Below are 70760 nucleotides of genomic sequence, written 5' to 3' on the forward strand. Positions count from 1 at the left end.
ATCTCTGACATTCCTCTTTCAAAGGTGATAAGGACTCTAAGATTAGAATTCGTTGGCTAATGAGAAAAGGTAATAACCGATGGCGATGATTGATTGTTCCAAAAACAAAAAGTCGCAGCAGAGGGACCCAGCCCCAGCCTCACCTTAACGAGCCAGCCTTTGACAGGTTGGAAAGAATCTGTACGTGGTCGTGTCTACACTGTTTCCTGTTTTCAAATTGGAGATACATAAAATAAAATAAATAAATGATAAAAATAAAACCACCTTTTTCTCTCTTTTCTTTTTTTTAATAAAAAAAATAAATACTAATAAAGACAACAAAACTAGAGTGAGAAATAGCTGGGAGGACGAAGAAACCGTTCTTTAATAAATTAGTTTAAAAGATCAAATATATTTGAATTATAATTTATTAATTATTTAAGTTTTTAATATTGTATTATAATTAATTGAGTTATTAATTTTTTATTTTAATTCAATTAAATTTTTAATTAGACAATTTAATCATGTGAAAAAACTGAATTAAGTAATTTTTGAATTACAATAAATTGAATTTTTATAAAGATTTAAAAAAACAATCAGAGAGAAAATAAAGAAATTTTATTATATTTAATTTTTACATATATTAATTATGTAAAATGATTACTTTTCATCTATTTTTTTAATGTCACGTAATATTTTATCTTGGTAAAAAAAATTTAACAATGTTAGTTTTTTTATTCAAATAAAAACTTAATTAGACGAATCTAAATATTAGATTGATTAATTAATTATAATAAAAAAATTAAAAGTTTGGATGATTTTTTAAATTATAGTTAAGAGCCTTTTATACCTTTTAACCAATAAATTAATGGTAATGTATTTTTTTAGGAATTAAGAAAAAGGTTGTTATACTCTTTAAAAGTGTATAGTATTTTTTAACGTTAAAAAATATTTAAAAAAGAAAATTCAGAACTGCATGCAAACTCAAAACTCCAAATCTTTTTTTTTTTTTTTTTCTGATTATAAACTATTGCATTTGCATTCAAAACTTAAATTCATTGGGATGAATATTTTAATTTTGTAACGAATTATATTATTATATAGATAAAAGAGTAGATAAAGAAGTAGCGGGTGGGTTCAGAAATGTCGAGCAAGAGCAAAATTAGGCTGGCTGAAGGCAGAGGCCCACATTAAAATTTGGGTGGGTAAGGCCAGGCCCCATTGGGAATGGGATGAAGTTTTGGAATTGAACCATTGAGTTTTGAGCTGCATTGGCAATGAGACTTTTTCGTGTCTGCTTTCGGTACGATACATTGTTCATATCACGTCATTATATTATATTTTAAATTATTAAATTTATCGAGAATTATTGCTCTTCACTTTTATGGTTTTTTTTTTGTTTTTATAGTATAGGTTGATTATTTATAAATATCATTCATTTTCATTGAAGTATATATTACAATTAAATTAATTTCCAAAGCGTTGAATTGAAAATGTTGAGTTATTTACATGTTTCTTAAAAAAAAAAAAATTTTAAGACAATTTGATTTGGAATTTATTTACTTGTTTGAAAATGTTAAATAACTTTGTTGAGTTATTTGCAGAAACAAGTCATTTGATATTCACTTGTTTCTCCAAAAATATATTTTATTTTACCTGATAAAAAAATAAATTTATACACTGTCATTTTTCACAATGCTTATTATAAATTATAAGTATAAAATTATTTACCTTTTAGATAGATTCCAGTTGTTAAACCAGAATAATAACAAATAAAAAGAACAAAAGGAGAGAGAGTATTAATAGAATAGTATTTTGATTTACATTGACGACATTGTCGAAGCGTTGCTACAACTAATATCGCGTTGCATTGCATGGGAAATGTATTTTAAAACATTTTTATCTTAAAAAAAAAAAAAAAAAAAACTAAAAAGGGGTCTTGTTGGGGTCCACGGGCTGATCTTCCAAACTTCCATCGGTTTCTCCTCACCACAATTTTTATTCAATCTAAAAAAAAAAAAAAACAAAACAAAAGGAAATCACCGTCCATATTTTGGTTATGTCCTACTTATTGGACGAATCGTTTCTCGCCACATCATATACCCAAGAAAATCTTGTTACACGTGTCAATATAGGGACACACGACAGTCCGACTAAAGTTAATACTTCCCTTGAAATAAAGACAGGAGCAGGCTGAGTTGAAACACAACGTTTCTCAATCCCCAGTTTCTTTCTGTTGCGCCAACACTCTCCACCTTTCTCTGTTCTTCCTCCAGCTTTCTCCTCATTTTAATTTTCCTAACACTAATTCAATGTCACTTGATTCCCACATGTCGAACCCCGATGAACCGACCAAGAATAATCACGCAGGATCGGCGGCCACCAAGGCTACACCCACTATCGACGTGGAGAACCCGACGCCGGGATTGGGGTTCGGTGTATCGGTGATTACCAGGCGCTGGAAAAGGGAGGATTTGTTGAAGAGAGGGTCCGTGATCGCCAGAGGATTGGCTTTGTTGTTCTCTTTTCTTTCTTTTATAATCATGGCCAGCAACAAGCACGGTGGTTGGAATTTCGATGACTATGAAGAATACAGGTACTAGAAAGTCCAATCATATTAGATTGGAAATTAGAGTTTAATTTGTATTTTTTTCTTTGCAGGTATTTGTTGGCAATTGCAATTCTGTCGACTTTGTATACAGGAGGACAAGCGTTGAGACACTTGAATTGCATTTGGAAAGGGAAACAGATATTCGGACAACGTATCTCTGCCTTGATGGACTTCTTAGCGGATCAGGTTGGTTTTTCATCAACTTCTTTTTATTTGTTTAATAAAAAAATTGTGTTTGTCTGCTAAGAATCGACGGGAAAAAGCAGATAGAATTACTGTATGCCACGTCAACTGCAAGCTCTCAAAGTGAGAAAATGTTTGCAATTTGATTTTATTAAACTGGACTAGGTGATCGAAATTTGATGATTAAAAAGTAGTAAATAGAATTATAAAATAAAAGGTAGTATGAGATGAACGAAAAATAAAAGAGGAGTCTAGGAAGTCTCTGTACGGCAATCATTCTGGAGGGCTGCTAAAACAAATCAATCTGGCACGTGTGCTTAAAAGTTACAGTCTTAGTCCGCATGGCACGTCTGATTTGAAAAGTTCCACTTTAACCAAGACTAGATGATACCTGCAGCATGCCAGGGTTAAAATTTTTTTTTTCTATTTTTATTCATTATATTTTTAAAAATATTTATTAATTAAAAATGAAAAAGAAATAATTAAAAAAATTCAAATGAGAATGACACATGAATGTTTAAATTTGTCTTTCCTTTTCATAAAATTTATCTAATAAAAAATCAAATTTTAAAAAAATGAAAAGAAAAAAAACAAAAAGAGAAAACAAAGAAAAAATAAAAATAAAAAAAGAACTCATAGAGTATGTCATATGAACATCCCTATAAAGATTAAAATATTGATTTCTTAAATTAAGATATCAAATAATAATTTTATTAATATAATACACTTATAAATATAAAATTAAATTAATAATAAAATATTATATATATATATATATATACCTTAAAATAAATTAAGACAAAGCACTTTAAACACATTTTCATCTTAATCTTATTTTTTTTTAAAAAAAAACTCAATCTATCCCAACTCGAACTTGATTTAAAAAATTATCTCATATTGGATTATGATGGATTGAATCCGTCAAATATGGATAATTTTGGCATCTTTATTAATTGACACTTTTTATTATAAAATTTATTTAATTAAAAAAAAAAAAAAAAGCAAAAGGGCAAAAAAGCAAATGGGTGTGCCACATAGACACCTTCGTTGTCCTTTTTTTTCACAAAATTAGTTTAATAAAAAAGTTATAAAAATTAAAATAAAAAAATGAAAAAGGAAAAAAGAAAAAGAAAAAAAAAATGGAAAAGGAAAAGGGAGCAGATTGGAGTATTATGTGAATATCCTAATTGAGTTTAAAATTAAGGTATCAAATAATAATTTTATTAATAAAAATCAAAAAATCAAAATAAAAAAAATAAACCAAAAAAGAAAAAAGAGATCATTGATGTGCTATGTGAACATCCAAATTGGGTTTAAAATATTAATATTTTAAATTAAGGTATAAAATAAAATTTTTATTAATATAGTACATATATAAATATAAAATAAAATAGATAAAAATATATACTTTTATTTATACCACGAGGTGGCTTGAGTAGAGCACCCTACTTCTAATTTTATTCCGTCATTGTTTTCATGAAAAAAATTGACCCGACTTGACTCAAAATTTTTACAAAAATATCTATGTGGAATCTACAGGATCAAAACTTATTTGATACTGGTTGTTTTGCCATCCTTATCAACTAGACTATTTTGTTATAAAATTTATCTAATTAAAAAATAATAAATAATAAAAAAAACAAATGGGGTGTTATGTGGATACATCCGATATTATTTTTTTACAAAATTTATCTACTTAAAAACAATAAATGAAAAAAATAAAAAAAGAGAAAAATCCTATTGCATCAGATCATATCAAAACTCATTGAATACGAATTATTTTACTATCTTTATCTATTGGTTCCTTTTGTTACAAAATTTATGTAATTTAAAAAACAAAATAAAGGTAAAGGCAAAAATAAATTGGGGTGTCACGTTCCATTGAATTTTTTATATGAATTAAAAAAATGAAGCAAAAAAATGAAAGAAACATAAGGTTGATCATCAACACCTTAAGTGACAATAAAATAAAAAATAAAAAAACAAAATGAGTAAAATTTATATAATATAAAATTTAAAATAAAAATAAAAATGAGTAAAATTTATATAATAGATGGAGGATGGATTACATCTTAATTATATATAAATATAGCATTTTTATTAAATTAAGATTTTAAATAATAACTTCATTAATATAATATATATAAGTATAAAATTAAATAAATAATTAAATAAATATAATCATATATATACTTGTGGCAACACGAACATCCTAAATTCACTTTCGAACCCAATCTTGATTTTAAAAAAAAAAAAACTACCTAATCATGAATTTTTTAAAACCACATTTATTAGATCAGAGCAAATCGACACCAATAGGATATGAGTTATTTTGTCATCCCTACATCTATTACTTTTTTTTTTTTATAAAATTTATCTAATTAAAAAGTTAGAACTTAAACAAAAAAAAAAAGGAAATGGTTAAAAAAAGAAAAAAAAAACTAATGGAGATATCATGTGAATATATTAAATTAAGGTATTAAATAATAATTTTATTAATATAATACATATATATATATAGATATAAAATTAAATAAATAATAACATATGTATTTATATATATCCGAGTGTGATGAAACACCCTAAACTTGCTTCCCATCGAATCTCGATTTTCAAGAAAAAAACTCAATCTGATATCAAATTAAAAAAATGTACATATTGAACATGAATAAATTGAAATCAACTGGTTATTTTGTTATTTATACCTCCATTGACATTTTTCTTTAAAAAATTTATTTATCAATTTCTTTTGTTTCAAAAATTATTTAATTAAACAAGTAGAAAATAAAAACAAAAAAAAAAAGGTAAAAAAGCAAAATAAGATGTCACATTTGCACATCAATTTTTTTTTCATAAAAAAAAATCTCATTAAAAAATAAAGAAAAAAAAATAAATGACAAAAAATAAAAAATATAAATTAAAAGAAAGAAAATTGAGTTGTCATGCGACATTAGTAACGATGATTTTTTATTACAAAATTTATGTCATGGATTTAAAAAAAATAAAAAAGCAAAAAAACTAAAAAATAAAAAAGAAATGACCAAAAAATAAAAAACATATGGATGTCACGTCGTACCTCCATTAATATCATTTTTTCAAAAAATTATTAAATTAAAAGTGAATGAAAAAACAAAAAATCAATAATGTCAAATAGGTTCTGCACAAGAAATTTTAAAATATTAAAAAAGTATTAAATATAAAAAATAAATAAAAAACTAAAAAGCAAATTAATATATGAACCTATAAAAAAATTAATTCAATATAAAAGAAAGAAAAAAGAAAATAAAAAAAAGAGTTGGCTGACACGGGGTGCATCACATTAGTAAAATGTATGTATTTATAGGATGTTGATGCTTTTGCCAACTAAGCCAACTGCAAATTTCCAGCGATATATAGTATTAATTAGGTTTCTTAACCCAACAAGAGCATAATTGATTCCATTTCCTCTTAAGTTGTTGGGGAATGTTTGTTACCAAGCTTTATTTATAATTCGAAAGGATTTTGAAATATTTTAAGCTGCAGATGATGGCATACTTATTGATATCATCAACATCTTCGGCGATTTCATTGACAAACAGGATGAGAGAAGTGGGAGACGACTCTTTCACTGATTCATCAGCTGCGGCTATTTGCATGTCTTTCTTTGCATTTCTATCTCTAGCACTTACTGCCATGGTTTCGGGCTTTAAATTTTCAACTCAATCATAATCTAATTATGGCTTTCAGCTTTTTATCCTTTTTCACTTTCTCCCTTTAGTGATTCTGTGTATTTATCACTCATTTGTCGTGTATGTGAGATATCACATTTACATTTGAATGTTAAATGCCAAGCAACAATATGTGTATTTTTTTTTTGGTATATCTCACATTAAATAAAAAGATTTACTTATTAATGAATAAAATTAATTTTTGTATTAATTTATTCATATTTTAAATAATTATGTTTGAATAAAAATAATTATCATATGACCAATGGTCATAATTATTTGAATATAGATAGATTATTATTTATAAAAATTATAATTATACAAAAAGTCATGATCATTTGAATAGAAGTTTATGTTTATGTTCATTTATTATAAATAGATTTTTCAGTATAATTATTTTCACTATTTTTAATTGGAGAGTTTTAAGTTTTATTGTATCTTATAGGTATAATTGATTTTAAACAAGTATTCTTCACACCTTAAAGCCAAAATTCTTTTATATTATTTTTATTTTCTTATTTATTTTTTCTAACAATTTAAAGGTAATTATGAAAAAATTTTATATTTCTTATTTATGAAGAAGCAAGAGAAATAAATTTTCAGAAATGCATCGGTGAAATCCAAATTCTGGAAACAATTATGGATAAAGAGAAATAATTCTCTATCATAATGTTAGATAAGTTTTTCTTTAATTTTTATTCAAAATTAGTATACATTTATTTCATGCACTATTGCTGGCAAGAAAATTGACCAAATGCAATAGATATTTATATTTGGGTATATGGTCAAAATGCTATTTCTTATTATTGGGTACAATGCCATAATTTTCTGTATATGAATTGAAATTGTCTCATCAATTGAGTTTAATTGATTGAAAACCCAATGTAGATAAATGTCAGGATGGGGAATACTGTAAACACACAAAGAAAGAGTTAAAATCGGTACATATTTTTCATGAAAACATGATTAAGTGAATTGAAATATATGTTTGAAAATCGTCAATACTTTTGGATTGAATAATAAGCCAAAAGTAGGTTTATGCACGAACTTATAATGTGATTCATTGAGACTAGCTTAGAATAATCATAAGCCAAAATGAGCTCTATATATCATTTACATATAAAAGTGTGAACTCTAAAAGTGATAATAATAAATGATTAAAATACTTTTAGTAAATAAAAAATGATAATAGTGAACAATCAAAATATCTTGAATAAAATTTTTAATAAAATTTAATTAAAATGATTTTTTTATTATTATATTTCTATTGAGATTAATTATAATTTGAACTCTTTTATTATTAAACTTCTTAAAAAATGCAATTTAAACTCTTTTTTTTTTATTATTAGACTTTTATTGAGTCAAAAAAGAATTTCACATTAAATACAAATACAAAAAAAAAAAATAAAAATCCAAACTTCTTTAGAGAAAAGGGTTTGTAATATTAACAAAAAATTTTATTTTTCACATTAATATCGGATTTTTTTGCTATCCTTGTTTAGGTAACTTTGCAAATGACACTAACTTTTAATTAAAATTAGTTAATTTAATTGTTTTTTCTTTGAATTTTAGAGTGTTTAATGCTTAGGCACCTTTTGTTGAACTAAATACAAATATATAATTATAAAGAATGTTTGCAATTTTTATGTAAAATTAGGTGATTAGAGACTTGGGAATTCGAAGAACAAAGGTTTCAACATCGTAGGGAAAAAGATCAAGTGCATGAATCATCACAACAGCTTATCCAAGGTACATTTGCTTTTGCCATTAGCTTTGAAAGATCTATCAAAGTTTAATTTAGTTTATCCAACTTTAGGTTTTTCCCATGCAACTTGAACAAGTTCTTTTAGCCAGTTCCTAAGGAACAATTGAATATGGTTTTGTATCAGTTTTAATTTGACATCTAAATATATTGAGCAGCAAAAACAATAAAGTTAAAGGTCCTATCAATTATTTAATCCAAAAAGTGTGGTTAGGATCTGCAAAAAGAAGCATTTACCTTTAGTTGATTTAAGTTCCAAAGGTTTATAGAAGTGGATCTTAAAATAGACATAAGTGGGAGATCATTAGCTTAGACGATCATCATAAAATATTTTCCAGAGTTTTAATAGGTAGTTGTTTCATTTAATAACAAAACAATTTAATCTTCCTATTTTAGATTTTTTTCCAAAAAAAAAAAAGATCAATTGAGTTAGAAAACATCCCAAAAAACTGAAACTAAAAATGAAAAGGTTGAATCATTAAATAACCAAAAACACTTTGACTTTTCTTTATTAGATTCAAAGAAAAGAAAGAGACGGTTTTCACCTTATATAAAGATAGATCCACACAGTGATAACCATCAAGAAAAAAAAGTAAAATAGATTCCAAAGAAGCAGACTCTTCAGTACTATTGCTCAAACTATGCATGAATCCTTTTCATATGCCTATACAATTAGCAATGTCTGAGGAAGAGTCACCAAGTATTTGGAAAGAAATATAATCAATAAACCCATGTTCATGAGTTTGATAAGTTGATCTAGTTATAGAGCCATCCTACACTAAAAAAAGAGAAAACATCTTAACGTAGAAGAATTAAACAAGATACAAACCTAAATTGCTACCAATGTTAGAAATGATAATATAAGATATGTAGCATTTACAACTTTCATTTAAATATAAAAACCAAGAAATGTGTGACCATGATTAGAGATTGAAAAAGAAAGATGGGTAGGCAAGGGGTTACATTGTAGTATGTTACTGACAAAGGAAGACTTAAAGACATCTACTGATGAAATACAACAGAAAAGCAATGCAAATGAAATGAAGATGTAAGGTGTGATTCCAATGAAAACCCATTTTTTTGGAAGCAATAATCATTCACATAAAGTTCTGCTTCAATAATTAATCATTTATATTTACATTTACATAATTTCTATGCATATCCACGAGTCAGTAGAAAATGGTGTGTGCGTTATCAATAATAAAATCTTTATTAACAATATTTACTAATTGCATGATGAAGGTAATAAAAAGCAGAAGTACCTAGATTCTATCTATTGAAATTTCTCAACTAGTGTCCTTCGTAGATATTCACAATCTGAAAATCTTCCAAAATGAACCTAACTTTCTAACTATTTGTAGTGTTTCCCTGAACAAATACAAACATCATATTCTTTCAAGGATTAAAAATTGACATTTTTGATGCACAAAACATCTGCTTACAAACATCATACATCTATTAGAGATGCATGCATAAATTCACAATCATGCACGCCATATGTATATGCTGTTAAATTAACAATCATTGAAGGAGATTTACTACTAAGTATGTCGCCTGATAAGTACTAAACTAAAAAGGTTTTTCATTTTTACTTTTTTAATCAATAAATTCAATATCATTCAAATTGATTATTTGTAAGGAGTACATTTTTCTTTTTGTAAAAAAAAGTTTGCTAAAAAGTTGTTAGCTTAAGAACATAAGCATATGCAAGTTCTAAAAATGCTCAGTGAATATCTTAAATTAATTGTTTACAATTATAAGAATATGCATAATGTCATTATCATTAAAAAGTTTAGATCAAGTTAGACATCAAATAATATCTTTTAAATGAAAACTTTTATTTGATTTCTTGTGCAAAACTTATGAATGTTTTATCTTTTGTGTAAAAAATCTTCTCTTATTTGCAAACAAGTGGTTAGCTCATCTCTTTTGCAAAATTGTCTGCTGATTGCTTGGAATTTCCTACATCAAATTTAGCTAGAAATCAAAAAGAAAAGTTATGCATCAATGAATTCTTTCAAGGTGAAATAAAATTCATTGGAACATGACAAGATATCAAGGTTAGAAATTTATTTTTTTTTAAATTATGTATTTTAATATTTATATATAATAAAAATTAATGCATAACAATTTTTTCAAATAACAGAAGTTAATCAATGAAAACACCAATGGAGGATTATCTTAAGTAAAAAAAGAGATAAAAGAATGATGGGTTATACATAGCTCTATCTTCTTCCTATGATAAACAAAGTTAGTTTGATATGATTTTTAAATGAAAAATATACAACTATATTTATTTCAATTTTCTTTAGAATTAATATGAAACTATTTTATTAGGGGAAACATTATATACTCCTTTGTTTTCTCCATTATATCAATTAAGAATATTCCATGTTGTAATTATTATGATGCTAAATGTTTCAATAGGAGCCTCCATCATTTTGTTGTTAAACTAGTCAAGCAAAATTAGTTACCACTTCTATTCCATAACAATTATACTGTCTTTTTGCATCTCAAATTAAAAGAAGCCATTGAATTTCGAAAGCACATTAGATTTTACAATAGTATGTTCTCATTCACATCTTTTGGAGTTAGGTTAGATAAGGATCTTGTATCTTCGAGACAAGGTATTTATACCTTTCGAACGTAATGGCATATATATGATGGTATTCCAACATTAGTTCCAGAAGAAAATAATCCATATTATTTTTAACTATACTTTTATGATTCTGGTAATGAAAAACAAAATAGAATGAAAATACAACACAATGAAAATTTAAGGACAAAAGTTGTGAATATACTAATAAAAATTCTAGAAAAAAATTCTTATACCTAAGTCTTGCAGAGATTAAAAGATATATTTTTTTTTAGAATTTTGAAATTCATATTGCAGTAATGCTAATATAGATCAACGAGTTTATAATCATCCATTTGCTGATCAAGTAACTTACTATTAAACTATTAAACAAAAACTAAATTATCAACAATTTAGTAGAAAATCATTCATAACTTATTAGTAAATTACTTATAAATTAGTAGTAAATTAATGCTAATTTAGTAGTAAATCATTGGTATTTTAGCAATATATCATTGATAGTTTAGTAATAAATCACTGATAATATAATAATAAATCAATTATAACTTAATTGCAATCATTGATAAATATTTTTTTTATACTTAAAGTTGTCAGGAATTGAACCTTGGTTACTAGTAGAAACAAAGTTAGAAATTTCACTTTGAGAAACTAGGATAAATCTACCATGAAACCTATTCAATAAAAAGTTTAGTGAAAAAAATTATGAATTTGAATGAAACAATAATGTTATTATATAAAAAAAAAATTATCTTATATTAGAACCGAACCCGTGCTTTTCTACAAGAATCTATTGTTAAAATATGAGACATAAATTTTATTAAGAATTACTAAAAGCATAACATAAGTTACTAGAAAGTTAATTACTAAAATTAAATGAACAGGTTACTAAAATTTTATCAATAGATATCAAAATTATATTATAAATTACCAAACAAATATTGAAAGTTATTAAAATTGTATTGAACATTACCAAAATTTTATAAAAAAATTATCATAATCAAAGTTATATAAAAAGTTATCAAATTTTACTTATATTATACCAAAATCAAAATTAAATTCTTAATATTTATCATTACCATCATAGTATCAACAAAATTTATTTATTAAAATGATTTTTTTAAATTATGGGAGATTTTCGTCAAGTGTTACTTGTTGTTCCACAATGTACAAGAGCATAAACAATTAATGTTAGTTTTGCAAAGTCATATTTGTGGAGTACGATGGAAAAATTGAAATTGAAAAGAAATATGAGAGTAAGATTAGATGATGGCTTCAATGAGTTTTTGCTTTAAGTAGAAAATGGTGTTGAACCAACAATAAGTAATGACTTAATTCTTTTTTCAAAGGAAATGGTAATAAAATACGAGAATGATGAAATTTCAGATAGAAAGTTGATTGACAACATTTTTCTTTTTCTTACAAAGAATGCCAAACAACAAAGAATAAGCATATTGATGAATTCAATGCAAAAATGATAAAGATACTCCTAGGTATCAGTATCAATAAAAGTTAAATAATTGCTAATATTGCCATATTGATATTTATATAATATATATGATTAATTTTGATTATATATTTTTAGGTGAAAGTAGAATATTCCATATCAACCAAGCATGGTGCAAAAATTACATAAAATTCACTACAAATTTTGGTTCGAGGTAAGATATTTCATTATAATACCATGTTATATACATAAAATAAGTATGCATTTTTTATTCTAATCAAATGAAATTCAAACTAATTTATATCATGTATATAAGTATATGTTAAAAATGGAGATTAGTGATGGAAAGGAAAGTATTATACTTATTTTATTTCAAGTTACAAAAACTCTTATTGGTTATGAAATTTCAAAATATCTCAAGTACTTAAATGATAAGGTAATAAATTATTATTTACACAATTGTAATTTAATTTAATATAAAATATTATTTATAACATTATTATTATTTAATTGCAGGAAGAAACAAAGAAGAGAGGAGAACATGATTATTTCAACAATTTGGTTTCAAGTCTAAATAAGGAATTTAAATTTTTACTACAAATAAATTAAAAGCAAGAATTTGAATGAGTTAAATGATGATTGATTGCAGACAAAAAAAAAATTAAAATGAAGATAAAGATCCACCAACAAAGAAAAATAAAAGAAAGCTCATGAAAAAGCAAATAGTAGAAAAAAAGGAAAATGTTCAATCCAGTTTGATTATAATAGAAAATGATCCTTTAAAGAAACAAAATGAAAATAAAAATAAAAATGAAGATGATGACCTTACACTAGAAAGCTTCAAGAAAAAATTTCTTAATAAAAATTAAAATAAAGAAAGATTAGATATTTATTTTTTATGGAACTTCTTTTTGAGTTTTTATATATATTTTTTTGAATTTTAAATTTTATTTAGTGTAATAATGATTAATTTAATTGTATTATATAAAATTATTAAAATTAAATTATTGCATATTATATTTTAATTGACTATCACGTACATGTGCCCAAAAACTAGTAAAAAGAAAATGAGTTTTAAGGAAATTGAGATTATTGATTAGAATCTTTATTCATAGTAGAAGTTACCAGAAATGTGCTAGAAATAGAGTGTCCCAATAAATTTATTTTTAATTATTTGTGGTTAATTAATACATATGTTAATTAGATGCTTGTTTACTATTTTATTTTATGCTTATATTGTTTAATCATGCCTCTATTAACATGCTTTGAGTTAAATGGAAAGTTTATGTAGTGCAAAATTTGATTAATTAAGCTTTATGCTTATTATTAATACAATTTGCTAATAACTTGCATTTATTATTTGTTCAAAAAGGCATGATTGAAAATTTAGTTCTTAAATAAGCATGATTTTATGTTTACTCAAGCAATTGTTAAATAAAAGAATTATGAAAGTATGCTTAAATTTATTAAAACTATGTGATAATGTTTTAGTTGGAAAAAGCTAGAGAAGTAGTAATATACCTTTGTTATTTTAATCTTTTGCCCATATGATATTTATTTATGATTCTATACTTTATAGTTTGGGTAATAAATGTATGCATTATTACCATAATGATTATGACCATGTATATATCCAAGGTAAAATGCACTTATATTTAATATATCCACCATGCATATAGCATTTTTAAGAGATCTCCAAGAGAGATACTATGGAATTATAATAGAAATGCATATAAAAAGGTCATGTTCAATTGTGGTGCCATAAAAATCTTGGCAATGTCAAGAATATAAAGTATATATCCATTTTTATATTTATATGTATATTAGCTAAAAGTGGATATTGAGTTTTTCAAGTCTTTTAATTTAGTGAATAAGCAAAGATCACTCAATAATGTTAAATTCATGGTTCCATGGGTTATCACATTCCATGGCTTAAATACATGTTTTGTGAATTTTTGCATATGGTAATGAATTGAAACGTTCATGAGCCTAGAATTGGACATGGAGAACATATGCATGGTTTGCCATATATTAAGAAAATGAAAATGGATGACTATATGAATGGAAACTCAAATTATTTTATTATTAGCATATGTGGCATCTATATGCATAAAATTGAAAATAAAACGTACAAGTCTCTATGGTACACAAGTTTTTATAATTTCACAATAAGGGTACCAATGAGAGCTTATATATGCACTATTAATATATGGACTTAATAATAACATTGAAAATAAAAGTGTACAAGTCTCTATGGTACATGAGGTTTTATAATTTCATGATAAGGGTATCAATGAGAGTTTATATATGCACCATTAATTTATGGACTTGATAATGATGATGGCTTTCAACAACCTCAATCCTTGAAATTTATCACTAAATGAGTTATCCACGGAGAAAGAGGTATGACTCTTAAATGAATAGTATTTTTTATAAGCTTAAAAATGATTTATTTATAAATAATACACAAATAGTTTTTCTCAGTGGCCTTTGCATAAAAGTAATATTTGTTTAATTATATTTATAATAATTATGACTTGCATAAATGAACTACATCACAAAATTATCAAGATATCATATATAATTAATCAAGTCACTATTTCATTTATCTTTTCACTATTTGGTGTTTTTTTTTTAAAATAGGAAGCCTCCAAATCTACTATTAGTGAAAGATAATTAACAAACATTTTATATCTTAATATTTTCTTCTTATAAAACTTCTAAAACTTTTATTTAAACTCAATATGAAAATATACATCAATAAAAATGATGTCAAATATAATCACTCTCAAAATTTTTTTTTTTTTAGTATATACTCATGCTTTCTAGTTTCTTTTTAATATTTTCATGCCAACTCATGGAAACTTATAAATTTATTTCATCATGGACACAATTCACCAATTTATTACCGTGAGTATAACCATGTCCATCACCCAAAAGGATCAAATAGCATTCATCTTGCTATTAATTTTTTTTTTCATTCACAAAATTTTTAAATCACTCATGGCTTTCAAAGTAAATATACTTTTATACTTTCCCTATATCTCAAAACTAAAATTTGAATGAGACATTTTTAATAAAAGAATGCATATTTACACATAGTGAAGATGATAAGAATCAAAAGACATAAAATTGTCACCATAATATTGTAAGATTTTAGTATAATTTTATAAGCAAATTATATAAGCTAATAACTTTAGTACACTTATTAAAGTAAAATTATAAAAAAAAGTCCTTATATATCTTAAAAAGACTAAAATGGTTTGGTCTATCCATTCAATTATACAAGAAAAATAATTAATAGATAGAAGTATAGAAACAGAATGGTTTTAATTTTATATTAATGAGTATAAAGTTTTAGCCACAACCAACATCATCTATTTCTTAAAATGACAAAAACGATGCAACAATGTCTAGAGCATATAAATGATATACAAAATGAAAAGTTTGAACATATTAGCTTAAAGTGATTATATTAGAGATTCAATCTCAAATAAGAGCAATTACCATAAAAAAATATTGAATACCAAAATATTTGGTTAGTTGTACTACAAATAGAATAGATATAAACCCTTACTATTAGATACCAATAATGAGAATCCAACTTTTAATTAGTAACCTCTAATTACAAAGTTTAATGGGTAAAAATAAGTTGTTGTTATATGTCACTAAAGTACTAGTAAAATTTATTCAAATTTTAGAAGTTAGTGTAATCTATTGCTTGGAGATAATGTGTTTTTATACTCTTAATGGAGTCTATTATTTAAATTTCTAAAGCAATGTAGACATAATGCAAACTCTACCTATATAAATATAGAAGTGATGCCACTTTAACAAGAAGAATTAAGGTCTGTCTTGTAAATATTTATGAATATGATAAGCACATGATCATAATAGTGCTAAAACGATTATAAACATCTAACAAAAGATTAAATAAATATTATATGTGTTATATTTTTTATTCTAACACTAAAAGTTAAGGTTTAATCTATGAACACCATCAATTTTGTTAGAATTCTAAGATATATATGTTAATTGAAAATTTAAATCCAGAGATACCTTCTTGTATTTTTAATATTTATTTGTGTGAAAAGTTAAAGATTAATCACCAATATTGTAAACTAGTGAGGGATTGTTGATAGTTTAGAATATGGTGTATCCCAAATTGGATAAAAAGATTTAATTATTGATGAATAAAAATAAATTTTGTATTAATTTTATTCATATTTTAAATAATTATGTTTTTGAACAAAAATAATTATTATATAACAAATGGTTATAATTATTTGAATATAAATAGATTATTGTTTACAAAAATCATGATTATATAAAATATTATAATTATTTGAATATAAATTTATGTCTATTCATTCATTATAAATGAATTTTTTAATATAATCATTTTTACTATTTTTGATTGGAGAGTTTGAGGTTTGATTGTATCCGATAGATAATTATTTTTAAAAATATATTCTTCATTCCTCAAAGCCAAAATTTTTTCTATTATTCTTATTCTTTTATTTATTTTTTTTAAACAGGTATAATTATAGCATAGTGATTGTAACGCTTTTTCTCTCTCTCTCTCTCTATTTTTCTTACCTCAATTTATGTTTGATTGTTTTGAAACTTGTAGTGAAATGCCATTCTTCATGTTGCTTAAAGTTCTTCTAATCAATCATTGTGGATTGAGATGTGCATGATCAATAGAAAAGGCAGTCATTCACTTTTGGCCAAACTTGACAATAACGAACAGTAAAAAATTTTCTACATTTCTAAGTGTAGTAAACGGATTATTATCGTACAGGACAAAAAATGAAATTTGAAAACAGGGTGAAGAAAAGAAAATTGCATGGTCATTACTCTCAAGCAAGTTTTTTTTTTTTTTTTTTTTTTTTAAGGAGGGAGGGGAGGAGGGCGAAGAGTGGAGGAAAGAAAGTCACAAGTAAAGGACTACCAAAATTTCACAAAGTAACTCGTAATTCATGCTAAAGTTGAAGAAATTCTTTATTAACCACCGAAATCCATTTTCTTCTTTCTACTCTTACAATCTGCCAGAAAGTTGAAGTGAGGCATTGTTCATCAGGCCCCGAAACAAATGAATAAATGCATTAATTTGTGTACAAGTCACAAAAACCTACATAACCAGGTAACTATATAGATATACAATAAAAACAAGTAAAGCTAATTGATAAACATCTACTTTGTTGATGTGCTGCTAAGGTTAGTTGTTTCACTTCCAAGACAGGAATCCATCAAGACATGAATCATCCCTTGGTTCGTCCTTAGCTCTAGCAAATGCCCCTTCAGAGAATTGTGCTTGGCTCATGTAGGAGCCAATGGGCTTTCCTGAGAATCCAAAGTCACCTGTGTTCTGCAGCATTTCCAAGGTAACTGGAATTTGGCTTCCTGATGTTGGCAATCTTGTCTGAATGGAGTTTGGGTAACTTGTGTTGCTAGGCTGACTGGGGACAGCAGAAGGCCTTATAGGCATGGCCATAGGAGCATTGCTGTTGCTTGCTGTGGGAGGTCTATTTATTGCATAGCCGCTCCCACGTGCTGCAGGAACATCATGGTTATGTTTCCCTTCGTAAGTTGTGATCACAGCCCTCAAATCATGGGATGCTCGCTCAACATGTTTTCTCACCGGACAGCCAATTGTTGTACATTTGTAGTAGCTCCTGTAGAGTGGATAACAGAACAATTTTAGATAAGTTGAATAAAATCTGTAAGAAACATCAACTTCATGAACAATTAGGTGAAAGAGTAATCACCTTGGATTGGGATTTCCCTTAACTACTTTCTGCCCATATTTCCTCCACCGGTACCCATCATCAAGAATGTCGATATCACTTGTTGTTTGCACCACTATTCTAGGCTCTCTTACGGTTCTGCTACCAGAACCTATGATAACCTCATCCTCATTTTCACCTTTCCTACAAAAGAGAAAATTACAAGGTTAGAAAACAATTTTGCTTCCATCATAAAAAGCCATTAGCGAATCTCTTTTTTGCTAGGCTTACCATCTTTTGGCATCAGGTTCATTTTCATTGTCATCGCCACCTGGATTACTTATTGGTGAAGCTTGGTCAAAGTCATCCTCCGCCAGGGAACCTGAATTATCCTCTTGCATTAAAAAGGAGTCTGTTTGTTCGGTGCCTAATGTGCCTACAGATTGATCAGATATCTCTGAGTTGGTGCATGCAGTATGAGATGATGACCTTCTTGTAGATTGAGGCTTGGGATGGTTGTGGCTTCCTTTATAAACTATTTCAGTTATTTGTCCATCCAAAGATCTCTCCACCTTTTTCTTTGTGGGGCAGTTAGGATATGTGCACTTGTAATAACTGCGTGGGTTCTCACTTCCTTTCACTTGTTTTTGCCCGTATTTTCTCCAATTATATCCATCTTCCACCTTTCCGCTCTCCCTGATAAACTGAGACGATTGATTGTATTGGTTATAACCAGCTGGCTGGGAAACGGTATTGCTTTGCAGATTTGTTTGCAATGGGGCCATTTCCGTGGAGAAGTTCTGCATCGGCGCAAATTCTGATTTTACTCCACCAACCTTCTCTAAGGTCAAATCAGGTTGCTTCATGGGCTCGCTGAAATTCCATGTCAATTGTTCCTGTTCATGAAGTGCAAAATTAGAGCAAAAATTGAAGTATAAACAAATTAACCTGATTTCCATTGTAGACATCACATCAATTTAAAACATTTTGTTTAGCTAAAATATACATAGCCTAGCCTTTTAGGATACTGTATCTCGAGTTGAATCTTTAAATTTTATGCTAAATGCCTGGATATATCAGAAAAATAAAAACTTTCAGTAACACCCTGAAGGAGTTGATCCTGTCCAACCAGGCTGAGACCATAAGTCTTTGTGCGAACTTAGCAACCATAAAAGTAATTTTGTCTCCCTATATTTTCGGAGTACCATTTGTAGGGAAGCATGCTACTGTTTTTCTTGATTCTCAAAAAGCCTTACTTATTTTGTAGCTGTTGGTAGTTTAGTTTACAAACCGACAAAGCATTTTACAAGGCAAGAGTATATTTTATTTTCTAAACACGACAAAAAAAAATCTGCGACAATCCCAACAAAAGACTGAAGAATTAAAGAAAAATTAGAAGAGATGTGATCGTTCTATCTCCAGACGAAGATGTTTGACGATTATAGAAGACAAATGAAAGAAAAGAAGTTAATGAAGTAGCGTACCACCGAAACAATGTTGGAAGAAGATTGAATGGTGGATGATGATGAAGTTGTGGAAGGCCTTGGCTGCGGTTGAAAGGAGAAGTCAAAGAAGTTGTTGGGTTCCCCCTTGTTTACTTGTTGATTGTCATTAGAATTACTACAACTCCAGTTTAAGGTTTGACCAGCAAAAGCCCCCGTAGTCGGCGAAGGGAAAATCTATAGAAACCCAGCAAAAGAAGAGAAGAATTCCATAATTAGTATAATAAAAATAGAAAATATTCATAAACACGTTTAATTAATTGTTCAAAGAGTAGAAATTAAGAAACTCACACTAGAAGTGGAGAAAAGAACAGGTGAGTCCAGGAAATCATTAGAGCTAAAAGCAGCAAGTGGAGTTGTAGCGAAGTAAGAAGAAGGAGAAACAGGAGTTGGAGATATGGGTAGCGAAGAGGGAGCAAGTGACTTGAGTTTTGGAATTTCAATGCCAAATTTATCATCAGTTTCAGTTGGGTGGTCAGAAAGTCCCCAACTGGGAATTGACGCGCTTCTTCTGCCTTGGATGTTGTCCATGTTCATAAAAGAAGAGGAAGCAGCCATGGGGAGGGGGTTTGAGCTTGAGAAAGACAAGGCTGCCTCAAAATTTATAGAAGTGTTGGATCCCGATTGGGAAGAAGCCATAAAAAGGGAGAGCGAAGGAGGAAGAAGACAGGTGTGGGTGGAAAATTAGATGGTTATTCATGGTATTGGTGGCCTATTGCCTATTGGCGAGTTTTGCATTAAGGTCTCACCTCACCTCCATGCTTCTTCTGAGAAGCTAAAAGCAAGTTTGACCGTGGAAAAATAATTCTCAGTCAAAGCTTGTGGCTTTGACTGGACTAGCCATATTATGACACATGAAAGGCGGCTGACGATCAAGCTGCGCTGAGCAGCGCCTTCCCATCCTGTTTTGAAAATCCAACTCTCCATGTTGTTCCACGTCCGTCATGGAATCTCCACTTGGCTCAATCCCATAATTTTATTTTATGAATGAACTATAACGCTGCCCCGTTTCGCTGGGACGTCATTTTCTTCATATTTTTTGGTTTTTTAATTTAATGGGTTAATATGTAAAATGGTTTTGGTATCATATACTTTTTTTTATCTATCGATTTAGTATTTAGGAGAATAAAATTTTTATTTTTATTTTTTAATTTTTATTCTGTCATGGTAATTCACATTATTATTATTAAAGTGATTAACATAATATAAATATTCAATAAAATAATGTTATGAATTGAACCTATTCAATCATTTGCATGAAAGTTATTGTCGTGTTAACAAAATTTTAAATTTTAAAAAATATTTTTTAATTTTTATTTAAATATTGACGTGATAAATAGATGATGTGGTGATAACATAATATTTTATATCATGTATCATAATTTTATTAGATATTAATATTATATAAGTAATTTAACTAATCAATATTAGTCATGAGTACCAGAGTCCTTAATGGATTAAAGTATGAAATTGACAAAAAAATATATAATACAAAAGCCATTTTTGTATTTAACTCTAGTTTAATTAATAGTTACAAATGATTTTAAATTATATTATATTAACTAATAATTATTTATTTAAATAGTATTTATTTATGTATGTTTTAATGGATTATGTATTAATAGATAGTATTTCACCTATAAGTATTATAATATAATTAATTAATTATAATTTAAAATTATGTGAGATCTATTAAAATTTTATTTACAGTTCATATTTATAAGTGATGGACTAAAAAATTTGTAAGTGATATTTTTCCATATTAATAATATTAATATAATTATATTTCATTAATTATGAAAATTAATTATTATTTATTGCATAATATAAATACATTTGCAAGTATAAGTTATATATATTTAAAAATATTTATATTTTATTATATAATTTAATGTACCTTTTTACTTAAGGTATTCAAAATATATCATATTTCGTGCTATAAATGTTTCTTAATAATAAACAATATAATTGTCAGATAAAACAATCATTTAAAATATAATCTCAAAAATAATTTTTTAAAAATAGTAAAAATAGCTTTTATTTTTATTATTAGTAAGTATAAAATTTTCATATTAATAATAACGAGGAAAACAAAAAAAAATTATAATTAAAATTATATATATAGTATTTCATGTAATGCCATTAAATTTTCTTTGTAAATTTTCATGCCATGTTACAAGCATTATAATTTTCATTAATTGATTGATCAAATGTATGATTTTTTTAAATTATTATAATTTATAATAAATTTTTGTTAAGATATTTAAAAAAAAAAAAAGGAAATAAGAATAGTAACTTAATTTTTATTTTTTTTTGTTTTTTATATTTATATAGTTATCATCGTTATTATATTTATAAGATTCTAATTTTTTTTACTTTATTATAGAAAACAAATGATAAAAACTTAAAATTTATATATAAAAAAAAAACATCAATTACAAACACACATCGTATAAATGATAAAAACTACTCAAATTCCATAAAAAAAAAAAAAAAAAAACACTCAATTACAAGTTCACATCAAACAAACACTCACTTTTTTTGTTTTCAAATCCAATTATAATCCAATTTACCAATATCTAAATCCATCAAACTGAACAACTTATTTTACTTTTTCGATTTACTAGAAAAGCTTACCCGTCAAAACCAACTACTTATTTAACCTTTTCTATTTATGAAAAAAGTTTTCTTATTTTTGTTTTTCCTTTATTTTTACTAAATATTTTATTAAAAATTAAATTAACATTTCTTTTTATTTAAATATTTTCAACATTTTCAACATTTTTAGTAAGATTTTATTAAACTCCCCCATTTAAGAATTTTAAAAAAAAATCACAAGTTACAATTTTTTTTAATTCCATCATTAGAAAAATTTTCATTTATTTTCAAACTTTTATAAAATTTAGTTGATATAAATAAATATAATTATAAAAAAATTTATAATTTTATTTATCTAACCAAATTTTTTAATTTTTTTATGTTGTCAAATGATTAAATCATGGTTCTAATTTAAAATTTTAAATACGTATGAAAACAAAAAAGAGAAAATAAATAAAATAAAACTAAAAAACAATATAAAAGAAACTAAAATTAGAAAAGAAAAAGCCAAAGAAAAAAATTAATTGCCATTTTTGTTATAGAATTATACCACAAAGTCAAAATGATTATTTATATTGTAGTTATATTATTAATATAAAAAATAATTATATATTAAATATGTATCATAATTAAATATTTTAAATAATTTTTATATGATTATATTAAGTATGTAACAGTATATTATAATTAATTTTTTTTAAATAATTTTTATATATTTATATTAAATTAAAAATAATAATAAAAAATTATTAAACATATCAAACATGAAAAATATGTTTCGTGTGTCTTATACGTGTATATGTATAGCACGGTTTAATTAAATGTACTTTTTGTATCATACATGTATCGAAATTTGTATCAATACGATTAAATATAAAATATATATTTTTAAAACTCATTTGATTTTTTTTGTGTTATTTTGATATCATGTGTAAATTTGTCAAGTCTAATAAAATTATATTTATTTTTTATTTATTTATAAAAATTAACTTTAATTTAAAGCATATAAACTACAATATTTATATTTATTTTAAAAATATTATTTTTTTACTTTTGACCTTTTAACAACATTATAATAAAATTTAAAACTTGAACTCAGATTAAATAATCTGTTTAAATTTGATCTAGTTTGATTATAAAAATTAATAAATTGAAATCGAAATGAGTTGAACTCGAATATCTCGAGTATCAAATTTGAAATACCCAAATCAAAATTATTTGAACTTGAATTGATTAAAATTAAAATGACTCAAATCCACAAAAAATGATCTAAATCTAAAATGATTCGAATTCAAAATAACTTAAAATCGAAATAACTTAACTTAAAATTGACATGATATTTTTAAAACCTATAATAATTCGAATTAATTAATTAACTTGATTCAAATCCAAATCAATTGATCGGATATACATAAATATGTATCAATGAATATATTTGGACAAAAATTGACATGATATTTTTAAAACCTATAATAATCTGAATTAATTAATTAAATTGATTCAAATCCAATTCAATCAATCGGGTATACATAAATTATGTATGTATCAATGAATATATTTGGACAAAAACTTTAATGAGGGATGGCTTTATCGTATTTGTATTTTTTGTTTTCAAGTTTCTTCTTAAATATAAATAAATGATTGCAAAATATTACTATTTATAAATTAATTACATCCTATATGTCTTTATATAATGCATGTGTATGTGCATGCTATATGTATAAATAAATGAGAAAAATTGGACACTTTGGTGAAAGCGTATTTCTGCCATCTTCTCCAAACCTTAATTTGCTAAAGTTGTTTGTATGAAATATCGAGTGTGTCAAATTTTATTATGATTAATCAACTTGTCCAAGTCATTTTATGAGAAGAATTTGATCATATATCTTGTAATTGTAAACTTATATTTATTTTGTCTTCAAATCTTTAATTTAGTGATTAAAGATATATGAAAAAACATTAAAAATCTAATCTCGAATTAAATTTTTTATCATTCTTCTTACTTATATTAAGATTTTGTTCCCTTTATGTAAAAAAAAAAAAAAAAACTTACATTTATTTCATAAAAAAGGAAAAAGGAAGCAAAAATTTTAGCAACTAGGGGAGCAAATGCCCATAAATTAATTACTTTATTTATATCTAGATCATACCACGTGGGGGGGGGGGGGGGGGGAGAACACAAGCAGGCAAGCCGTGGTGGATGTCAAGCTCCCTGCAAGCCGAAACTGTTCTTGTTATTATTATTTTATTTAAACCAATGAAATGGTCTTCCCTCGTAGCAACCTTGTAATTTTGACCATTTCTGAAGGCGACATCTGTATTTACAAATTTGCTAAATACAAAAACATCAAGTCGCTAAAATCACCCGGCTTCCATGGTGTGGTGTGGATGAATCCAGCGACCTCAACTTTGTATTCGAATTCCGTTTTGGTTTAATAACAGTATATATTTTTAATTTAGTTGGAACTTGAATGCTTTCATCTGGTTTAATTTAGCCCCCAGTTAGAAAAACAGAAGTAGCATAGCTCCGGCGGCCTTTCTTTCAGGAAAAAGATCAATACATCTTCTGGATTCCATTGGTTCATATTTTGACTATTTGACCATATCAGTTAGCTGCACATCGTTTGCAGTACTATAATATTTGCTTGACTCTGTCAACTTTATACACTCCATTTGTCTACCAAACAAAAGTTTATTATATATTTGGACAATCACCTTAAGCTTCAAACAATGCTTTTTTTGTTAAGCGATTAAAGATATTGTTTCAAGCTTTTCTTTTCTAGTGATGTCAGTTGAATCCATTGCCAAATGTTTGTATAGAAATAGAAGCATTCTGACTGCAATGACTTTGACTGGGTTCAAAATTCCATTCGGAAACGGGATGATGTTCTGAATAAGCCGAGTCTGATTCTTTTGTGATAATATTGATAATAATAAAACCAATATTGCTCCATACACCATGCTATCTATGCAAAGGTTGACTCCACAACTCCACCTATAATTAATGCTATGCCACTTCCAAGGTAGCAATAAAATAAAGCCAATGATCCATCCATTTCCTTGCTAGCCTCCTCAACTCTTATCAGTCATCAACTCCGGCCTTGCCTTGAGTTTAGCTATTCATCTTAGGGTAACCTTTTTGTAAATCACTCTTGGTACTCACCAAGTTGAGCATCATACCAGATCTTCCATAAAATTATTTTACGATGATCATGCTTATCATACACAGGTGGCCTTTTTTCATTTTTTGCTTTATTATAATGATTATTCTTATTACTTTTAAAGATGCAGTTCACATTTGACTCGTTCAATTCACAACCAATTTGAATTACAATGCAAAAACATGTACACTCCTTTCCCTGACCAGGTCAATCATTGCGATCAATTTCTATACCAGAAGAAAACGCTTTTTGGTTAAAAACCAGCTCATTGCCTGATCAAATCCAAAATTTTCTACCAACTGCTGCGTAAATCCTCATTAACAACATCAATTATAATTTCACAAAATAAGTGGATCTTTTCTCCTTTACGAGGCTTTTCAGTAAATTGTCATCTGATTCTATTGACAATTAAGCATCCATAACTAATAATATACATCAAGCAAACTTAGTACTAATAAACATATATATATATATATATATATATATATAAACACATTCTCCAATTCTATCTAACGTTTCAAGTACACGAGACTATGCTAGGCATAGAGCCACAAAGCTCGATTGCTTTGGCATCAAAGGCCAACACTTTGACAATCCATCAACATATGGCACCTGAGGAAACTTTGCACTACTTTTTCATTTGTTGGCAATAGATGTTGACTCACCTAACTGAAGAGATCTTCAAGAATCTGAAAGAGTATCTACACAGCACCTGAAGGCTAATGCTTTGTCAAAAACCTAATATCTTCAATGATTCCCCTGAGTCTACGGCTAGAATCTGCATTTGTAGATAATAGCTGCTAACTCCTCTGATCTACAAGGTCTTCAAGAATCTCTATGGCATTGGATTTTCTAACTGTAATTTCCAACACTTGGGATCCAATTCCACCTGTCAATTGCATAATTGAATCACTTGAGTCTATCATAGAAACATTATTCAAACCTAGTTTCCCCAAAGTTTCTGACTTAGTAGTTAGTATATGCATTTTGTTCATTTCAAGATTGTCAAAGTCCCTTCAAAAATTCAAAACATACAGTTGCTCATAATCATCTTGCAACTTCTTCAGTACGTAAATGAATATTTTCAAAATGCAAAATTATCTTTGTTCTGTTCCAAAAGTATGTCTGCATGACATTTGAAATATATTGCAACTATACTTGTATATCTGTTCTAAATGACATTTAAATGCAACAAGCTTGAATCAAGGCACTTTTGTTACGATAAATTTTGTAACAAAAAATCATAAACCTTACCTGAAGCACTTTATCTCTCCAGTGAAACATACAACCACGTGCTTCCAAATGTTCAACAAGAGGATGGGGTAACAGCCATCTAAATGCTGCCTGAAGTTTCACTTTTGTCAACCCTCCGCATGCCAGTAAGAAAGCTGCTAGTCCACAGGGAGTCAAGCCTTTTAAGTGCAAGATTGTTATGTTCTGTAGGCAGCCAATGCTGGTCAGTGATAACAGTCCTACGTCCGTAACTGAGCTATGGGACAAGTTAATCTGCAAACAAAAGACTGAATCAGATTTTGTGGTATGTCGACTTTTCTTTTGCATGCAAAGTTCCAAAAAAAGGAGAGGGTAACATACTTGTCTAAGGTTTTGAGAAAAATGAGCAAGTGGAATCATTCCAGCATCATCAATGTTATGACACTTTTTTATGTCTAGCTTGGTAAGTTCCTTGCATCCGACGACAACAGCTGTTAATCCTAAAGATGTTATCAGAGAACACCCTCGACTTTCAAGTGTCTTTAACCGTGAGCATTTGGATAAAGATAGCAAGGAACAATCAGTAATATCTATACAGTAGGATATATTAATCATTTCAAGGCCAGGGCAACCTTGTGCAATTGCTAAAATACCCATATCTGTTATTTCTGCAGACCTGAAAACAGCAACCATGTTCAGATAATCATGAATTGCTTTCTTCATTGCATCAATGATAAATCAGTTCATATATATAAACTGTAAGGAAATTTGTTTGCCACAAGACCAAAAGATATTTGACAGATTGTCCCTAATAAATTAGAGGGTAAGGGAAAGAAGAGACAAAAGAATTTTTAATGAAGGTCAAATAGATAACCTGTACAGATCAAGCTCTAGAAGTTTTGGGCAGCCCCTGCCAATATCGATGAGTCCCTCATCAGTTATATTATGGCAAATTCCTAGTTTTAAATTGGATAGTTTGGAACACCTAGAGATGTACTTCAGACCTGCAAACAGAAGATACCATAACTGCATCAAATAATACCATAGTTCTAACTACACTAGCAAAAATGGAAAAAAAAAAAAAAAAAAACCTTTATCGTCAATTTCATTATCTGTAAGGTCAAGCTCTTCAAGCAAATGGCACTGCTGCCCGATCAAAACAAAGGGTTCTCTAGAAACCAGGGTACATGACTCCATCCTGAGAGAAGTCAGAGAGTTGCACAAATTTGTGATGTGGGCAATAGAGACATCGGTTATATTGCGGCAACATGTAATGTCTAGCTTCCTTAAGTCTTTGTGTTTTGTTACAACGAATGAGAGGCCTTCATCTGTTACTCCTGAACATTTACATAAGCTCAGCTCCCTTAATGATACGCACCAATTTCCAATGGTTTTCAACCCATCATAGGTAATCAGACAACCATCCAATTTAACTGATTGCAACAGGGAAAGCTTTTTCAAACAATCAGCAAGAGAAGAAGTTACCTGAAGCATCACCAAATGCTACATTATAAGTAAAAAAGTAGGAGAGAAACCCTCTCAAATATATAAAAGGAACCTGTTGGGACAGGAAGAGATGACCATATAGAGAGACTTACAGGAGAACCATGAGCTAAGGTAAGTTGCTGCAGACCTTCGGCACCATTTATTAGGGAAGACAAGCCATTGTGACTGATATTCTGACAAGCCGACACATCAAGACTCTGATAAAGGACAAATAAGTTGATTTTTGTCAATTAAATACTTTGATGAAAACAAGATTAAACTCTTGATCTGTAAGATATATTGCCTTCAGGATCCTATATAGGCATGGACACAACAAATTCGGTAAACAAACCATCAAATTCAGCACCCCAATCATGCAACGCAACAATAAGATGCACATTGACCCATAAAAAAAATGCAGGAATACTGAAAACAATATTAGACTTTTGTTGAACCACTTTTCAACATAACATAAGTAGATTAGGTAAATGATAACTGAGACGTAGGGTTGAAAAGAATGATCTTAGATATGACAAACTTACCAGTTAAATCCAACAAATTTTAACAAAAAAACCTAGATAATAAATGGAAATCCTAAAATTAGCCAACTTTCCACGAGAATATACCTTTAATGACTTGCATCCATGTTTGAGAACTGCAAGACTGTCATCATCGATACTAAAGCATCCTTCCAGAACCAACTCTTCCAGATGTTGTAATTTCAAGATAGATGATAAACATGTATTTGTAATCTGCACGACGTTAAAGCAATGAATAAGAAAATATATCCCAACGAAAAGTATATTTTCAGCATTTAAAATAGTACTATAAGATATGAAATGCAGCCACTGGAATTTGATCAAACAAGGAATTTCCTTATTGAATAGGCTTGATAAGATTTAAGAACAAGCCAACAACCAAATCTAAAAACAGAGCAAAAGTCTTGAGCTTGAGAGCTAAAATTCTACAAAAATCCCATGTCACAGAGGACGACATAACAAATAAAAAATCAACGAGGAACATACTTGAAACAAAAACGTTACTTACACTCAAGTAAGAGAGATCCAAGTAACAAACATGCTTGCACTTAATAGCAATCAAACCAACACCCAAATCACCAACCCCCAAGCACCATTTCAAGCAAATGAACCTCAACTTTCTGCATCCAACGGCAACACATCCCACCCCCATATCCGTAATCGACTTACACCTCGCCAACCACAGCTTTTCCAAATTCTTAGCCTCGGCAATAGCTGCCATAGCTGAATCTTTCAACTCCGTCCCGTTGGACAAATCAATCTCCACAAGGTTCTTACAATTCAGAGCCAAACCAAACAAACCAGAAGTCGAAAAGAGACGACTTCTCGAGAAATCAATGGAACGAAGAGTAGAGGCGTATCCATTGGATATAATGGAGAGAGAGGCGTCGGATACAAGTGAGCAGAGGGTGAGATCGAGATGGGTGATATTGGGGTAGCGGCAAAGGATTGCAGGGAGGTGTTCCTGGAGGCGGGGCTTGAGGGACTCTCGGTGCTTGGATTCTGCAGCGTAGAAGGACTTGCAAACTAAAGAGAAGGATTTTTTGTCAAGAGGGTTGCGGTTAAGAAGGTCGAGGATCATGAAAATGATCTCTTCAGACAGCAGATCAAAGGGGTTGAAGTTGAATCCTCCTAAGAACTCGTGCTTTTGCTTCTTCATGGTTGTTCGCGTTTTTCCTGAAAAGTTTAGAGCTTGGGCGTGTCGGTCAAGCTTGAACTCGGAGAAAAGATTTTGTGTGTGTGCTTTTAAGGCGGAGAAGTCGCCTAACCGTTACCAGAAAAAGAGACAAAAGTAAGAAAGCGTAGAGTAGAGGGCGAGGAAGAAGAAAGGATTTTACGAGTATAGGCTTTGCGGGGATTTCCGGAAGCTTGGCTTGATTGGTATGTTTTTATACTAAGTACGAAATTACCCATTCCCTCTTTCAATAACTACAAGTATGTGTTTGGCTTAAAGAAGTAGAAAATAGAAAAAGGAAAGGGTAGGAAGGTGAATAGAGGGGGCAATGAGGACCGTACCGCAAAGGACGGGTGAGGACAAGAGGAGGGTAATGTGGGGAATAGAAAAAGTCACTGTCATGCTACAATGAGAACTCATTCGGTGGGAGAAGTATGTGAGGAAGGACAGATTCGAGTGCGGAGTGGAGGACGAACGGATGGTACGAATATTTGACCCAATCCTAATTCTACGTTTCCCCACTCATTCGCGAACCAGCTTTTTTATATTTATTTAATAATAATTTCCAATAAAAAAATATTCCAGAATGAATTTATATATATATATTGGTGGTAGAGGTAGAGAAAGAATATGGAGAAAATTCGCCGTACTTATAATTGGGGTGTGCATAGATTCTAGATAGTACCACTACCCGCCTTACTCAGATAAGAACGGACCGGATCCAACCAAAACATATCATCCCAATAACAAACCCGGCCTTTATTTACGGCAGAAAGTAAGGGAGGAAGGGTGTGACTCGTACCGGGGCTTTCTCATTTCTCATTCCGATACTTTTTTTTTTTTTTTTTCTTCCCATTGAAATTAATGGCTTAATTTGATTCTCTTTTCTTTCAGTGAAGCCTTATTTGGACCTCCTATTGCTATTGCTGTTGTTTTCACTTCTCCTTCCTCTTATCCTTTGTTTTTTTTTTGAAGACTAAAAAAATTTTTAAATTTTTTCATTTTTAATAAATTTTTATATTTTTATTTTATAAATAAATTTTTATTTTTATTTATATTTAAATAAATCCTTACTTCACATGAAAAATTAATTGATGTTAAAAATTTATTTAAATACAAATAAAAATTTAAAGATTTATTTAGATATAAATTATAAATTTATTTAAATAAAATAATAAAATACAATAGTTCTTTTTGTTTTTAGTTAAAAAATTTTATAATTGCAATTGGACATTCATGTCCATAGAATACAATGTTATAAGTCCTCAATGCCCATCGTGACGTGGATCGACACTCCACCAAATTAATGTTATCCTGGAAATATGAATACCTTTTTTCACTTTTTTTTTTTTTTTCTTTTTTAACAAATGTAGTAGTAAATTGTTACTTTTGGTAACAGATTTGTCAAATCGTACGGCTGGGACTGAATCGTAAAAGGACACTTCAACCTGTACGGTCCGAATTTCTACCAGATAACTTTTTCATGATAAGTAAAAGATTTTCCCACAGAGTCGCCATCGTTGTAGGATTACACAAAGCAAAAAAAATCATGCTTGACTGGACTGGGTCTGGGGATAGAATCGAATGCCCTTGGCCCGTTGTCCTTGTTTTTTCTTCTTTTCAAATTTTGCCTATTAATAATGTTCATTATAATAAAAAAGCAAAGATTGTGGACATGATACCGAATGTCGCTTATTTCTTGGAAGTGTTTCTATGGCGGAATATTTTTGTGTGAGTAGGCAAAATTTTCCACCAGAGTGGTGATTAATCCTCCTTCACTTTAATCTCGGACTTTAAACAAGATTTTTGTTTTTTTGGAGTGATACTGAGTGTCCTTTGAGATGTCAAGAATATAATATTGTCCATTCACATGACTATCAAAGTAAAAGGAATATATTCGTTGATTACCCAGATATAAAGAAAGAAAGTGACAAACACTTTCCTATTTTTATTTATCTTGCCTGTTGATGTAATTTTTTAGATGGTGGAGGGATGAATCTTTTTGTTTTGTTTTGTTTTTTTTATTTATTTAGTTAAAAAAGATATATAAATTTTTCCTTGATCTCAATCTCTTAATGCAAACTTCAACATCAGACTTATCAATTGATGCAAATGTTAATCAACGAAATTAATCTTTTGTTAAGCATGCATAAACAGTTATGTTAAACCCAATAAGTTTTAGTCTATAATTTTATTTTATATTCTATATATACCCAAAGCTACAATTTAAGGCTACGTTAATGTTTTTCAGTCCATATGTTACAAAGATTTTATTATTATTTATAATAAGCCACCTCCACTTGAGATTTCAAAGGTCTTGAAGAAGTGGCTCCAGATCATCCCTCTTATTTCTACTTAATTTATAGTAGGTAGTACATATTCAATTTAGATAATTTATAGTAGGTAGTACATATGCAATTTAGAGATATACTTTCCTAATTTCAGTTCTCATTATTAATCATTCCACACAGTTTTTATGGGTTGTTTTTCGCAAGAAAGTCAATATAGTCAGCCACAGAAACATAGCTAATCTTTGACTATTTTTAAGAGTAAAGACCAGGTCGAACTAAATTAATTAAAGAGGATAATGCTTGCAAGAATTCATGTTAGATCAATGGAACTTGCCGGCCATCAGCCTATTGGTCAGATTAAATTACTCCATTAAATGGGTCAGGTGAAGTGCTGTGAATGGTCAGATATACAGAGGCAGCATAATATCAAAATCCGTGAAATCGCTAGTACAAGAAGTTGGAAATAAAATTTATCGAGTCTTTTTTTGGAAGTTACAGTCACTATCCTTCTGAAAAGCAGATCACACTCGCAGAAAAGAAAAAAAAAAATCAGATCATTACATGGAATTCAGATGCAAACATCATAGAAAGAAACAATCATAAAGACCTTGATTTGCAAACAATGGTTCAAACACGCGTTTTCATATCAACTTACAGCCACTGAACTAATGGTATTAGCTTGTCAAAGTGAAAAAGATGCTTCCGAATTCGGTATAGATAGCAAGTGTAAAGGAATGCAGCCAGTGTCACCGCCCCAAAGGACATCAAATTCAACTTCCAAAAATCCTACACAATTTGACAACTTGTGAGTTTAAGTTTGAAGCATCCAATTCTAAAGAGGAAAGTTGTTTTTACGAAAACATATATAATGCATAGGTATCTCTGGTTGAGCACACAACAGCAGCACAACCTGTGCATTTAGCTACTCGCCCACTGTTGAAAACCTAAAAACTCAAGTGGAAATGCCAATACTAAATACAGAATTAAGTCGGAGGAAATAAAAGGAGAGAAGAATGTCAAATTGTTGGCTCTTGTCTTGTGCCTGTTGAACCAAGTGGCTTCCGTGTGATTGCCTGAGGCTAAGCAAGCAGTGCCAGATGCTTCTTTTAAGCTAAATTCTAAGAATAATTAATTACCTGTGGGTTCGAGATTAGTATTCCCATGACATAAGCCATCAAATCCAAGATAGACTGAAGCGAGTTCTGAACACCTCCCACAATGCAACGATCAGATTCAGGAACAAGATCCTGTCCAGGATATGGTGAAAAAGAATTAAGAATACAAAATGCAGCAAGACAAATTTTATTCAAAATGAAGCCATCTAGATCTCAAGCAACAATAAATGCAGCAAAAAAAAAAAAAAAAAAGAAATAGGCTTCCCATCAAAAGAGAGACTTAAAACAAAATTTAACAGTATCGGATCGATTATTAGTGCTAGTTGTATATTCTACCTGCATTTGTTGGATGACGGATAAATCAAACATCCACAAACCAAGCCGAGATATTGCAACTCCACCCATGAGCATGTATGCTGATAAATGGCTATTTTTGACCCATATTGAAGCAACACATAGCAGCAGGCAAATCCACTGAATCAAAAGGTGCATGCCGAAAATTGAATAAGGCAAATAAGACCTTTTATTAGTTCGTGCTCTATAATTCCTCTATGGAAAAACAAAAGGAATTGAAGGTTAAGAGCATCGAGGAAGACTAATTCTAAAATGGCTAAGTAACTCCTTAATTGATGTACACAAGTGTTATACCTGAGACCAGACAGACCAGAGTCCAGTTCTGAGGGTTAAAATACGAGACTGAAGCATAGGGTACACAACTGTTGCAGCTATTCCAATTGAAGCACTAATTCCTCGTGCTATTCCAATTATAAATGCAGGTATGCCTTCCCATTCCAAGACTGCCGTCATCAAAGTCCCAAAGCTGGAAAAACATTAAAACGTGAATTGCCACAGAGAGAAAACATGCTAAATCCAAAACAATTTATAAAAAGTACTAAAAACACCAAAACAACAAATTCAGGTCAGACCAATGAAATAATTACTTATATTTACTTCAGACGTAAAACAAATAGAACTCCAAGATACTCACCTTAGGACAGTGAAATACAACAAAGCTAAAGCAACTCCCGGTAGAACAACATCTTGCTGCAAATATACTCTCCATGCATCAATGTAGGGAACCTTAGAGATCCACTCAATAACTGTACTTACAGAGCTTTTTCCTGTGGCTGCTGAATTCTCTCCATCATTGGCAATTGAACTATTTCTTTCCTGAGAAGCAGATATGCTTTCTTCCACGTTACTTGATGAAACTTTTGAAATCCTCCTTAGGCTGCTTTCACCTAAAGCTGGGATCCCCTTATACACGGACATAAAAAGCCAATATTCCACCCAAACAGATATGCTTGTCCACAGTGCTAAGGCCATAGCAGATGCTTTTAGTGATAAAAAGCTGATAATGAAGCCAGTTATAACTGGTGCAACTAGCTTACAGGTTAAATCAATTCGTCTTATAACAGAATTCATGTCAGTCAGTAAACCAGGAGGATGGCCTGTTGATATCACTACCAACCTGTTCTTGACAAAAAGAAAAAAAAAACATAAACTTTTGGCATAAAAGAAAGGGGAGAGGAACAGGAGAAGAACATTAATAAAACAAGCATGCTTGCTGTATGACGCTGAATCTTTACTTCACCACTTTAACAACTGAACATAGAATTGGAGAAATTGAGAATGACTAAAAGGATATTATTCAATTAAACATAGTCAAACATAGACCTCTTCAGAAACAATTTAAAGATGAAAGGATGGTAGAAAAATAAAACTTCTGGCCATGCATGCTTAAGTAGAATAACACTTTACTCCTCTTTGTATCATAGTCCATATTCTCTTATTTTCTTTCAGAGGACCATATACAATTACCATTCTCTTTCGATCAGGATGGTACCGGCTAAAGTTGACAGCACACCTACAGCTCCGGAGATGTTGGTCAATATCACCAGGGCGATGAATGCTACGAGATTTGTGAACTTCAGGCTTGAAAATACCAATAAGGAAATTACTGCACCTCCAGCAATTATGAAGGAGAGATTCTGGGTTACTAACCAAAGTTGAAGGACCTGCCAACAGATATTTACATATCTAGTCACTCTTTTATCAGTTGTTCAAATTTATTGATTAGCAGTGGGTTGTACATGCTTAGCGAAATGAGTTCATAAAAACCAGCAATCAGCAATCAGCCAATTATGCTTCTTATTTTTAAGAGAAAAATTCTATAGACGATCATTTATATGCTGGCATATCAACTGTAAGCTTATTTAATAGCACTTATTGACTAGAATTTCCACAGGCACCTATACATATGTTAATCCGAATTTTGCATAACTGACAGTTATTTTGCTGTCAGGAGGTAGCACCATGAAGCGATTACTATTAGTTTTTTAACATGTCATGTTACAATAAGCTTCAGTTATAAATCAAAACTTTTGCTAAAATTTTTTAAATCACATGGCTACGGATATTTTCATAATATATTTCATTCCACAAGGTTTACAAACGGGGTTTACATGGAAACTATAAGAATGTATTGTGCTTTATATTCTTTGTTATGTGCAAATTGCATATTTATCCTTTGTATAGTGTGTATATATGTTGAGAATCAATGAGAAGTTAAAACGTCTCTTGATCATTTTATAGAAACTGAACTTTGAATCTTAAATTTCAACTAAAGAAGTAAAGATCTGAAGCAAACCTTTACATATGTCAGCCTATCTACCCATCCGCCAATGATGGGACCAAATAGTGCAGTAGAAGCAGATTCCACAGCACCATAAATAGCAGCTAGGAGTAAAGAGTCTGGCCAAACACTGACCATGTATAAACCGACAGAAAATTCCCACATTCTGTAAAGAGTAAAAGAATCAGAAAGAACTGAAAGGCTTTAAACATGAATTCCAAGGAAGCACACAAGGGAGACAGGCAATTTAGATCATTATTGAACCAGCGATACATGCCTGGCAAAATCTAAGTAGTCAAAAGATGATAATTACCGATTTACTGTGTAATGGATGTATGTTCAATAGAAATTCCAGAAAATTTACATGAAAATAACCTGCAACTAATTAACAGTATTAATTCTTCAAATGTTTCTTCTACGTATCTTCTAGATGCATCACACAATAAAATAGGACACCTTCAGTTTAGCTGTACATCATCAAATTGAGATGGATCCAAATTTTGCCTTTTTTTTTTTTTTAATTTACAATGTGGAAAAAAAAAAAGAAAAAAAAAATGCTTCTTAAGGATAGAAAATTTGGAATACTAACTATGAAGGCAATTGTCTTGAATCAATATCAGCTGAAGAAATTTAGAATTCAAGAATTTGCCATGGATAGTTGTCATAATATTTAGCACTTATTTTGTAAAATGGAAAATGAAACACTCAAATGTAAAGTAACTCCAGCTTCAACCTGAAATGACAAACACTGATAGAACTAATACTTAGTTGCGAAGAAAATCTCCATATATAGTCACAATTAATCCCTTATTTAACAAGTTTAAATATATATATATATATATATATATATATATACATATATCATGTAAATCAATATTCAGCCTCCTTGAAACCATAGCCAGATGGGGGGTGGGGTGGGGTAATGCAACAAGGAGGAGAAGAAAGGAACCTGGCACCCCATCTTGCAAGGAAGTGAGCGGAATATAGATAATTGAGAAGAGATGAAGGAGGTCCTTGTAAGGTTTGATGCTGATAAGCAAGGAGGGGTTGTCTATCCATTTGAATTTAATTTCAGCTGCTAGTCCAATCTTTTCTGGCTTCGATGAGGTATTCAGGTTGACCACTAGTTATGAAATAATTCCAGATCCAAATTCCTTTACATACACGGAGATATATCGATCAGTAGTAAAAATGACTACGGCAGCAATGAGGAGACGTCGTGCAAAATCTCCCAACACAGTTTTTAATTTCAAGTATAGCACTCTAACTGATCTCTCCTAGCTGGGGAAGGCAAAACCAAAACGTGGACTTCATCCGTCATTTTTCATTACTAACTACTAAAATCACTCTGATTTTTTTTTAAATTTATTTTTAAGGAAAAATCTGACTTAATTTGATATTGATGTCGAAGGAATATTTATTTGTTTATTTCTTCTACGATAGGAAAAATAATAATTATTAGGTAGAATCCCGTGCAGCTGCATTCGGAGTTTGAGCCAAGATACCAAATGAATTAGAGGGACGAATGAGCTCTACCTAAGGTCCACACTCAACAAATAAATCAGTTCGATAGAGGTGATCACTAAGCATGCAATAAGTATTGGAAAACTTTTGAGGAGACTCCATTAGTATGTGGCAGCATCTCCCAAATCTTCCAACAGAAAAAAGAAAAAAACTAATTGGCTTTCTATTATTATTCAATCTCTTTCTCTCTCTTTTTTTCCCTTTTTTTTTTTTGTTTTTTGACATGAAAAAAGTTATTAATTAAAACTTGATGATCGTGAAAATGAGCTGATTTTTGCTTGGTTGACTAGATATATGTGAAAAAGATTTCCATTTCAAATCCCAGGTATCTTATCTTTGAAATGGTATTTTAGATTTCAATTAAACTAATTATTCAATGGGTCGGAAGCAAACAAAATAAACAAGTAGTAAGTAGTAGGTTCCTTGCAGCATGTGCCATGTATAATGTATTGATCAGATGAGGAGAGGCATAGGCAGATAACCCACTTCTTTCGCTGCCTCGCAATGCTCAACGTTTTAGACAAAAAGAAAACACCTACTAAAGCGAGATCAACCTAACATGAATGGGAGTTGGGCAACCTAATATGGTTGGATTCTTGCCAGTTAAACATGCACAAAATCACCTCCTCATGTATTAATTTTTATTCTTAACTTACGAGTATCTTTAATAGAATTGTGGCCATTAAGGTAAATGTATAATCCAAGGTACGAATGTTAATGAAATGCCAAGCAATTTGCAATGTCTATGAAAACAAAAGTCACGATTTTAAAATGATAGCATACAACTAATTATAGTTTAAGGGCTACTTTGTTTGCATGACAATACTTGATTATATTTGTTGATTGAACAATTAAATCTTCATGACAAGATAAGAATTAATCATATGGCAAGAAAGGATCATTTTGCCAAAATTAATCATTTCATGAAAACTCAAACCATAGTAAAGACAACCTTAACAAATTATCACATGATAATAAACCGATACCATATGTACCTGGTGAAAGGAAAAGAAAAAAGAATTAAAAAAAAAAAACTTAGCTATGAAAAATGCAAATACAAAACAGATCGTTACAGGCACATTCAATGAGTCAAAACGGTCGTGAGAACCATGTAGACCCTGCAAAGAAGTAGAAAAGATATTAGTTCAAATACAAAGGATTAAACTGGTCAGTACGCATTAAGTAGTTTAGGTTGCTGTCAAATGAGATTAAACTACAAATTGAACATGCTAGTAATATAATACAAGGGATCGTGCTAGTTATCAGTATAAGTTTTACAGGTGTATCTTCTGAATTCGCTAAGTACATTAAATTCATTTATTTGTGTTATTCATTAACCCTTTCTATCCATGTTATTTAAAGTGATATGCCGGGCGTTTTACACTAATGCAAGTAAATAGAAAGGCATAGAAGTTCATTGCCAACGGAAATGCAATCCACAAATTTATAACTAAAAAATAATCAGTACCAAGAGGCTATAAATCCAAATCTGATGCATTGGAGGCAGATATGAGAAAAAAGAGTTCAAAGCTTCCATGAGTAAATAATTAATTTAATTCTGAGCTCATATATATATATATATATATATATATATATATATACGTGATGAAAGAATGCATCTGATAAGTGGACCTCTCTTTAATTATCTTGAACACAAACACTTGGGACCAATTAAAATTGACTAATGAGAATCAACATGAACTTTCTATCTAGTTGATCAGCAACTTTACTCATATGCATTGAGATTTCATCTTGTGTTTCTAGCCCCAAGCCCTGTTAAACAAGGGTGGAAATGAGAGAATAAACTCATAACCTTGGCTGTTCCTTCGCTGAGCAGCTCACAAGCCACTTGATCTTGGCAGAAATTGGGGCTCAGCTTGGTTTCAGCTCAAATATGGCGTGAGTTGAGATACTAGATAACTGATAATCTTAGGTTGGCTCAAACACAAGAATAAATGTCCCTCACAACACATAAAAGAAATATTTTCCAGCAGAAGAGAACTTTTAAGTATGAATATTGGTTAGACTGACACTGTTATTATCCTATTTCATCAAAGTCCAAACCTAAGACAAACAGTTTCATCTCCCACACTCCACCATTTTGAGTTCGTTACAGGGAGGAGCCTTTGTCCTAGTGCAGCAACAGTCCTGGCAATTCCATTTCTATCCAAAACCCTGTACAAATGTAGGCAAATTTGTAGCGAATAATATGAAACAACTAGACTTCTATATTATCCAACGCTAGATAATTACAGAAAAGGACTAACTCCCAAGCCTAAGAATATAAAATGTTAATATCAAACATGAGAAGAATATAAGCATATCCAGTATTCTGAGGTCAATTCCTAACCCAAGCGTCAGGGATGGAGAACTTGGAATTCCTCTTATAAAAGATTGGGTGCAGTGAAGCAAGCAAATTAAGCAAAAAAAAATAATAATAATAAAATAAAAATAAAAAAGAGCCGAGCAATAAGGCACTCACAGTTCTAATGTTGGAAATGCAGAGACCAAGTGTGCTATCTCAAGAATCACCCTTCATTTCATCTGAATCTGAATCACTTGCATTATAACCTGATAAAGACTCACCAAAGCAAACAGAAAATAGAATTAATTCTCATACTAGTATTATAGTACCACTATTACAAAGTGATGAGGATAGTGATAGTTACAAAGGTGAACCTGGATGCTTATCGCTGACTTTCCAGACCGAAGACCTCATCCTCGATGCCCTTGTCATCCAAATTCTTCCCTATCATCCCAACAGACCAGACCAACATTAACAACAAAAAAAAAAAAAAAAAAAAAAAAACAAAAACAGAATGAAGAATAGTAAAAGAAAGAAAAGAGGAAACAACATCAAGAATCTAAAACCCTGTTGCTCCTTTTACTAAACCTTTGAAGCTAAGAAGAAAAGAAAAGAAAAGAAAAGCTCGAAACTTTTCTTCATCTCGTGTAGAATTTTAAAGAAGAGCAAAATGGGAAATTATATAAACTTTATTTGTCTAACTTTTTCCGTAGCTATCAAAAATTGCAAAGCATAAACCCCAAACCCCAGAAAGATAAAATCAATCTCGACGAATAAAAATAAATAAATAAAAGAAGAAACATTTCAAGGATCCGAGAAGAAAAAGAAACCTTTTGCGCATCTCGGGGAACCCCATAACCGCTATAATACATTTGAGCAGTCAGAACCTGCATGTTGACATCCCCAGCTTTGGCTTCCTTGAGAGTGTCTTTGAACCAACGCTTGACGCAATCGGAGACAACCTCGGAGAGTGGCAGGCGTTGAGTGGCACTGGAGCTCTCCATGTTCTTCTTGGAATTGGACTTGCCTTCACTTATAATCCCTGGGTTTTGCGTTTTTCCCAGTTGTGTTGTGATGGTGGGCGGGAGATGTTGAACCTTGTTTGCGCTGGGCCTCTATTTTCCCAAAACATGAGTTAAACAAAAACCTAACTATATTAAAAAAAAAAAACCCAAAGGGTGAATTGAATTATAAAGAAAGAGAATAAAGAGGGAAAATCAATTGACTTTTTCTATTGTTTTTCCTTTTTTTTTTTATTATTATGTTGTAGATTTCTTTTATTAATTACTACTAATAAATTACTACTAAAAAAAACAGCCTAAAAAGTTTCTTTTTTTTTTTTAAGTCAAGCATGTAGCAATCTCAATTTATCCTTAAATAAATTTATTTTTTAATGTAATTATAATTATAATGAAATATTATATTTATATATAAGTATTATTAAATAATTAATTAATAAATTAAAATATAATTAAATAAATTTAATATAAAATTAAATAAATTCACAATAAAATTTTTTTAATTTGATGAAAATATGTTCTTCAAATATCTCAAGGACAAAGAAAAAGAAGAAATGAGTTTGAAATATGGATGAACAATTAATCGATTTGATTCATTTGATTTGAAAAAATAGTAATTAAATTAATTAATTTCATTTCACAAATAATTGAATCGATCAAAAATTTTTAAATAATCAATGATAATTGAATCAATCAATTCGATTGGTTCAATTAAATAATTAAAATTTTTATTATAAATAATTATTTAATTATAAATTTAATTAAATAAAATTTAAATTCAATTATCGTTCAAATTAAATTATTAAAAAATTAATAATTTTAATAATATTTTATAAGAAAAAAATAAATAAAAATATTCATCACAAATTTTTATTTTTATTTATTAAAAAATTAATTAATTCAATTGATTCAATTATTAGTTTTAAAAATAAAAAATTAATCAATTTAATTGATTCGAAAAATCGATTATAACAAAAATCAAAAAAATCAAATTGAATTAATCATTTTTTATCGATTTAAATCTATTAAATTAGTTTGAACCAATTTCTACCTTAGTCCGGGGAGTGGGGAAGGATGCAGTGTTCTTATTTGGATAGCATGGAACAGGAAAGGGAAAGGAAAGAAAGCGGTATGTCATGTCCCGTAAAAATTACTTACTAAATGTTAAGAAATGGAAAGGAGAGAGAATGATAAATTATAATGCAATTTACTGATTTTTTAACAATTATTCTTTGCGAGTTAAAATAAATTTTTTATTTTTTAGTATTTATTTGGTAAAAATTAAATTAAATAATAAAAAATAAATTTTTATCAACAAAAAATAAAATCATTTTTTAAAAAATTATCTTTCCCTAAAAACAATTAAAAAAAACTATGAATATATAAAATTGCTTACCAGCTTATAAGTATAATTTTATTCAAGTTTAATTTTGCATATGATTTTTTAAGTTTAGATTTAATTTCATCATACTCAAAATATTATTATATTAATAAAATATTATATTTAATTTTAATTAAATAATTTTATTTTTAATATTGTAATATAATACCACTAATATTTTAAAAATAATAATACTATTTTAAATATTTAAAATATTAAAATAGATGGTTTTACTTTAAGTGTTAATATTAATATAATATCGTAATATTTAAAAATATTATTAAAATATAATTATTTTTTAATATTAATAATTGTAATTAATAAATAATTTCAAATAATAAATATCTTTAATATTTAAATATATATATATCAATATTATTTAAATAAAAAATAAATTAAAAAAACAAAACAAAACAATAAAAATTTTCTTAAAGTCAACTTTCACGGCCAAATGTTATCCTCAAAATCCCCCGAGTTGGAGGTTTAGAAAACCCAAATGAAAGATTTGGAGTTACAAAACCTTGTAGATCCCTCATATCTTCCTTCATTTATTTCAATTTCATGAATTTCCTTCGATGCTGCTCAGACATGGTACGTATTGATTTATACAATTGCTCCAACCACTATTCATGCTCAGATCCATCCACCATTCATGTCTTCAATAACAATTTACAGAGAAAAGCATCATCAACACAAACATGCTCACAGACTAGTAATTTTTCAAAAACAAATTTACACGTTTAGAGATCTTCAAATAATACGACACATCATTTGAATGTCGCAGCGCTTGCACGCCGACCCCCGTGAAAGTTTTTCTTGTATAAGCATTACATTTCACCGCACATTGGATTCCTTGAATAAATACATACATATATATGTATATATGTATATATACTATAGCAGAGAGCCAAGCCAAGTGCCCGTGACTAAAAGTCTCCATTGTGTAAGTGAGATACACAATGGGAAGCGCAGAATATTATACACCAACGGAATGAGAATGTCGAGGAAAAGAATATACCAGTGACCATACCAAAGATATTTCCTATTCACTTAGATGGACAAAGTAATATTGGATCAAACATTTTGAAGAAGTAACCACAAAAAAATGTTCCATTGCCTCAGTCCTTTCAAGAATCACTCCAACTATCTTCATCATCATCTTCGTCACTTCCAGCCAATGCCTATTAGAACAGAGATGATTTTAAGAATTGTACACTCATTAAATGCCAGATAATAATAATAATAATAATAATAATAATAATAAAGACGATGACAGACAGAAACCTGGCGAATTGCATTTGCTTTCTCCAAGATTGCTGCAACTCTTAAGTTGGTTTTAGGACCCTGAACACTGGGTCTGGTCACCACCGCAGGCTTCAAGTTGAAGGACTGTAGAAAGCAAAATAATCAACCCTCAATTTATCCAACAGTTGCATTTCCCACCTTTAAAAACTTTTTTTTCTTTCTTTTAAAAAGAAGGGAACAAAATGAATATTAACAATTAGGGGGAATAAGATTTAACCTTGGTTCGTATCTGTTCTAGCAAGGAATCTCTTTCTTCTACCTTTGGAATGATTGGAGGGCGAATCCGCTCAGTTACCTTTCTCAACTGAAGAAAATTCAAACTGTTACTTCAAAAAAAAAAAAAAAGGGCAGACTGAAAAAATTTGAAATGCAAGGCCATAATTACCTTGCTTTTGTCATGCGCAGCAACAGCATCAATGAGAGGATTGCGAGGTCGAGGAAGCTTCAAAGTTCGATTCCCATTTGGGTTTCCATCTTCAACAACCGGTAATAGAGCAAGCATAGTTGATGGCCATGCTGCTTCTTCCTCTGAAGTTGACAAATCATGATGCACAGTTGTATTCGATGTCTGTGCAGTTTCTCTCTCAGGAGCTGCCAAACCATGCTGAACAATGGCATTTGATGTCTGTGCAGTTTCTCCCTCTGAAATTGCCAAACCATGCTGAGGCTGCTCTTCTACTTCTTTAGGAAGATCCTCTGCTATCTTGGTTGGAATCTGCTCCTCTCTCTTAGTTTGTGGGTGCACAAATATATCAGGAGGATTCCCCAGTTCTCCCTCAGAATTTTGTTTAGGGTGCCCACCTTCCAAACCTATATCCAGTACAAATTGGTTTGGAGGATGTGTTGTTTTCTCATGAGAAGATACAGGAATATGTCTAGAAATTGTATCAGTAGCTGGCATCGGCAATGAGTAACTGGATTCTACCATATCACCCTCCATAGCAATGGAACCATATTCAAGGCTTTCATTACATATTATGGGTAATGTTAAAAATGGGTTTGAGTGTGTTCTATCTAAACAGACATCACTGTATTGGCTATTTGCATTGCTACCCATAGTTGGAGGGTGCATAGAGAAAGAACTGGGCTGCATGCAATCAACAGCCAATTGATCAGACAGATGACCAGACCTCTCTTCACCGTCCACAATGGGTAAAAAAGGGTTTCTAGGTTGTTCAATCCCTTGCTCTAATGCTGGTAAACCAAATTGAGCTTTTTCTTCAGTTCCATATTCTGGAACCCTTGGGAATAACCCCTGGCCCTGTTCAACCAATTCTCTTTGTGAAGCTGGAGAAACATGTTGAACTCTCCCTATCCTCCATTGCATTGGAGGAAGAGGAGGCAATGGTGGCAGTTCCTCCATGCTAACTTTAGTTGCCTCAGGAAGCAGGCCAAAGGCAGGATGAATAGGATCTGATGGATAAATCTCTTGCTTATCCTGCCTACCTAATTTTTGTGAAAACTCTAATGAAGGCTTGCTCAAAGAGCCTTCTTCGGAATGTTCAATAGAAGTTTGTAAGCAATTTTCCTGATCTATGTGATCCAGAGACTGTATCTGATTGGACAGGAGATATGATGAATTTGAACTATCTTCAACTATATGCAGATTTCCCACATCATGCTGATTAGTGGGGAAGTCTGATGACTGTTCTAAAGAGGTTTCTTTTTCTGAGAAGTTGTAACTAGATGAATACACCAAATCTGCCCTACTCACCATCAGATGACTTGAATATTTCAATTCTGACCCTTGATCGCTCAATTCTGAAGAAGTTGGTGAAGCAGTTAAATCAAAGAAATTCAAACTTTTGGTTGGTTCAGCCAGGGACGAATAGTGAATATCTTCTTGTAAATTGGAATTGTTGTGAGAGACTGATTTGCGTGAAGTGGAATCTATATCTGCTGGAGTACCATCCACTGGATTTGTTTCTTCTCGTGTCTCTAACTCTATATGACATCCTTGAGAAATAACCTCATTAGATTCCGGTTGTTCCACACATAGATCTGCAGCACCGGAAAGAGACTCTTCCAAATTCATTAGATTTCCAGATTGAGAACAAATCAAATTTGAAGATTGAAAAGTAATATTATCAACACCATCATCAAAGTCAGTAGAACCACAAGCAGCAGTGGATACCGCAATACTTTCAGCTAGAACATTTTCAGATGCCAGATCATCTAAGCCCACATGATCCTTGAGGTCCAAATTATCAGCGCAATGAGATTGAAGATCACAAGGTATAGCATCTCCATCCACCACATTCACACTGCAGGTAAATTCCCTAGTTTCTTCTCCCTCTGCAGCATCAAAAAGTTCATCAACATTTTGCTTCTGTTCAGAATATGAAGCTCCTACCTCCGTTGGGTCAACCTCAAGTTCTGGATCATCGTGTAGTATGTCTGAAAATTGCTGTTCATTAAAGCCACAAATCTCCGAAGTATCCAGCATAGGAGTCATACATTCTGAGTCAAGACCAGCTTCTAAAGCAGTATCATTGACCTCTGAAGATAAGTTGACAGGCCTCTTAACATCCAAACCTTTAGCTGGTAGTGTAATACCTGAACCTCTTTCTACTTCTGCCAAGGTTGAACAAGGGAGCTGCTCCTCTGTCGATAAAGTAATGGAATATCGTGAATTCATTTGGTTGACTGAATTTTCGGCATAACTTTCTCCAGTAAAATCAGTTTTAAGAACTTCATCTAAAGGATCCTTACCACTTCTCTTTTCAGGAGCAAGCTGCAAAATGTTTGATAAATTTGGCAAACCATCAGAAGAAACATTTGTGCCTCCACAGTCCAACTCATCCACTGGATGGCTTTCAGTAGAAAGAGTGAGCAAAGAAACCTCATATTTCTCAGAAACGTCAGCAAAATTGACTTCTGCAGAATCAGCCAAATATTTTCCACCATCACAGTCTGACACATCAGAATTAGTTTTAACACCATCAGAGGGCACTTCATCAAGCTGCTGTTCCAGCAAAGAAAATACCATTGAATTGGCTTGATCCAACAAAATATGCGTGGAATTCAAATCTTCAAGACATGAACTATAAGATGCTTCTCCAAGATCAGGAAGCCTACATTCGCCAAAACAGGTATCTTTCGGTGACAAAACCTTATCAGAACTGGAACATTGCATCTCTGAACATGCAGGAAGCTGGATGGATGGTGCCTCAACAATCTCTGTAACACAAGTTTTATTAGAAGGGAACACTTTAGCTGCTACTTCACCATCTGACGGCATATCTTCAGCCAGATTGTCTAAAGTATCAGAGTAGGAAAAACTAGATGTTCCTTTCTTGAATGAGCTGTTTCCATCATCAGATACAGAGATCACAACTGAATGAGAATCTGATGAATGGGCTTGGACCTCAAGCTTTTCGTCAGTTGCATCAGAACCATTTAAGAAGCCAATGTCGTTCTTAGATCTGTATTCATTGTCTGTATCCATTTCAGATTCCATGGTAGTAAGGGCATCCATGTAATTGTCAACCTCACTGGTCATGTCATCAGAATGGTCCCCATCTGTGCTGCATTCTCTTCTGCCTTCTCCATCTACTATTATTTCCTTTTCAATTGTTACTTTATGAAAGGGAGGGGGAATTCCATCCGTGAAATTACTTGTTGGTTCAGGCACCCGCACAATCTCTCTGTCGATGACTTGTCCATTCAACTCTTCCATGGCAGGTTTCAGGACAACTTCTTGGACAGTAGGTGAAGAACTTGAGGTTTCCTTTCCTTGTGATGAATTTTTCACAGGACTCACTGTACCAATTTCAAGTATTTCAAGTCCAGATTCACTAGAATGATCCAATGTCAATCTCAGAGGTGGTGGAGTACCAGAGGCCTCATAAACTGCTTTATGGTCCAGTGAGGGAGTCTCAAGGAATTTCTCCATGTAACCTTTCCCAGATTTTGAGTGTAGTGGAGATTCATTTAATTGCCTTCTTTTTAGTTTTACAAGACGGGCAGGGTCATTGTAAGCATTCTCAATACGCTCCTCCAAAAACAGCTGCTGTAATCTGCACTATTAGAAAGTAGTTCAATCACCAAAAAACCATATTAAAACATTAACATGCATGCTTAATCAAGTAGAAAAAGCTCTATGGAACAGATGCAGAATTGAAGGACCCACTTGGCATGTGATGTCGGTGCAAATTCTGGAGTCTCCAGATTCCTCCAGCGTGATCCTTTCTTCTGAGAGAAATAAAATATTAAAAGCTGTAAGGACACAGGCAAAAATACCATATGGCACAACTAGCCGAAAATAGAATGAAATTGTGAGTTGCTTACAAAAATCAAGATGAACAAAAAGTTACCATGTGCTGCCCACTCTTTTAACAAATAATTTCACTCTATTGACATAGAAAAGGAAAAAAGAATATTTTGTACAGATGATAAGAAACTTAATCAGTATTTTGATATAATTTGTGCAAGTCACCCAAAATGCAACAAGTGCACCTCAAATGGAATAGGGCCTGAGATATGAAGTGTGCTGCTAACGTGAAAGCACACCTCACAATCAGATATTTTTTAAGTTAGGAGCTAATCTCTAAACTTGCCATGAGTCTGCTCAAACACAAACTCATAGATTGCTATCATGAACTGATAAAGACAAAGGGTAATTCAACACTATCAATGGGGTCATATATTCCCCCCTCCCCCGCCTCCCAAAAAAAAAAAAAAAAAGAGAGAAAAAGAATGGAGTTACATTTCTGCTTTTTTTTTTCCTTTCCTACCTTCACTTTACGGGCTTTCTTTTCTCTCTGAAAGTCTACTGGTTCAATTCCAGGGAAAGCTGATTCTGTTTTAAAGAATGATGGATCAGTGTAACGCTTTAAACACGCCCCAGCACCCGCAACATCAAATCTGGAACAATTATTAGAATATTCATCATCTGAAAGAAATTTCCTTTCAACAAATTTACGACGGTTAAGATATAAGGTAATCTTACTTGTCCAAAAGGAATAACCGTGGAGGGCCCCGACATTCCTCGTAAGAATCCAGCACACAGCGAGGTAAGTCTCCACGAGTGATCAGATTATGTTCAGTGCGCATGTTAGGATGCCAGTCAACACCTGCGAAAAGATAATACATTTATCCACCAGTTTAGCAGATAATGCCTTTGTGCATGAAAACTCCAATTTCTATTTAAGAACCAAAAAAAAATAAATAAATAAATCACTAATTAGGTCCATCACTCAAAGCTGACTCATCATATGTGGGAATGCAAAATGCATCCATGCATACTGATCCCATGACAAATTCCACCAGGAAAAAGTCATGAAAAGAATCTTTTGGTTTTTGGTTAGATAAACAAACCTTCTTTTTACTCTAAGATCGTTACAGCACATGGGGAAAGAAAGTCATAACGGTAATGCCCATATCAAAGGCACGAGGCACTCAACCCCTAGAAACTAATGTAGTTGTTTCAAAAATGTATAGATCTAATTTCCAATAATGCAATCAATGTACATCTAGAATATAAAATAAGAAACCAACACATATGCCAAAAATTGCGACAAGAAATAATATCAGATCCCAAGCATAATAATCAAATAGTGAATAAAAAACATTTTTAAGAACATGTACATAAATATAATGACATGTTTGTGTAAAAAATATGTTAGCAAGGATTTGAATCTAACCTGCATTGGTAAAGAATAATGAATGATTGGTTTGTGATAAAAATGCTTTTTCAATGGAAGGGAACTCCGCCTCAAGTTGTTGGACTCGAACCATTAGACCATGGCCTCTTGCAGCAGTTGCCATTACCTCTTCATGCAAGTCATGGAAAATCTCAGCAGCAAACCTTTATCAACCATGAGGAAAAGCAATTTAAAACCAGATAGAAGATGGAAAGCCAAAAAAAAACACTCACTTCAAATTTGCCACCAAAGTTCTACAACTCCAATATAAAACTATAGTAAATGAGCTAGTCAAACCATGAATCCAGGTTTATAGAGAAATTCCCGATATGCATAATTGCAACTTGTGTAATGCATTTTTTTTTTTAGATTTTGGTAGACATCAACTTGAATTGAAGTTCTGGATTCCAACTGCTAAATTGGTGATCTCCCGACCACAAGTTCCACAAACCAGAAATGTTAAAAATACAAAGAAACTCACCTTTTGAAAAAAAAAAAAAAGTTGATCACAGAATCAATTAAGCAAATTCCAAGCATATCTCAGATTCAAATGGCAGGAATTAAAATTCCAATTCGGTATATTTGAGAAAACTTTTGAACAGATTCTGGTAATTTCTATAATCAGAAGCTCAAAGCAAAGAAACTTAGAAACAAGAAAACTAATTAACCAAGAAAATTTAAGCCATCTGATATCAATAAATAAATAAATAAATAAATAGTATATAGTAAATCTAAAAGCTCAGCTTCCAAACAGAAATCAAAATTGAAGATGAGTTCACCTCCAAAAACGCAAAATTCAAAGATTAAAAGACTTATGAGCTGGCTCATAGCAAAAACTAGAGCTAAAACCAGACAAAATCGCACGTCCCAAAAAAAGGAAGAGAGAGAGAGAGAGAGAGAGAGAGAGAGAGAGACTGACTCGGCGAGGTCACCGAGCTGGCGCAAAAGACCAACAAGGCCAGCCATGGCGACGCCTTCAAGTAAAGCCTCAGGATCATCCTTGTCGGCAGCTCTATGGAGCTCCGGATCCGCCAAGCTATACTCATTCCTTATCTGGTACCTCGTCAACGGCATTTTTTATCCTCTCTTCCGGCAAAAAGAAGAAAGAATCCCTAAATTTCTCTGTATATCGAAAAAGAATAAAATTTTATCTTGATGTTTGAAACCGCATTCACTTGAGTGATTTTAGGTTGGCTTTGTTGAACTTTTGATTTTAAGGAAACGAAGGAATGAATGACGAATGAATATATACAGTCGTGTGAGAGAGAGAGAGACTATTTTGTAAATAACTTTTTTATTATTACTATTAGTAAAAGTAGAAGTAATAGTTTGAGTATTTTTTTTTTTTTTTTTTAATTTTTGGGTGAGAAGTAAGAAATTAAAAGCAAAGGAAACGGTGGGAGCAGTATTATTATGTGCGGCGCACATCGTGCCGATTATGATGCGCTCCTTCTCTTTTAATTAGAATTTGGCTCATGCTTTGCTACTAATCGCATTTATATTCACATTTAGGTTGAATTTTTATAAAGAGTGTGAGTGTTCAACTTTTTAAAAAAAAAATTATAAATGTTAAAATTTAAAATTATTAAATATTATTTTTAAAAAATGATTGTATAATTTAATTTAAATTTAAATTTTATTTTATATACTTTTGAATTTGATTTCATCTATTTGTATTTGGATTTTGGGAGATCCCAGCTTCCCAAATACTTTTGGTTTTGTATTACCCACTCAATTAATGATTTGGCTTAAATTTCACGTCATGATTTGATTATGCCTCCATCCATATGAAATGTAAACACGCACACAAAAATTAGTAAGCAAAAAATATAAATATTTTCCACCTCTGTTTTTATGCCTCCTTCTATATGAAACACACGCAAAATTAAGCAAAAAAAATTATATGGAAAACTATTTAGTAATTAAGTATTGCTTGTGGTGTTACCTACCATGTATCAAAAGTCAAAAGTAGTTACATGCTCCTTTTTTTTTTTTTTTTTTGATAGCCCTTAGAAGCCAGGTACTCAAAGAGATGACATGCTCATCTTCATTCTCTATCATCCTGTCAACACATTATTATTTTCATATTTTAAGACAAGCAAAGTAGGGTTTTTTTTTTTTTTTTATTTTTTATAAAATGGCACATATCATTCAACGTAGCGATGAAATTCACAATATGATCATAAATCATTGTAAAAATATTTATAAAATAAGCTAAAGTTTTGTAAATACGTCCATTTTATTACTAACATTTTAAAAAGCATAATTGATCTTGACAATTAATTCAATTAATCATGTCTCCACCTTTAAGATAAAAATATTTTAGATTTAAAATTTAAATTCTCAGACTTATAATTCTTTTAGGATTTTTCATATTGCAATTTTCTTTGTAAAACATATATATATATATATATAATTGTGTATAGAGAATAATGCATTGGGGATATGAGTATGTATTTTCAGCAAGCATTAATTACTGCTACGATTTTACATAGAAACATACTTAAGCCAAACATCATCATCATTAATCAATAATTATCTAGAATTGGGTAAAATCTTGGGTGGAAGGAAAAGATGGAGGTAGGCCAACAAACATTTTTTATTAGTGTGATTTAGGTGATCCCCTTCTTCTCAAGATCATGTTAAAAGCTGTATAATGTAAAATAAAGCACCTAATTAACACTCACAGATGCATCTTATGTGAGAAAAGATCTACAGACACTTAAAAAATTAAAAAATAATAAAGTTAAAATAAATTTACATTTTAAAATTTTTTTAATACTTCTAAAAATTAAAAAATAAAATATTTGTCTTGAACATTATTTTCTTTAATAAAATTAATAAATTTATTAATAATTATATATATATATATATTATAAATGAATACTAACAACTTTTTTTTTTGATCTGCCAAGTTCCAGAAACGAAGCCCGGGAACGAATAAAATTCTAAACAGCAGCTCCTCTAATGATGAATGTCCCCTCCCATTTTAGAGTTTAATAAGCAGCGTTAACAAAAAGAAAAATTAAGCCCAAAAATACTTAACTATGAGGCGTGAAGCTTCTCAACTGGAGGCTGAAAAATATGAAGCAGCCCTGGGAAAGCAGAGGGGGCCACGGTCATTTTAGCAGGTTGACTGTTGAGCGGACGAATCAAATGGGGGACCCAGGAAAAAGTGTCCGATTGTTGTATTTCGGTTTCACTCATACCATCATGGTCCCCAATTCATATATAAATTAAAATAAAATAGAAATACAAAATAAAATAAAAGTGGAGTAGTGTTATTTTATTGTTTATTTACTAGCTAATACTACTACTACTAGTAAAGTATTAATAGGTTATTTAACGACTGAATTAAATGTAATAAATATATTGATGATGTATAACGTATAAACGCGAAAAAAGAATGGAAAGTGGAAAGTTTTTTTTTTTTTTTCTTTATGATGTGGGACCGAGGAAGACGTGGACATGGTTCACATTGGAAATTACAAAATTTGAGGATTGATGATCTTAGAAAGGCTGATCATTATTATTATCTAACAGCCTATCAGGGTCTCCCACATGCCACATCGGCCTTAGGAAGTTAATCAATCCATTCTCGAGTCACTGTGTTGTGTCCAAGACTCAAGAGGAAGATTATATGATTACATGTAATCCTACCTGCAGTGGCAATTAAGCAACCAACCTTCAATCGGGTGTAGAAGCTAAGTGGGATGTATCATGGGATTGGCAGTGAAAATGTACACTCTTTTCTTGCTTCTATACTGAAATTAGTCTACAGATTCATCGTGTGAGGTTAAAAAGTTCAGCTCTTAGAGAAATGGATTAGTGATGTAGTCTGTGTTGTTGCATGCCTTTGCTTTCTGGTAACGCCTTTTTTTTTTTTTTTGGTAAAAACCTCATGGAGATTTTTCCCTTTTTAAGCTTCTCATCTCATCTGTTTCTTATAGAATTTTTTTGTAATTAATGTTGGTCCCCTCTCATGTGCTCAATAGCATGAAATTGGAACTCTAAACAGTACGCCATCTTCACATGATTTTTAAAAATAAGTCGAACAGCACTAGAGACTAGAGTGGCTACCCAATTGAAATGTGTCCGTGATCAATATTTGTCCACAACATACGTACAACTAACAGAAGAGGGGTTAAAGAGTAATCAAGATTCATTCAAGTGGCTTGGAGAATACTTGGGGGGTGGGGTCCTTGGTCGCTCCTTAAAATACATTTTCTACTATGTTTGTAAATAATCATGTAATCTTTGCTTTAAAGCTTTGGTTGATACAGTGGGAATTGGGAAGCTTTCGGTTTCAGCTGATGTATGCTTGTGCTATAGCTAAGCTAGCAATTAGGCCTTAGCAGGCAGTCAAAGTTCCTTTCCAACCATAATCTTAAGCCCAACAACTGTCCGATGCAGGCTGAAAAAGAACAAGAAAAATGATGGGTGGCAGTGGAAATTGTGGTATTCTTCAGTTGCTAAGCAAAGCATGTCTCAGTTTGTTGATTGGCGGCTGAATCGTTTGGCGGTTTATTATTCACTTGCACTATGACTGGGGATTTCAGTTTAATGGTCCAAGGCCATAGATGACTGGGGATTCTGGGCTTAGATTTAGCTTTTGGGGCCATGCTGAATGATACATATGGGCCCTTGATGGAAACAATGTCGGCAGCTCCAGTGAGTCCAAGCCAAGAAAGAGGAGCAAAGCGAAAAAATACTCCCCTTTTTTTCAAACATGGTAGTGAAAATGTGTTTGGTTTTAGAGTGGGGGGAGGTGCATGTCGGCATCAAATTTCAAAATTTACATAGAGTAGCCATTTGTTGGAAAATGAAAATGATATGATGGATTGGCCAGCCGCACCAATATGATCATCAAAATCAAACTCTATGCCAAAAGGAAAAAGATATCATTAAGAAAAAGTAATGAAAACAACCCTTAGTCTAATGCTAATCAATCAGACTGTGTGATATTAAGAATAGATTAAAGCCCATTTATTTTATTTTTTATGTATTTGTGACGCTCAAAAAATTTGGAAATTAGTAATTGTAATCCAAGTCCAATCCAAACACCACAAAGAAAAAAGGCATTATCCATTACTCCAATTCCAAATTGCTTGGGAAAATATATTACTATTATTATATGCCTTAATATATTCAATCATTTTAATTTTGTTCTTTGAAAACAAAAGAAAAAGGACGGGACATCTGCAGCATTAAAGGTTATAAATAAATAAATGTAGCTATTTTCTTTTAAATGTTTTAGGAATTATTATAAATAGCATATGATAATATTTGTGCAAACTTCTGACTTGAGGATATTCTTGAAATTACAAGAAAAAAAAAGAGTGGTTAAAGACAAAGGCAAGGAGTATTTCCTGTTTTTACACTTTGATAAGCAAGTCAGAGATCAAAATGAGAGAGGCCGATAAGAGAGAAAAGCAATGAATTAGAACAAGATGGAACTTGGCATGACAATACCTGGATGTTCATATTTATAGGTAAGAGGCATAAGATGGGGGACAATGGTGACTTGGCCGAATTGATGTGACACAAGATATGTTAGACAGACCTGATATGTCAAGTCAGCTCAAATATCTGAAATGTCTAAAAGGGGAAAAGACCGTAATGCTCTTTTAACCACTAAATGCCCTAGCATTCTATCCTCTCGTCGAGCAATCTGAGTATTAGACATTGGGTGTATGATTAATTTATTTTACATATGTTGGTCGGCTTAAAAAGGGTTGCTAGGGATCCAATATCCTTTAGGCCAAGGTTGTGAATTCGTGAGATTGACGTGAAAGCAAGCATCGAAAGGTGATATTTGTTATTCATTTTGATCTGGGCTATCCTGGTATGTGCTGACTTGATGTGGGTTTGATCTTGCACGTATGTTTCAAGTTAAGTACATGGCTTGTTTAGAGTTTGCCAAAGTGTCTCTATCTTGGATCGTCCGAGGTGAAGACATAGGGATTCGAGAAAGCGACGGAGTTCATCTGGTCGATGTAAACTTAAACATTTTTAAGAATTCAAATCCTTATTTACATTATAGAGGTAACTTGGTGGTCAGTTCACCAAACTGGTTCGAACTGGGTCTTGTTCAATTTGATCGATTTAGGTGGTTAAAATCACATTGAATGAGGGGAGATGTTGTTTGCGTGGTAAAATTCAAAGCAGGAAGGTGAAAAGATGCTCTCTAACAATGTTTTAACATGTGATGCAATTTGGGCTATTCATCTAATTTAGGGCATGGCTATATAAAGGGTTGTTGGGGCTTTCATTTTTTACCTTTCTGCTTTCTTACTCTTAATCCAACCTAAGCTTTCTGACCTCAAAAGCTTTCCAGCTTTTCTCGACCTTATAATTATCTTTGTTCTCTCTACTTATTGGGATACGTATTCTCTCAATCATGTCTTCTAGTGTTAGTTTTGAAGAAGCAAAAAGCTTTAGGGTAAAGCTAAGGGAAGGTCAACTTGGGCAAGACAATGATGATCTAGTCTCACTAATCATCGGAGGTCAGGACTACAGAAGGATAGCTTATTGGCTCAATCTAATGTCCAAGAAAGGATTATAAAAAATTAATGAAAATATTTGGGTAAGAGGAGAATGGGTTCTAAATGTGGACGAATTGTGCGTCCAAATAGACTTTGATTTGGAAAATTCATATTTTTTCCCATCTCTTAAGTCGATCTATCTTTTATAGTCAACTTTTCTTCCTCTTTGATTATTCTCTTTTTTACGGTTCAGTCTCATCAACTTTTTTTTTCCTCTGCTTCCTGTCATGTAAATGCTCTTATCATTTTTTCCCTTATTTATCATTAACTTCTATTGACATTCTTTCTTCTTTTGAGAAATATCTTTATCCCTTTTATTCCCCTAAGGTTGTGGTGCTCTCCATCACTACTCCAACTCAAAATTTTGCTCCTATTTAGAAGTTTAAGTTTTTTAATGGTAAAGGTTTCGATGATAAGAAAGGTTCTGATGAGGAACAAATGAGGGAGAATACCATTGCTAAAGAAAATGATGGTGAAAAGGGTACCTTTTCGAAACTAAATGAGCTAGTCAAAGTTCTTATATATACCTCATACTCTTTAGGTATGATATTTAAAAACGTAATAAGGACTTTAAAAGGTAAGACCAACCCTAAAGATTGCCCAAATATGTGTTCAGTTTAACATGTTCGTTCTTTATAAGTGAACTTTTTCTTTTCAAAAAATGGGTATATTATATTAATGCCAAACTCTTTAAATTGGGTCACTAATAAGCTAAAGCTTCATTGGCTCTAAGTGTATTAGGATTCAATGGTGGTCAGTCTGAGGTCCCCCTTTCATTCTTTATTTGTTTCAATTTTTAATTCTTATAATTAGCAATCACCTAGCTGACTCTAACTCAATGCGATACATAATAAGATTTATAGTTATTTGTCAACACTTAACCATTCTTTATGACCTCCCTCTATTTAGAGAATTTTTTTTCATAAAAAAATACTTTAGTTATAAGAGATAGTTTTATGTCATAGCTCGACCTAATAAAAAGTTATTCGTAGATTGCTCGAGCTCCATAAAAAACTAAAACTGTTCTTCCTTTACATTCAAAAAGAAAAAAATAATGACGGTGTATCGGAGGTCGAAGCTTAAGAGATAATAAATAAGCCTAACAATTTTATTGATATGTCTATCGCTCTTTTCACCCTAGACCTCACGTATTGGTACAAAATAATGGAATGCACCTGAAGAAGAGAGCTAGTTATAGATGCCTACGAGCTAATCTCCCCTGAAATATAAACAAGTTGAAATACTGGGGTAGGTGTAAGGTAATCTCGTAGAGTTTTTTTTTTTTTTTAATTTTTGTAACTCTTAACTTGATTTTATAGAGATGTCTTCCAATCTCTTAAATGATTTTAAGTTCTTTCTCTATTCTGGCCAAAGCCCAAGAAGTGCTAAAATAAAAAGATCTAGCTTGGTGCCTTATCTCGAATGGGGAATAAAGTGGTGAATCCAACAATGAATAAGCAGTTGAACTCTTCAGCTCAACTTTCTGTCACCACCAGAAAATATAAGACAATGGCACACCGAGAGCTTTCCATGATAGCTTTTCCTCCTGTAAAAAAATTGAGAATTAAGGCATCTTCCTCTACCTTAGAGAATTTTGAGTCTATGGTTTTGAGGCTGAGCTCAAAAAAAGTCTACACCAGTCTAGAGTACACTCTTAATGAGAATCCATTAGAGAGCTCTGATGTGGCAAGGGGGTTCTACAAGGTCACGGTCATTCCCAGCAGTAAGTATAATTTTACTTCAGCTCAATTTTTTCATTATTATTTACTTTATTATTTTTTTAAGTATGAGTTTGGCTTTTACAATTTACTAAAAACTTTCATCTCAACCTACTGACAACACTAGCCAAGTTTTATATCATGCATGTATAGCAATGGCTCATATGTTCAAGGTTAAGAAAGACTTGATTACTTAGGATGAAAAACATAAAAACAAGCACAAAAGCTCTGAGCAGTCTGAGGTTTAACCTTAGCACCACTTACAAAAAAAAAAAAGAGACCGAGCAAAGAAAGAAGATAAACAAGCTAACAACTAAGCTGAAAAGCATGCATATAGAAAAGATTTTAGTAGAATCCATGAAAAAGCAAGCCAAATTGAAGTTTAGCAAAGCTTAGGCTGAAATTGTTAAATTGAGGTCCTAATTGAATGTAGAAATGAAAGAAAAAAAAAATCAAGCAAAAAAAGGTCTGGTCGTTCAAGAGTTCAAAGCCTCTAGAGAATTCACTCAACTTCAGGTGAAGTTCTTAAGGAAAAACATCCTCGTGCCTTCAAGTTTGCAAAAGAAGAAGTGCTGTTTAAATATGTTAACCTCAACCTTTCTGACATTAGCATAAACAAAATAAAGTCGAGGTCTTCTTTGCACCATTTCGATGAGATAGAGGAAAAGGACAATGATGCAATTATGGTCGCCAAGCTCAAGGTTGCCTTTGCACCTGAGGCCAAGAAGGGGTTTGCTACTATTATTGCTGTTGATGCTAACCAAAGTGATGTTGTTTATGCTTGAGAGGTTTTTTTTTCTTTTTTTTGTTGTTTTTTTTATAAATTTTAGTTTAAAGGTGATGTCAAAGTTTTTATTATGACCTCGAATCAAATCATGCTACTAAACTTTTATCAACTGATGATTTTTTGTACTAATCTACTAAACATTAATGAAAAATATAACTTTTATTTCAAGTTTCAATTTGGTTTTGTTTCCTTTTTACCTCTTTAATATTTGAGTAAAAGAGTTCAAGTTTAAGCTCGGACAATGATTCACTGAATGATCTCATGGCTCAAGTTTAGTGAACTTAGCTCGAATGATTCAAAATGACTCAACTAAATGTTAACTTGATTCAAAATAATTCAAAGTCCCAACTCGGTTCAAATGAGCCTAAAATTAAAATAAATATTCAAGAATATTTTAAATTAACTTGAAAAGTCTTAGGTCAGATTGCGTTAGGTCGATCGAAGCCTAAACTTAGGAGTTAGAACAAACATAATCATATTTGACTTTAAGTCTCGGCTCAAACTTAGCTGAGGTTGTATTAGGTCAGACAAAACATAATTTTTAAGACTCGCAATGAATATGATCATTATAATTTCATTAAATGATTTTTGGGTTGTGAGCTAGGCTAAGTCTAAGTTATTGATAGTACACTTTAAATTGTTAGTATTTCATGTCCTTGAGATGAGACTATGATTCATGTTTTGTAATTTATAAGTCGCATCATGGACGACCTTCTTAACCACATAAGGCCTTTTTCAAGTCAGGGCTAACTTGCCACCTCAGCCATTAACTTTTGAGGCTTCAATCTTTCTAAGTATTAGGTTACCCTTTTTAATGTTCTTATGTCAAACTCTTTTGTTATAGTAATAGTTAGATACTCTTTCATCGATCTATAGCCTTTTTAGTTGACATCTCATAATCAAAGTTTTAATTTCATTTTTTAAGTTGACACAATCTTTGATGTTATGGTTTGTCTCTACGAAAAGTGTATCTTTTGGTTGGATCTCTCCTTATGCTTTGCTTTAGTGGTTAGGCCATCTGAGCTTTGAATTCTTTTTGACTTGTCTCAAAATCCTCTCTCATGAGATATTCAATGTGGTGTAATTTTTTTTCCCACTAGCACTTTTAGCCTTATATTATCTTCCTTTTGAGGGGAGAATTGTAGAAATCCTTACATTTTATGACTAAAAAAGAAGGATGAACTTCTCTCACCTCGACCATCAATGAAAGGGGATGAGCCTTTCTTACCTCGGTTATTTTTCTTTATAGCCTCCACATTTATATATATTTTTGTCACAAGTAAGATGTCAGCCAGCATCTTAGGTGATTCTAAGACAAGGTCAGCTTAAGGTGGTACTTTTTATCACTAAGTCTATTTGTTAGGGCAGTTATAATAGCTATCTACTCTAAGTTTTTCACCTGTAGAGCCTTTACGTTAAAATGTATAACATAATCTTTCAAAGATTCATTTCTACCTTGATTAGTTAAAATCAGGCTCAAAGTCATTTTTTTCTTTAATTGTTTACTAAATAAGACAGGAAGAAGTGGCTGATCTTTTTAAATGTTTTAATTGACCTTGGCTTTAAGCTGCTATACTAAGATCGAGTTGCACTTTTGAGGGAAGTAGCTAAGCCTTTACACTTCAAAGCTTTATTTGCAACCCGTATCATCATATTAGTTTTATAAAGCTTCAAATGATCTAAAAAGGATTAGATGTACCGTCATAAGTTTTTAAGGTTGGTATTTGGAACCTCTTTAAAAGTATAGCTCTATCAATTTCTTCAATAAAGGGCGAGGTCTTCGAAAACTTGAGGTTGTCCTCGAAAGCTATTGCCTTCCCTTTCAGCTCCTTCTTTATGGCTTGTATCTGAGCTTTTAGGTCTTTGTTCAGTTGAGGTTCCAAGTTGGTTTGTTTCAATTTGTAAGTTATGGCATGTGTCGAGTTATGGCTAGAGTAATAGTGAACTACCCGAACATCATGCTCATTTTCCCTAGAGGTAGAGAAAACTTCTACGTCTTCGTAACTTGGTTGTCTTTCTACAGCTTATCGATCGAAGGTGACTAGATCAAGCACTTTCGAAGCCTAGGGTGCGGTTATGGCTTGTAGCATTTGTTTGAAGGCTTGTATTTGCTTAGTTAGAACCTAGAATTGCTCCATGGTCAGACCAGCTTGTGGTTGGAGCAGGTCAGTTCGTGTGCTGGCTATTTTACATTTTTGTTCCAGCTAGGATGATCATCTTTCTTTTCTTCAAAACTCTTTTGTGGGTGACATGATTTTAGGCTTAGCTGATGAGTAGAAAAGGCCCTTACCTAACATGCCAAATTTTTGTATTGACCTCCGACCTAAGGTTATTCTTGAAATTACAAGAGAAAGAAAATAGTGGTTAGAGGCAAAGGCAGTGAGTGTTTCCTATGTACTCTGACGCGTAAGTTAGAGATCTAAATGAAGGAGGTTGAAAGGAAAGAAAAGTAATGAATTGGAATAAGATGGAACTTGGCATGGCAATAACTTGAAGTCCATATTTATAGGTAAAATATAGGGGACCAATTGGGGATAACAGTAATGTGACCAAGTTGATGTAGCACTAAACATGTTAGGTTAGGTCGGCTCAAATGTCTGAAATGCTCTTGACTATATGTTAATAACCTCTAATAAAGGAAAAAACCACAATATCCTTTTGACTACTAAATGCCCCCAACAAAGAGATGGCAATTAAGAGTATATGTAGTTGGTTATCAAGTGTCAACATGACATTGACATGTTCATTAAGGATGCATATTTTTATCATAACTAATAATTAAGTTCACTTGCATATTAGGATGCATATTTTTATTATACCTAATAATTAAGTTCACTTGCATATTATTTTTTTTTACTTACTTTTTTTTATGAAAAAAAAGTTCGTTCATATAAATCAGAATGTACAAAATTGTAGTGTTAGCTCCATTAGCTATATAATAATAATAATAATAACAACAACAACAACAACAACAACAACAACAACAACAATAATAATAATAATAATAATAATAATAATAATAGTGTTAGCTCCATTAGCTACTTGTCTAATTATTTCTTCCTCATAGATCTGTTTTGGCATAATAAATATAAAATCTTCTACTAAAATTAGCTATATAATAATATAAAATGGTCTTGCTATTTGAGTTAAATCTAAGAGAGCATCTAAATCTATTATTGGCTTTGATTCCCATTCTGGAATATCTATATTCCCACAACTTGCAATTACAAAACATGTATATATATGTACTAGTACTACTTGCCCCAACGAGAATATAATTAAGACTATCTGTCTTATGTAACTCAATGTCAGCTAAGATCATTGTTTTTGTCAAGGTATTGTCTTTGTCCAACTTATGAGTTGTAAACTTCCAAACATTTTTATGCATTATTGGAATTTGGAAGTGAAGGCCACATCCACATTGATCAAATTTATAATTAGCTTCTATTCCCATCTATCTGATCAGGGATTCAAATTACGGTCGTAGACACGTTTTCGATCGAGTTACGTTTATCGCGATTGCGGATATAACAGATATCATCGCGGTCATTACAGTTATCGTGGTTGTGAATTTTTTTAAAATTTGCACAACTTGTTATAAAACATAGTAATTATAATTATAATCATAAATTTTTTTTTCATGAATTTTAAAGTAATTAATGACACTTGATCTTATTTTATTTATATAAAAAAATTATTTACAATTTTTTAATATTATACTAAAATATTCACATTTAGAAAATTAACAACATACAAATATTAAAACAATAAAATCATTAATAAAATCCCAATAAAAATAGAAATAAAAAATCAAATTAATAGATTAATCATTTAATATTTTATTTTTTTTCATCTAAAGTATGATATAATATACCTTTCAAATTTATATCAAACTCTTTCATCTCAAATTTTTCAGTTAAAATTAATTCTCAAAATTTTTTAATTTTATCCAATTATTTCTCTCCAAAATGTTGCCCCTAAATTTATAAAAAAATATATTTTTATTTGCTCAAGCATTGACCGATGCCTACCAAACTCTTCACTTCACTCAAATATTTCTTTCAAAAATCCCCTGCATTCTCCAAATCTTTCCACTCAAACTTCTTTCATTTTTTTCTCAATCTTTGCATTTCGCAAATCATCCACCAATCATGGCAACCAACCAACCTCCAAGCTTCCACCTTCATCCAACTTTCCACCCAATGACTCATCTGATTCCTTTTTGGATCCAACTAGCACAGTCCGAAATCCACGCCCACAGAGTGCTTATAAATGAAATTTTAAAATTTTAAAGTTTCAAGCAAAATCTTTCTAAAGTCTAAGTTTTTCTAAGCCCTATACAACACAAATTTGCAGGCAAATATGAAAGAAAAGGTAAATTTAAGTGTTTTATTATTACTTGATTTCAACAGAATTTTCTTGATTTTTTATTGAGCTTGTTTTTTTACTAAGTCATTATAAATCTAGGATTTGTTTCTTGTGTTTGAGGCTTTACTTTGTTAAAATTTGAAATTTTAATGCTTGATGATGAAAAAAAAATTCTTCACAAAAAAAAAATGAAAATACAGCCAGTTGCGTCCTGCTATTGCTGACCGCAATGAACCACTAAAAATGTGAATTTTCTTTACACCCAATATTGGTTGAATAGCGGTGGCGGTGGGTGCCGATTCCGCTAAATAGCAGCCGTTATACCACTATTGCGACGCTATTTGAATCCTAGATCTGATCTCGTCTGATGAAACAAACCCTGCAGAGGTAACTATATACATTTGATTACACCATATATATGCATGTCTCAGCTCCGTTCTAACCATGCACCACTGTCAATCGAGTTTACAGTAATTAACCTTCAAAACCACCACAACTAGTTAATCTCCAAGGCCAAGAGATCCCAGCCACATCTATTCCTATCTTCTTAAACCGCTAGTCTCCATATGCTCACCTCCTTCATTTCCATATATGTACATGGGATTACAGGCCTGCCCCTGCCCACTTCACATGCCCAAACTGCCTTAATAGCTTAAATTGAAAATTCTCAGTGAAGTTAAACTAAGATAAAATTGCATTTTTCTTTATCTTTGCTGCATGCTTTGTGAAAGCTTTATCTGTATATATATGGTCCCTAACATATTTCAAGATTCCGTTCTAAGTGTTTTTAAATCAGTTTGTCTTATTTTCTATTAGGATAAGCTTGAACTGTTGGATGCAGGGTATGCCTTAGGTAATATCAAATTTGGTTAGGCTAGTGGTCCCTTTAATGTCTCTAAGCGATGGCTTCCACTACGTCTGATTAAATATCATAAAAATAAGTTCTAATAACAAGCTCAAATGAAAATTAATGTTGGTAAGCGGTGTAGAGAACTAATAATATTGCAGGTCCTTTGGTAACTGCAACACAAGGCAGGGAAATGGATTAATCTGTTCTGGTTTGATGTGTTTGTGCCTTTAATCCTATTAAACTATTCATAAAACGTTATGATTCTTTTTCATGATCATTTAATAATCAGTTTAGTATTGACAAGTGTTTTAAATATAAAATGAATAATCAAAATAATGATAGGCCCCAACATTTGAGGTCTTTATTGTTATTTCTTTGACCAACTCGATATCCAGGTCCTTGTTTATTCACCAATATCTTTCTCATTGGATGTGCATGGTATGAGAACACATATATTCCTTCTCAGGCTAGCCAGTCTGGCTTACCCTCTCCAGAATATGGGCAGAGATATTGTTTATATACCCAATGACCTGTCTGAGTTAAGTGCAGAAAAAAAGTTCAGCGGCGAATTGATCAGTCTAAGGCAGCGAAGATTTGACAAATTGAGCCTGAAACAGGCCAGATTTGGTCATAAACTTGAGGCTTCTTTTTTTTTTTTTTTGTGGCATCTATTTATGACAACCACTTAAAAAATCATCAAAAACAAGTCCAAGATGGATGTCTCAGTATGACTGTTATACTATTATTATTTTCTTTTTTTAATCCAAAGAAGAAGCAGATGCTGCTACAACAATGAAAAAATCACTCTATGAAAACATTGAGGCGCACAATCCCCAAGCATTATGGTAGGTCCCTATTTACTAAGCCCCCACTCCCAGCAATGCTCTTAAGGCCAGAGAGGAGGTTTTAATATCTGCAACAATAGAAGAGGAAAGTTTGTGAACATAGTTGATCATTTAGTGTCCTGTTGATGCAAACTTTTTATAAATGGATAGAAGTAACAATAATTGCAGGGGTAATTTGTGAATTCTGCTTTCCAGTTTAATAAACAACCGCAGCTTATTTGTTTCAGATATATTGCTTCCTTCAACTTATTAATTTCTTCAGCCATGTCTTTGCCCAGGCTGAGACTTGCTCCTTTTTAATTACTTGTACAACTACTATTTTACACATTTGGTTTCCTCGTTATTATATTGTGGTTTTAGTTTATTAATAACCATTTGGACCTTGATGATCATATAGACTGATATGTAGATGTTTGACCAGAGCTAGCCATGGTCCCAAACAAGGGAAGGTTGTAAAACTTTCTTATTTTTTCCTTTTGCCTTTGGGTGAAAACTGTGACTGGAAAACAAACATTAAGGGTGTAAATTAGAAGTAATATTGGTAACAGAAGATTCTTAATAATTTTTTATTAGCAAACAAAGAAAAAGAATTTTAATAACTGAAGTTGGGGGAGTATGTGTTTTTGAGAAGGTTTTGTGGGAGTAATGAGCGTATGATCCCCGTAAGCAGGACAGATGGGAGGCATGCGTAGACCACTATAGGATATCCGTTTATCTATTACCATTACATGGAAGAAATTTTGTCCTCGACAGACAAATGAGGTTTAGGAAGTTGCCTAGAAAAGTCTCCTCATAGAGAACAGCTCATCCCCGAAACTCCATTACTAACCTTCATTCCTCTGGCTATAAATCTCTTCATTTCTCCTGCTAACAAGAAACAGCAATTTTATTCTATTCTCTCTCTCTCTCTCTCTCTCCCTCACACACACAATTTTCTCTCTACATTTTCCTTTCGCTTCCAGAATATAAACCATGCCTGCTCAAGTGATGCCCGAGAAAAGCCTTCAAGGCCTCCATCTCTTGGGAAGAGAAAACAATTCTTCTCCTCATCCAAAAAGGTATAGCTTTTTGCCTTCTTCACATTTCCACATTTCCCCGCTGCACTACTCCTCTTTATTTGTTATTAAACACTAGGCACTTAATCTGCAGAAAAGCCTGCAACTTGGAAATTAAAACGCATATAACATGCTTGGCTATCTGGACAAAATCATAATGCTTATCTTGTAATACATTACTGTCTATATCTTGGACACCTCTGAGGACCCTTGATTTTCTTGCATACTTATACATCCTTCAATTTTGCAATGGAAATTTTCGGAAAGGAGAGCATCCACATTAGATTACACAAGAAATCAATTAAATCTTTCTGTTGCAATCATACAGGTTGGACGGAAAAATTGCAATTGTGACAGGAGGCGCTAGAGGGATTGGAGAGGCAACAGTGAGGCTTTTTGCCAGACATGGTGCCAAAGTAGTCATTGCAGATGTTGAGGACATACTTGGAGCTGCGCTTGCTAATTATTTGTCTCCTTCAGTCACGTTTGTTCATTGCGATGTTAGCCTGGAAGAAGACATTGAAAACTTAGTAAATTCAACAATTTCCCGCTACGGGCAGCTTGATATACTTTTTAACAATGCTGGGGTGCTAGGAAATCAGAAAAAACACAAGAGCATTGTTGATTTTGACATCGATGAGTTCGATAATGTAATGCGAGTGAACGTGAGAGGAATGGCACTGGGAATCAAGCATGCGGCACGTGCAATGATTCCGAGGGGTGGTGGGTGCATCATTTCCACTGCTAGTGTGGCTGGAGTCATGGGAGGCCTCGGTCCACATGCTTACACAGCTTCGAAGCACGCCATTGTTGGGTTGACAAAGAACGCAGCTTGTGAATTAGGCCGGTATGGGATTAGAGTGAATTGTATATCTCCATTTGGAGTGGCTACATCCATGCTTGTTAATGCATGGAGAAGCGATGATGAAGAAGAGGAACGCGACATCAACTTTGGGATTCCTTGCCAGCAAGAAATGGAGAAGATGGAGGAGTTTGTGCGAGGGCTTGCCAACTTGAAAGGTCCAACTCTGAGGGCTAAAGACGTTGCTGAGGCTGCTCTGTATCTTGCGAGCGAAGAATCTCAATATGTCAGTGGCCATAATCTTGTTGTGGATGGCGGAATTACAACCTCAAGAAATTGTGTTGGCTTGTAACAACATTTTCTCGCATTTTCTTTTTAACTTTTCATTCCTTACAGATTCTCTCAAGTGTAAATTTTCAGTTTATCAAATGAAGTCCGAATTTGGGTTAAAAGTTTTTCTTTGTCTATATTGCCATACATATATTACATAAAACATTAACTTTTATTTTTATGATAATTCGAGGCCTTAGGAAGTAGACATGATTGCCAGATTTTCCACTTTCCATGTTTCAGTTGGAGATAGTAGGATGCAGTCGCAGTCACAATGGAAACCCCACCGAGGGGGAAAAGATTACCGACAAAAGAAGCATATCTTTGAATTAGCACACCAATGATCACCTACGGAAGGAAGATTTTAGATTCCAAGTTCGAAAGCTTACAAAACAATAAAAAAATAAACACACTACACAATGTCAACTTACTAATAAATAAATATATATTTTTATTAATTTTTATAAATATATAAAAATTTAAATTTTTTAATAAAATATTATTAACGAATGAACATCACCTACTTTATTAATAATATAAAAAATTTATAGATTAATATTACATTAAATATAAATTTGAAAACAAATAGCGTTGGGAGATGCAAGATTAATAATCAATAAATTACGTAAGCTAGAGAGAGTCCAGCACGAAATGTGAAGCTGGCGTAGATGTTGGGTCAAAAGAGGTTGCTTGTGACTCGGGCCTTTTTCCTTGTGAGTTTGGTACAAGTCAATTCAATCGGTTATGTATTATTGAAGAAAAAGGTTTTAGAATTTTATGGTCAAAACTGAACCTTTATCTTTCAATTAATTAAAGGGAAAATGTTTTGTACGGTCAGACATGTATCAAGCAGATTGCTTTGGATATTCACTTATAAATGCAATGAGATTTTAGTTTAGTAATTAAAAAAAAGTTTTAAAATTTGAGATTCTAAGTTTAAATCTTGAAAGTATAAAGCTGGTTGATTTATTTAATTATATTTTAATTTATTAATTGATTATTTAATGCTTATAATTTAATTATGATATAATAATTGATTGTTTAATTTTATATATAAATATAATATTTAATGATTATAATAATAATAATAATTTGAAAAAAATTTACTTATAAATTATTGGGCTGCAGTAACGTTAATTGATTTGGAATTATCGCCAAGTATTGTAAGCAAATACTTCAATGATTAATATAAAATTACTATATATGAAATTATAATAAATTAAATACCACACTGAACTTAATTAATGTCGACAATATGGCTAGTTGATTTGTTTTACAATGAATTATTAGAAAGGAAAAATGAGTTGAAGGTAGAGGCAGACATCAAAAAAAAAGTTGTCATACAATATTGTTATTGTTTTACATTTACGATAAAACAGAATGGATCGTTGAGTTGAGTCATGAATTTTTGTTAGGGGCTAAGCTAAGTTTTTGTAATATATTAATTACTAGTAATTAATTTCTATTATATTAATTATCATGTCATAAAAAAAAAAAGAGAAGGAAATTATTTGTTAAATCATAGACTCCACAAGGTCTTAGAGTGGTGCAAGACAAGACAATAAAAACCAAAAGTAGGGACAGTAAGCCTCCGTAAAAGCGATTGAAAAGATTTGGGCGGTCAGCAACCTGGGCCTTGAATTCTATAGATTCTAGAAAGAAAAACCCGATTCGATGTGAAGGAGACCTTCATCCTTGAATCTCGATGGCGCTTTGCATCTTTCTGTTCTTGTTTTCTTAAATATTTGAGTAAGAGAAAATATGTGAAGCAGCACCACTTAGAACAAGTTTCAGATTTAAATTTCGAGAATAAGTAGGTTTAATCCCATTAATTAATTCTCTCTTTCCTCTTTTTACTTCCCCATACGTTTCTAATGAAAGTGAGATTAATTAATTTAATCCCACATTAATCAAATATATTTTATCAACCAATCAGTTCGCTAGCACTTTCAATTTCTATCTTTGTTCTGATCCAGAAATATTAAATACTCCTGTATTATGGTGAGAGCTTGAGACCTGCAAAAAACGTTACAGAAAATCTCTTTTATTTGGGAGCTGGCAGCCATAATCATATATTATATGCAGTGTGAAGAATCTAGCTACTATTAGGTAGCTAGGCTTTCAAGCCTCCAAACCAATGGGCAAACTTCAATTACCCAACCGTAGTAATGAGGTGTTAATCCGTTTCCTCCAATAAAAAAAAAAAAAATCCTAGTAACACAGTTTTAGTCTCCAATAGATCCGTCCCTCGTATAACCAATGGGTGTGGGCGGCTTACTCAAAATTTAAAATTCTGATATTCAAATCTTTCTTGGTGCTACGTAGGTAGGTTAAGGAGATATAAAAAAATTACAAAAAAATTGATATATCGAATGATCTTTAAATTATAATTAAATATTTAATATAATATTTAAAATTAAAAAATATTTAATATAATATTTAAATTATAAATATATTAATTAATATGATATTTATTTTTATATAATTAATTTCAAATGATAGTAATGAATAAATAATTTTTAAAGTATCAAGTTAGTTAATAAATTTATAATTAAAAAATTTATTATAAAATTTTAAATTTTAGATATCAAATTAAATATTTTATTATAATTTAATAAATATTTATTTTACATTATCCCATTGTAAAGCTATGGTGAGACATGGGTCAAGGATATGTGTTAATTTTATTTTTCTGTCTTCCTTTCTCTTACATTTAATAAGGGAATAATATATATATATATATAATGAATCAATTTATATAGTATAAATTTTAAAATTTTATATTTTTTTTAATTTTTAATTTTAATAGATCTAAAGTATGAGATAAACAAATAACAATAAAAAAATGATTTAATAACATCCTTAAGATCTATTAAAATCAGTTATTAAAAAAAATATAAAACTAAAAAAGTTTTAAAGTGGATCCCTCTTTATCATGTGCTATGCACTAGTTTTGTTAGCCAGATCTTCATACATCTCTTCAATGCAGAATTAAGCATTAAAGACCCAATGATTTTGGTACATCATTAACCAGGCTTGGTCGATTAGTAGGAGTATTATTTTCGTACTTCTATACTATAATAATTTCCAAAAACAGGCAATATGAAGGATTAAAAAGTTTAAATGTTAAAAGAGGTTGCAGAGGCAAAAGAGAGAAAGAAGCCAACAATGATAAAATGATTCTGAACTAAAAAAATTGGAACAAGAGAAAGAAATAAATAAAAAGATTACAGAATAATTTAAACTTTAAAATGTTGTATTCCGGTGGACTGGAATGAAAGAAGGAAATGAAAAAAAAAAAATTGCAAAATAGTTTAAACTTAAAAATGTTGTGTTCCAATGACTGGAATGGGAGAAGGAAACAAAAAATTTCAAAAAATTTTAAATTTTAAAAAATTGTTTTCCAATGACCTGCTTTTTCTTTTTGGCATAAGACTTGCATTTAATTGCAGTCAGTGGCATTTAATTGCGTTCACGTGGCTCAAGCATGAGCTGTATTCTAATACTTGAAAGAAGGTGTGGGTCGATTTGGATAATGTCGGATATGCCTCGAATCGGTTCGATATTTGATTTTTTTTAAATTTTTTCTCCATCCTATTATATATATTAAATAAAAGAGTTAAAAAAATCTTGAATAAAAATTTAATAATAATTTAATTTTATGATATTTTGTTACAATAAATCAAGCTTTTAATTTTATATTTTGTTTTAATTGAATTTTTAATTAAACAAAATTTAATCATGTGACAAAATTAAATAAATTAATCTTTGAATTATAATTAATTAAATTCTTAAAGGATCTTAGAGAGAGAGAAAAAGAGAAAATAAAAAGAGTTAAGTAATAAATTTTTATTTATTTTATTGATATTATATGAAATTTTATTTTAATTAATCAAAAAATTAATGGTGTTAAGTTTTTTTATTCAAATAGAAGCTTAATTGAATGTAAATAAATATTAGATAGGTTAATTGATTATAATAAAAAATATGAGTTTAAATAAATTTTTAATTATGGTTGAGAGGTTTTTTATATCTTTGAGCCTGTATATTACTGTTTAGAGATTCTTAAACAACTAATTCACAACATAATCAAACATATAGATCAAAGAGAGAATTTAATTAGGATTAGCTCTTCCTTTATAGTATTTATGTATAACGTATGTATATAATTTGTAGTATTAGTTTAAGACTTTGGCTTCTATAGTTTAGAAGGCAAAATTAGAAAAAGTATGAGAGGCCATATTTTTGTAAATAGAGAATAGATATAATTAATTAGCAATGCAGGGGCATGATATTAATAGGACCCAGTAAGCAGATCATCCATGGAATGGTGTGTATCATTGCCGGTACTGATGATTGTTTTGTTTCTTTTGACGCACTCATGAATATTGAAGCCAACAACTTAGGCACTGGATCATGGTGGTACCGCAACCGCATAAAACATTACTTTCTCATGGAAGACAGTCTGGCTCTCGTACAGACTACAGAGACACAATCTCCACGAATATTTGAGCTGGGCAGCTACACTTTTTACATAAACTATGATGACCACTGACTA

General features: G+C 31.0%; 7 protein-coding genes across 11 annotated transcripts; 2 read left to right on the top strand and 5 right to left on the bottom strand.

Moving 5' to 3' along the window:
- The first annotated feature begins 1667 nt into the window (after positions 1–1667).
- LOC111311149 (CASP-like protein 4B1) lies at positions 1668–6578 on the top strand. The gene is made up of 3 exons (XM_022910520.2): positions 1668–2575; positions 2641–2776; positions 6296–6578. The coding sequence occupies exons 1-3, from the start codon at positions 2292–2294 to the stop codon at positions 6479–6481; spliced, it is 606 nt and encodes a 201-aa protein (XP_022766255.2). The 5' UTR covers positions 1668–2291; the 3' UTR covers positions 6482–6578.
- A 10683-nt stretch (positions 6579–17261) lies between these two features.
- Positions 17262–20255, bottom strand: LOC111312103 (putative WRKY transcription factor 33). The gene is made up of 5 exons (XM_022912098.2): positions 19805–20255; positions 19496–19690; positions 18303–18907; positions 18054–18215; positions 17262–17960 (listed from the first exon to the last, which is right to left on the bottom strand). The coding sequence occupies exons 1-5, from the start codon at positions 20150–20152 to the stop codon at positions 17513–17515; spliced, it is 1758 nt and encodes a 585-aa protein (XP_022767833.1). The 5' UTR covers positions 20153–20255; the 3' UTR covers positions 17262–17512.
- A 5462-nt stretch (positions 20256–25717) lies between these two features.
- LOC111312104 (F-box/LRR-repeat protein 3-like) lies at positions 25718–29783 on the bottom strand. Its single transcript, XM_022912100.2, has 8 exons — positions 29017–29783; positions 28596–28721; positions 28083–28187; positions 27576–27969; positions 27359–27488; positions 26866–27160; positions 26527–26778; positions 25718–26161 (listed from the first exon to the last, which is right to left on the bottom strand). The coding sequence occupies exons 1-8, from the start codon at positions 29665–29667 to the stop codon at positions 26108–26110; spliced, it is 2007 nt and encodes a 668-aa protein (XP_022767835.1). The 5' UTR covers positions 29668–29783; the 3' UTR covers positions 25718–26107.
- Positions 29784–32416: 2633 nt separating this feature from the next.
- On the bottom strand, positions 32417–37108 carry LOC111312105 (solute carrier family 40 member 2-like). 3 transcript variants are annotated; one of them, XM_022912101.2, is made up of 8 exons: positions 36673–37108; positions 35739–35889; positions 34910–35106; positions 34077–34559; positions 33737–33908; positions 33425–33562; positions 33110–33220; positions 32417–32759 (listed from the first exon to the last, which is right to left on the bottom strand). In XM_022912101.2, the coding sequence occupies exons 1-8, from the start codon at positions 36780–36782 to the stop codon at positions 32625–32627; spliced, it is 1497 nt and encodes a 498-aa protein (XP_022767836.2). In that variant the 5' UTR covers positions 36783–37108; the 3' UTR covers positions 32417–32624. The 3 variants fall into 3 exon arrangements, with proteins under 3 accessions (XP_022767836.2, XP_089619266.1, XP_089619272.1); XM_089763140.1 differs by having other exon boundaries at positions 33425–33637; positions 36673–37035; XM_089763146.1 differs by lacking the exon at positions 36673–37108 and adding an exon at positions 36313–36637 and having other exon boundaries at positions 33425–33637.
- Positions 37109–38123: 1015 nt separating this feature from the next.
- Positions 38124–40706, bottom strand: LOC111311150 (uncharacterized). Of its 2 annotated transcripts, XR_016343241.1 has the most exons (5): positions 40383–40706; positions 39927–39996; positions 39730–39818; positions 39061–39422; positions 38124–38365 (listed from the first exon to the last, which is right to left on the bottom strand). XR_016343241.1 is itself a non-coding variant. In XM_022910521.2 (4 exons), exons 1-3 carry the CDS (start codon positions 40554–40556, stop codon positions 39769–39771), a joined length of 294 nt encoding a protein of 97 aa, XP_022766256.1. In that variant the 5' UTR covers positions 40557–40704; the 3' UTR covers positions 38124–38365; positions 39730–39768. The 2 variants fall into 2 exon arrangements, 1 of the variants encoding a protein (XP_022766256.1); XM_022910521.2 differs by lacking the exon at positions 39061–39422 and having other exon boundaries at positions 40383–40704.
- Positions 40707–42641: 1935 nt separating this feature from the next.
- On the bottom strand, positions 42642–50117 carry LOC111312106 (protein SCAR2-like). Of its 2 annotated transcripts, XM_022912106.2 has the most exons (10): positions 49822–50117; positions 48903–49066; positions 48209–48332; positions 47994–48123; positions 47390–47451; positions 45970–47276; positions 43643–45861; positions 43475–43561; positions 43237–43341; positions 42642–43133 (listed from the first exon to the last, which is right to left on the bottom strand). In XM_022912106.2, exons 1-10 carry the CDS (start codon positions 49974–49976, stop codon positions 43080–43082), a joined length of 4407 nt encoding a protein of 1468 aa, XP_022767841.2. In that variant the 5' UTR covers positions 49977–50117; the 3' UTR covers positions 42642–43079. The 2 variants fall into 2 exon arrangements, with proteins under 2 accessions (XP_022767841.2, XP_022767840.2); XM_022912105.2 differs by having other exon boundaries at positions 43643–47276.
- A 14692-nt stretch (positions 50118–64809) lies between these two features.
- LOC111311151 (short-chain dehydrogenase reductase 2a-like) lies at positions 64810–66343 on the top strand. The gene is made up of 2 exons (XM_022910522.2): positions 64810–65073; positions 65399–66343. Exons 1-2 carry the CDS (start codon positions 64988–64990, stop codon positions 66222–66224), a joined length of 912 nt encoding a protein of 303 aa, XP_022766257.1. The 5' UTR covers positions 64810–64987; the 3' UTR covers positions 66225–66343.
- The last annotated feature ends 4417 nt before the right edge of the window (positions 66344–70760 follow it).

This window comes from Durio zibethinus, chromosome 1 (assembly GCF_047325235.1).
Source record: "Durio zibethinus cultivar Kanyao isolate XHJ-2024 chromosome 1, ASM4732523v1, whole genome shotgun sequence".
NCBI classification, from domain to species: Eukaryota; Viridiplantae; Streptophyta; class Magnoliopsida; order Malvales; family Malvaceae; genus Durio; species Durio zibethinus.

What these genes read in the sequence shown, in the direction of transcription:
- LOC111311149 (XM_022910520.2), top strand. Translation starts at nt 2,292, where the DNA reads ATGTCACTTGATTCCCACATGTCGAACCCCGATGAACCGACCAAGAAT. An exon ending in GATGACTATGAAGAATACAG is followed by an intron (nt 2,576 to 2,640) that starts GTACTAGAAAGT and finishes TTTTCTTTGCAG; the next exon opens with GTATTTGTTGGCAATTGCAA. An exon ending in TGGACTTCTTAGCGGATCAG is followed by an intron (nt 2,777 to 6,295) that starts GTTGGTTTTTCA and finishes TTTAAGCTGCAG; the next exon opens with ATGATGGCATACTTATTGAT.
- LOC111312103 (XM_022912098.2), bottom strand. Translation starts at nt 20,152, where the DNA reads ATGGCTTCTTCCCAATCGGGATCCAACACTTCTATAAATTTTGAGGCA. An exon ending in CTTCCAACATTGTTTCGGTG is followed by an intron (nt 18,908 to 19,495) that starts GTACGCTACTTC and finishes CTTCATGAACAG; the next exon opens with GAACAATTGACATGGAATTT. An exon ending in GAACCTGATGCCAAAAGATG is followed by an intron (nt 18,216 to 18,302) that starts GTAAGCCTAGCA and finishes TCTCTTTTGTAG; the next exon opens with GAAAGGTGAAAATGAGGATG.
- LOC111312104 (XM_022912100.2), bottom strand. Translation starts at nt 29,667, where the DNA reads ATGAAGAAGCAAAAGCACGAGTTCTTAGGAGGATTCAACTTCAACCCC. An exon ending in CCTTAGCTCATGGTTCTCCT is followed by an intron (nt 27,970 to 28,082) that starts GTAAGTCTCTCT and finishes GTGATGCTTCAG; the next exon opens with GTAACTTCTTCTCTTGCTGA. An exon ending in GGAGAGATAAAGTGCTTCAG is followed by an intron (nt 26,162 to 26,526) that starts GTAAGGTTTATG and finishes TGCAATTGACAG; the next exon opens with GTGGAATTGGATCCCAAGTG.
- LOC111312105 (XM_089763140.1), bottom strand. Translation starts at nt 36,782, where the DNA reads ATGGATAGACAACCCCTCCTTGCTTATCAGCATCAAACCTTACAAGGA. An exon ending in CTTGCAAGATGGGGTGCCAG is followed by an intron (nt 35,890 to 36,672) that starts GTTCCTTTCTTC and finishes TACTCTTTACAG; the next exon opens with AATGTGGGAATTTTCTGTCG. An exon ending in TCTGGTCTGTCTGGTCTCAG is followed by an intron (nt 33,638 to 33,736) that starts GTATAACACTTG and finishes GTTTTTCCATAG; the next exon opens with AGGAATTATAGAGCACGAAC.
- LOC111311150 (XM_022910521.2), bottom strand. Translation starts at nt 40,556, where the DNA reads ATGGAGAGCTCCAGTGCCACTCAACGCCTGCCACTCTCCGAGGTTGTC. An exon ending in TTCCCCGAGATGCGCAAAAG is followed by an intron (nt 39,997 to 40,382) that starts GTTTCTTTTTCT and finishes TTGGGATGATAG; the next exon opens with GGAAGAATTTGGATGACAAG. An exon ending in AGTCAGCGATAAGCATCCAG is followed by an intron (nt 39,819 to 39,926) that starts GTTCACCTTTGT and finishes AGTCTTTATCAG; the next exon opens with GTTATAATGCAAGTGATTCA.
- LOC111312106 (XM_022912105.2), bottom strand. Translation starts at nt 49,976, where the DNA reads ATGCCGTTGACGAGGTACCAGATAAGGAATGAGTATAGCTTGGCGGAT. An exon ending in CAGCTCGGTGACCTCGCCGA is followed by an intron (nt 49,067 to 49,821) that starts GTCAGTCTCTCT and finishes TGGTTGATAAAG; the next exon opens with GTTTGCTGCTGAGATTTTCC. An exon ending in CGGTTATTCCTTTTGGACAA is followed by an intron (nt 48,124 to 48,208) that starts GTAAGATTACCT and finishes TAATTGTTCCAG; the next exon opens with ATTTGATGTTGCGGGTGCTG.
- LOC111311151 (XM_022910522.2), top strand. Translation starts at nt 64,988, where the DNA reads ATGCCTGCTCAAGTGATGCCCGAGAAAAGCCTTCAAGGCCTCCATCTC. An exon ending in TCTTCTCCTCATCCAAAAAG is followed by an intron (nt 65,074 to 65,398) that starts GTATAGCTTTTT and finishes GCAATCATACAG; the next exon opens with GTTGGACGGAAAAATTGCAA.